We start from the raw sequence: 60,948 nt of genomic DNA, 5'->3' as shown, positions 1-60,948 counted from the left end.
CTGTTCCAAGTCAAATTTGAATCAATCAAAACACCTAAAAATTTGGTTTCTTGTGTTTCAGTGATGGGAATATCATCTATAAAAATGTTGTTAAGAAACTTGTGTTTACTTTGAATGTGTTGAAAATACATAAGATTTGTTTTGTTTAAATTTAAAGAGAGCTTATTAGCTCTAAACCATATTGATAATTTCTTACAATTCTAAATTAAGTGTTGGAACAAGTATATTTAAGTCTTTGTGTGAATAGAAAATAAAAAACGTTAATTTTCTTTGCATTCACAATGTCATTCATGAATAAAAAGGGACCTAAAATATATTCTTGTGGTACTCCACATTTCAACGTGCAAATTAAATGATTTAGATTTAAAACAAACATAATGGCGTCGATTGCTTAAGTAATCTTTAAACCAAGCGAGAACCACCCCCTAAATCCATATTTCATTAATTAACAAAGTAAAATGCGATGATCCATGGTATCGAATGCTTTCGATAAATCCATAAAAACCCAAACAGTGTGTTCATTTTTTAGATAAAGAATCAGAAATTTTGACACATAATTGCAAAATTGCAAGGTCCGTTGAATGATTAACTCTGAAACCATATTGATTCGGAATCAATAAATTATTGCTGTTCAAAAAATAATATAAACGCTTATAAACTATTCTCTCGAGTATTTTAGAGATAACCGTCATCATGCATGCGTACACGACAATCAATATAATGATAGTCTTGTACTCCCTCCTAATATCATGATCACAAGTGTCATAAATTATGATTCATCATAAATATAATGATGTTCGATCGAAAGATGGGAGGATAAGAGGGATGATAGCACAAGCCACCCCATCCCTCCTGGATCGACATTCATGACACTCACATCAGATAGTCATGAATAATTATAAACAATAAATATAATCTCATCTCGAATTTTTTTCTTTTGGAAGTATCGAAAGTGAGTCAAAATGATAGTGCATTTCAATTGTCAAATTGTAAGATATTTCACAGAGGCCTATTGAAAATGTTAATCATCATTATACAATTAATGTGAAGACACTGTAGGAAATGTCGCCCAGTCGCCTTATATTTTCTAGACAATGACGAAGATTCTGCTAGGATCGAATGCTTATAGGCCCCTTTTGACTTTCTAAGAAAATATGAAATAAGAAAATATTCCAAAAAATCCCTCACAGTTGCTGCGGAACAGTGGGGGAAGGTGGGGGGGGGGTTCATGGGCTGGACGTTGGCTTCAGCCCCCACTTTTTTCCCCCAAAACCGTGTATGCTGGGGGCCGGACAGCCCGACCCTCGCTGACATCCCGGGCTGTCCCTGATTCTTAATTATAAATTACCATCTGATTGTGATTTTTTGCATGGTCAGCACCTCTCCCACACTTTCAAAACCGTTTGGATTTGTTCTATTGGATTATAGGAATCTCCGAAACAGGGGAGGGATCACCTAAGAGAGAGGGGGTCCTTAATTGTTAAAATGGGAAACGGCATATGAATTCCCCCTGTGATTCTCGGGCGATGAATCAGCGAGGAATGGAATATTTTTTTGTTAACTTAGGTAGACCTATCCGTCCATACGTACGTCATGCATTTCCGGGTGCCAGTTTGTTGCCGAAAACTTCAGTTACCGGTGTTAAAGAATTTTGAGCGAAACCCACACGGCGCAGGTAAGATTCCTGTAGTTTTTTTTTGACGATTAATGGACCATAATTTATAGACTTTGAGATACTCTGTAGTTCAAGAAAATCTGAGTCGATAAATAACTTTGTGAAGTTCTTAAATAGGAACCAATGAAGACTAATTCATGTCGATTTCAAATGGTAGATCTCAATGAAAATTTACATGTGCCCCACATACTTAATTCGGTGTATGGTCAAATTTGGGTAATTCTGGGTTTTATTTGAATTTAGTCTTAGACACTTGTTCACTGGGAACCATCCTGTTGTGGTGAATCTATCCAGGAGGCTCCTAGAGAGTAAAAATCATTTACTAGGAATTCATTTCCATTAATTATTACCGCCAAAAAACCTGAAACTTTCGCCCCCGGGCCGAGCGAGATTTCTACTTTCCTTTTTTTATGGCTTTTAAAAGATCTAACCCTAAGGCCTAAATCATGTATATGGGGAAAAACTTCATTTCCGACTTTTCTACGTTAACGATAACATATTAAAATAAGAATTCATAAAAAAATTGATAAAAATATGAAAAGATGGAGGAGACTTGCCCGATGTTTACGTAGCCGTAATCTCCGTCTTTTCATAATATTTTTCTAAATTTTTTGATGAATTCTTGTTTAAATTAAAAATGAAATCGATACTAGGCTAGTGTAGAACTGATTATTCCCTTTTTTCTTGATTTCTCAATTTCAGTCACATTGGGTACATGTATCAAGACAAGAGAAGCTGTATTTCAACTTTAATTTCGACATCGTCGTAAAATAAAAGAGAGTCATGGTTTGCCTTTATTTTTGCTTTGTTTTTGTTATAGATTGAAATTAGCAATCAAAATTCATAATTGTACTCTTGTGATATTATTTATGCTGTTTGGTCTCAGTGTAGGGTTTGGAGCGTGCAGTTGATTTGTCAAAAGAATTCAAGATGGAACAGACCAGATATAACTTACGGAGGAAGTCCAGAGAAGGTCCAAAGACAGACCAAGGAATGGATGAAAGACAAGACCAGAGGCTACCATCTCAAGAACCAAATGGTAAATGTACATGTTTTTATTCAATGTTTTCTTACTAGCACTCTACTTATTTATTATTATTGTAGTTATTTTTTTGGGGGAGGGGGTAAGGGGGTTGGGACTTTTTTTAGGTGATTTCATACTCAAAATATGGTAATTATTTGAAAGAATCTCAGTGAAAAGTACTCTTCAGTCAGAAGATGAATGCAAATCATTGCCTAGACCAAAAGCTTCAGTCTCTGTATTTTGGTTGTTCCGCTGAACTACGTTGGCTCCACTCACCATACATAGACTGAAGGGGATGGGGCCCCGTACCTACAGCCAACGTATAGTGAACTAGCGTTTTATAGATCGCGATTTAAAACTGTTTTTTAAGCAAAATTGAAAGTTTCATGGTTTCCATTATCAGGGAAATATATATAACTTAAGTAATTGCATACCTTGGGCCGGAGTTATTGAAAAAAATCCTCTGGATGATTGAGAAATCTGTCATCTAAGACATTTTCACCTGACCTGACGGTTTTTCTTGCAAGTTGCCATCTTGAATGACGTCATTGTCGTTATTAACTTAATGTCTCGAATCGATATATCGCGATTATAACTAGTACTCGTACTAGTATAACTAGTATCGTTTATCTTCGGTTTCGTTCGCATATGGAGCAGATCGTATAATATCGAAAGCAATATCGATATCACATTCGTGATTGTTGACGTTCGTTTGTAAATATTTTATAGTTTGGCTGCCATTTTGACCATTTTTATCGTGTTCAACCCAATTAAACATCGGTAAAGTATATTTTTCATGCCTTTTTCATCTATATCGTTTAAAGTATTTAAATGTTGGAATATCATCAATTAAAAGTTTGTTGTTTATACATCCTTAGATTGTAAATTCGATGTGTAAAATTACATGAAACTTTGGACTGTGAATTGACAAAAGGGAGGGAATGAGAACACATGCGAGCCCACACGTACACCCTACCGTCGGTAAATGGGGATTACAGTAAAATGTCAGAAATTGTTGAATAAATCCCCAGAAACGACGGTTATTCCTGTCTAATCATTGCCATGCATACAAAAAGATTTTGAAAAGTTATATTGGCATGTAAAGGAGAAAGTATGGTACTCCCTTTAACAGGCTGATAACACCCTTGGTTTGCAGACACAAAATTCTTTATTGTAAAGGCAGGAGTCACATATAAAGCATTATGCGAATGCATGGGTTATTATAATTATTTTCAAAATTCTATTTATTGATATCAGGCAATAAATTATATTTTTTGAAAATTTTCGGGGGCTACTTTTCACTGCCTAATGCCAAAATATTTAACATTGGATAAGCATAAACAGTGCAGTAAAAGGGACTTTCCTGGGCTCTTTTGATCATTATTGGGGATAGAATGGCCCGAATTCACAAAGATGGTTTTTAAAACCATCAGTCGAACCCATGGTTTATACAGATTTCCTGTATGAATTACGCTTATTTACCGCGTCTATTAAAAAAACGTCCAATGTTGATTCACGCTTTTGTCACTGTGCACGAAATTGACGCCTGTTGCCGTGGTTAAGTACGCTATTTTATTCATGAGTCCACTGTTTGAAGAGTGGACTCATTAATTCAAAACAGTGGACTCATGAATAAAATAGCGTGGATAACCATGGCAACAGGCGTCAATTTCTAGCACAGTGACAAAAGCGCACATCAACATTGGACATTTTTTAATAGACGAGGTAAATAAGCGTAATTTATACAGGAAATCTGCATAAACCATGGGTTCAACCGATGGTTTTAAAAACCACCTTTGTGAATTCGGGCCACTCGCTCTAATCCCCTGTGTAACTGTTTCCCTTTGTTGATATGGTCCAGAAGTTTGATTACATGTAGTTATGTTTTTGTATTTCTTTTCAATATTCATACACATTTTACCCTCTTTAGATGTCCGAGTGATTGATGAGAGTGTGAACGAGCCGACCATGAAGACCACAGAATCAAGTGAAGTTCAGACATCTCGACCGGCTCTCATTGTTCTCCTCATATTCTTTTTATCGGTCTGCGTCATGGGCTTGGTCTACTGGAGCTTCCCAGAAATAGATGAGTGAGTACTTAACTATCTGTTTTCATCCTAGAGATATTGTGACTGAGTGGATTAGTCTCCAGACTATGAACCCCAAGGTCTGGGGTTCAAATCCCACTGCAGCACTTGCGTCCTTTGGCAAAGTGTTTATCTACACAGTTTGCCACTTTCCACCCAGGGGGCCGTTTCATAAGGCTGTTCGTAAGTTAAGAGGCGACTTTAAGAACGACTGGTGATCCTTTCTTGTGGTAAAAGGTATACATCAAAACGTTCATTGGCGAGCGTTTTGTGCGTAAGAAAGGATCACCAGTCGTTCTTAGTTTATGAACAGCTTTATGAAACACCCACCAGGTGTATTAAAAGGGTAGCCACTAGGAAGAAATTTCTGGAATGCTTGAAAGCCCATGCAGCCCAGCTAACATTATCGTGTTAGGCAGGGCCAATTGAGAGAACACTTTTACGAAACTGAAGTGGCTACCTTGGGTAAATATGATATTATCAATATCCTTAAAAATTGTCCCATTCTCCACTTCAGAAGTGATTTTGTGATTTTAATGCCCGCCAACAGAAAAAGCAGACTTTTGGGACCTGGATTGCTTACACCATTAGAACCTTTGATTGTAAAGTGTACTGGTATTTATCAGAAATGTAGGTGATCATAATTCATTTATTTTTTGGGGGAATAATTTTCCATTTTATCTAGCAATGATATTCAGGTTTAGAAAAGTGAATTATCAAGATCTACCTAACTTAATGCAAGCTTTATGTCTCAAAACAAACCATTTTTCATTACTTATTACCATACGTAAAAATATATCCCTTTCAAAGAACCATCATGTAAATAATTTTTTTTTAAGAAAAAAAAAAAAATCCTTTCTTTGTATTTCAGAGATGATATGGAACACATCAAACTGCCAAGGAATATGGATGACGCCAAAGATTTAGGAAAGGTCTTATCACGTTACAACGAGCAAAACTCCATCGCTGTTACGGCTGCCTTCTTCATTACATATATATTGTATCCTTTTCTCATTAAAATATTGCTTCAGCATTTTCTACTAGTAGTCTAATCTGTAACTAGGGACCTAACTCTGTATTATGATATTGCATTGTTGTGATATGATAATGTGTCATTTATTTAGGTATATCGGTGCTTGTTTGATCATTATCTTGAACATCATGATGGCAACATTTTCTTGTCTATTTCATCCATTTTAATTTTTACATACATTTTCTTTGGCAGAAGAAACCCAGGTGATCTGTTTATTATTTTTGCACCCTTATTTCTTAGCTTTTGATGAAAATTCTGATTATGTAACCTGTACTTACATGTACCCCCGTATTTACTTATTTTTTTAAAGGTATCAATTCAAACTCGTCTCAAGTCTGCAGAGCTATGCAATATTATCACCCGGACATCTGACATCTCATCAGACATCTGAGCTGGTCATTTACAAAAACTGTATTGCCCTAGATTTTTTGAATATTGGGAAGGGATATTGTTTGTAATTTGCTTGGTCCCTATGTGCGTATATTGACTTTGCATGCAAAGACGACACAAAATATACCTTTGTATTTTTCCTGGTCTCACATCCGGGCATTTGACGTTGTGTGTAAAGAGATGCGCTTCATAATCAGGGGCCGCGGAACGGTTTTCAAAGTGGGGGGGGGGGGTGACCATGCAAAAAAATCACAATCATATGGTCATTTTTACGTTTTTGTACATGGTTTTGGAAAAATGTGGGGGGGGGGGGGGCTGAAGCCCCCCCAGCCCCCCCCCCCCGCTTCCGTGGCCCCTGATAATGATCCGTTCACCAACAATATATGTCATAATAAAGACAACGCTGGATCCGGGCACTTACAAGTACGTCATAATGGTAAAGTGCTGAGCCTAGACCCTAATATAAACATGACTCAATAGAAATCTATTCTTAAAAGAAATATCTCAATTTTCATGATTTTTGCTCTACATACATGTATCTGATTTGGATGATAATAAAAATATTGACTGGCTCTTCTTTTGGGGAACATCAAATATATTGCCCTTAAGAGAATCATATTGCTCTCGTCTAAGGACTCGGGGCCAGTCAATATTATATAATAGCTGAACCATACAAAAATATATAAGTAATTTTGTGATGATTATTTCCTTAACTATTTTTCATCTTTGCAGTTTGCAAACTTTTGCTATTCCAGGTTCAATATTTCTGAGTATATTATCAGGATTTTTATTCCCGTTTTTCATCGCTCTCTTTTTAGTTTGTTTGGTAAGTAGTATCAGGTTGATTTCTACTCCAATGAATAAATATTTGAAATGGGAATGATGTGTATGTATAGGTAAGACTGAAAAGTTTTGAATCTAACATAGAAAGGATTAAGATATGAAGAGCAAATTTGGGCCATAAAATCTTTTACATTTCCTACCGTAATCTTACCCACCAAATCTCTTGGTCATAGCTACATTGAGACTGATATTACAGGCAGCACATTCAGACCCTGAATGTGCAGCTTCCAGTAAACAAGCGGTCAAGCCTAGTTTGCACCCTTCACTCAAGTTAAGGGTCTGAATGTGCAGCCTATTGTGCCTTGTGTACTGAAGGCCCTTTTGCTCTGGAATTGAAACAGCAAGTTTGATATGCACTAGTCTTTGCGTGGAGACCCACTTGATCAAAGTTTCAAGCAGGGTCTGTGCCTGCAGACTAGGCCCAACCTAGATGATGTATTGTACTTATTATATTAATAAATAATAATAGGCTTTTATAAATCACCATCTATCTAAAATAATATATTCTGTGGCGCATTGTTATTATGAATATTATCCGGGGTGTAGCTCGAGCTGCCTTCCAGTGTTCAAGTGTATTGAAGGAATTAATCCTGCCGGGTACCCATTCACCTCACCCGGGTTGAGAGCAGCACAATGTACATAATTTTTTTGCTGAAGGAAAACACACCATGGCTAGGATTCAAACCAACATCCCTCTGATTGAAAGACGAGAGTCTTTAAAATGTAATTTTGATAAATTTGATTGGACCATGAACTTCCACTTGTTGTACTGTACGTGAACAGGTATTGAATCTGAATTGAATGGTTTTGGAGAGCTGCCAGCCATGACCTTTTTCTCATATTTATTACCATTTTGAAAACAAATTATGGCACTACAGTTTTGTCTTCATGAAATAGGATTTCATTCAGAAAAGTTTTGAACATGCTCAAAACTTTGTGCGGGTGAGTTGCAGGCAATCACCCACACTCACCCGCAAGGCTTGCACCTTTGACACAGCCTTTACTTTCTAAAACAAGATAAAATATTACCACTTGTGTTCTATTTGCAGTGTTCTGCAATTGGAGCCAGTAACTGCTACATGATATCATATTTTGTTGGAGTTCAGTTAGTTCAGAAGTACATTCCTGAGAGAGTACAAAAGTGGTCAGCAACGGTAAGTTCTCTTCTTTGTCCCAGAGAGATTCACATCTTACATTGAGTGAAGATTAATCTTTTTTTGCTAACTGTTCTTCAAGTTGGCAATGATCATTAATTAACCTTTTTTTTCACACACCCTGAACAAAACTTGATATTGATTTAACATGAGTCAAAATTAGTGATAAAACAACAATTTACTAGAAACTTGTCATTATGCACAGTGATTTTATTGTTTTTATCATATTGTCAATTCCGAATGTGTAATGATTAGATATATTTATTTTTTACCAGGTTGCGAGACATCGTGAGCATCTTCTAAATTACATCATTTTTCTGAGAATAACGCCATTTTTACCAAACTGGTTCATCAACATCACCTCACCTATATTAGAAGTATCTATCTGGCCGTTCTTTGTCGGTACTTTCCTTGGTAAGTCATTATTTGGTTTATACCCATAGGCCCGTATTCTGAAGTTGGGTTTAACTTAGACCACAGTCTAACTCTGTGCCGAAATTATGGGAAGCCAAACGTTTCAAAATTCTGTTTACAGTGAATGCTTCTCATGTTTACTGTGCTCTTTACTAATTCTTTAAGTGGTGAAGACAAACTGTCATACTTATCCTTCCCAGACTGTTAATGTTTTGGGAGTCAAATGAGCTGAGACATTGAACCTCTTCTGTTATAGATTTATGTAACAACTGGCTGTCCATAGTCAAACCACAACTTAAAACTGGTTTAAATTAAACCCAACTTCAGAATACGGGCCATTTTTTCTATAGCTGAAGCAAGTGTTTTGTGAAAGCTGTGTGTAATTCATTTAGGATCTACTGAGTGAGTCAGAAAATACTTTAAACCTCACAAATTGCAAATTTAATGAGAAAAATATGCCATTAAAAATATGGTATGATAAGAAGACTATATTATATGGCCCAAATTCACAAAGATGGTTTTTAAAACCATCGGTCGAACCCGTGGTTTATCCAGATTTCCTGTATGAATTACGCTTATTTACCGCGTCTATTAAAAAAACGTCCAATGTTGATTCACGCTTTTGTCACTGCACGAAATTGACGCCTGTTGTCGTGGTTAAATACGCTATTTTATTCATGAGTCCACTGTTTGAAGAGTGGATTCATTAATTCAAAGCAGTGGACTCATGAATAAAATAGCATGGATAACCACGGCAACAGGCATCAATTTTGCGCACAGTGACAAAAGCGCACATCAATATTGGACACTTTTTGATAGACGAGGTAAATAAGCATAATTTATACAGGAAATGTGCATAAACCATGGGTTCAACCGATGGTTTTAAAAACCACCTTTGTGAATTCGTCACCTTTGTGACAAACTGTCATACTTATCCTTCCCAGACTGTTAATGTTTTGGGAGTCAAATGAGCTGAGACATTGAACCTCTTCTGTTATAGATTTATGTAACAACTGGCTGTCCATAGTCAAACCACAACTTAAAACTGGTTTAAATTAAACCCAACTTCAGAATACGGGCCATTTTTTCTATAGCTGAAGCAAGTGTTTTGTGAAAGCTGTGTGTAATTCATTTAGGATCTACTGAGTGAGTCAGAAAATACTTTAAACCTCACAAATTGCAAATTTAATGAGAAAAATATGCCATTAAAAATATGGTATGATAAGAAGACTATATTATATGGCCTGAAAGTGTCCTTTCAGGTAATTGGATACCATTTGATGCGATTGGACAATCAAGTGATATATTTTTTTGGGTGATGTATAGTTTGCTTGATTTGTGTCCTAGATAGCACACAATGTGAGTGATAATCGAAAAATTCAGGAAATATGTAAGTTTACAATGGATCCCACGCACAGGAAGAATAAGGATTAAATCAGTAGACTTACAACTGTTATACCAGTTTGTTTAAGTTGTAAAGTGCTTAGAAACTGTATTGTATTAAGTGCTAAATACAAGCTCCATATTATTATTATTAATGAATTTATTTTGTGATATAAGTTGTTGGTTTAATTCAACTGGACCCCTTGGCAGAACATTTGTGCTGTAATAGCTCAGCTGAGCAGGGCGATCCTTACAATATTATTTTAGCGTGTGTATTATGCTGTGTTGTAATGCTATATGCATTTGTTTTATATTGGCACATACAATTAAATCCCAAGAAAAAACGATCACTATTTCTACCAATTTTTCTTTTCAGGTGTAGCGCCCCCGTCGTTCGTTGCAATCCAGGCAGGTACCACTCTCTATCAGTTAACCCATGCGGGCGACGCCCTCTCATGGACCTCCGTCATCATCTTAGCCGTCTTAGCAGTCTTATCTATTCTACCGGCTGTCTTCAAACAAAGACTACAACAAAAATTTGAATGAATTCTGTTCTTTTATCTACAGCATCATGGAGACGTTTTAGTCCTCGCCGTTGTTTTGGATTGTGAAAGAAAGCGACAATGTGAGTTTCAAAAGTTGTTGACGATGGACCTAAAAGCTGGTGCTGTTTGGTTAAAGAAATCACCAAAATGATAATAACTCGACACAATGCTGTCATAGGAAACACAGACACAGGAGAAAAGTGGGATCTTGCAGCTCAGATTAAAAAAAATCTTATTTTTTTTCTTTGATTCTTCTTACTTTTCCATTCTCTATATTGAATTAATCATCATGAGCAACTCATTCCCGTATACATAAAATTATTTTGAATGCATTTCTTATTGACTCCTTGTTTACCCTTAATGCTTTTATTTAACCAGTTCATTTTGATTTGTTGAGTTTTATCTACCTGTTTTAGGCTATTGATAATATTTTGTTAAGTCCATCAACATTATTTTTTTGTAAGTTTGTTCTCAATCAATCATATTGGTTTCAAATAGAAGTCAATTGTATGATTGCTATGATGTCATCATGACTAGATTTGCTTTTATTCTAATAAGGATGGTATAATAGTCACCGATTGGAATATAGATATAAGTATAAGATGATAAAGAGCATAACACAGTACGATATTCCATGTCTCAATATTAACATTAAATTTTAATATGTTTTATTCCAAAATCGGGTCGACAAATTGTAAGGTGTGCGGTGGCCTTTTGACAGATATTGAATTGGTGAGGTGTTTGTTTCATTATAAATGACATTTGAATTCACAGATTCTGATTTAAAATGTTTGAAAGAGTTTAACATGAATGTGCAATAATTATCTGGGACCTGTTGCACAGAGCAACGATCAATCGCAAATTGATTTTCAACCAATCAACACCATGCATTTGGGACTTGCAATTGAATTATTTGGTTGCATTAAAACAACAAGAACTCATCTCTGTTGCAACGGGCCCCAGGGTCCTGTGACATAGATATTAGTGAATGATTATGGGGCTGATTTTCTACGATTGATTGCATTCATTATTGTATTTGATTAATCATAAAAATCAGTCTCATCGATCGCCAAACTTAGTGTGTTACAGTGCCCTGTTGCAGAAAGAGTTGCATTTAAACACAAATCAAAATATCAAGCGCAAGTCCCGAATACGGGTGCTTCATTGGCTGAAAATCAAGTTGCGCAAGATTTTTTGAGTTGCGTTTGATCGCAACTCTTTCTGCAACGGGCCCCAGGTCATACAGAAGCGAGGTAAGAACATTTATCTGCTTGCGACACAGGGCCCCGTAACATAAGTCTTAGCCATTGGGCGTTTGGCTGAGTTCTACAATAGATTGAATTATTGTGTGTGATAAGTTGTAAAAATTAGCCTCATGGTTACTATGATTGATAATTTATTATGTTGCAGGGCACAGTTCAGTTAATAGGCAAGGCATGAATTCCTAACGATTGCTGCCAGGAGCATTTTACTTTCATAATTTTTTCAATCTGATTAAATATGTCGAGATGCTAACTGAGAGGACATAAAGAGCTATATGTATGTATATATTGTCACTGTAATAAGTCCTTTTTGGTTCAACTTATGATGTAGAATTCAGAATAACCTCACAGACACACTTATTTTACACTTCTTTTGTACTAACCATCATTATGATGTTAATTGAAAATTATCTAATTATCTGTCCAATGAGGATTCTGGTCAGTTTTTCATTCATTTTGGGCACTTTTGAATGGAATTCTTGCATTTAAATTACACACAACTTTGGCTCATAACAGCAACAACATCCCATGTTACATGTTGTAAACTCAATTAACCCAAGAGGTGTTTTGGGGCCATTCTTGTATTCCTATTACTCAATTGAATTTATACAAGCTGAAGTTACATTAATTATTTGAAGTAAACTCTGAGATATTTCCCACAGGCAGTTAGGGACAAATTGAAGAACATTTAAAAAATGATCAAACAACTATGGAAAGCCAGCAATGGTATTATAAATTGTATGTTCAAATTGTTTTCTTGACAACATACATTCATACATTTATTGTTTAATCAACATTTCAATATGCCTCTCTTTGTTTACAAAGAACATTGAGCGAATTTCCTGTAGAATAAACTATGACAATGATGAATTTCCACACAGTTGAGGTTGATCAGATCAATCACGATTCTTTGTCAGATGGGACCCAGCTCACTTGGAATTTTCCTTGTTTTTCACTGTTTTTGCCATGTTCACAAAATGAAAACAATTTAAGGATTATAAAAAAAAAAAAAAAAAGATTGTCACAAGAAACAAACAAAAAACACACATCACTTTAATAGGAATACCACCACATCTGGTGGGTATTTCATAAAGCTGTTTGTAAGTTAAGAATGACTCTAAGAACGACTGGTGATCCTTTCTTATGCACAAAATAATCACCAATGAGCATTTAATGGTGAATATCATTTACCACAAGAAAGGATCACCAGTCGTTCTTACCTTACGAACAGCTTTATGAAAGGGCCCCCAGTTGTAATATGCTTATTATACTTGTACCATTATTTTGCATTTGAAATACACTTGTTGATATTCTGTTTTTATGATATTTTGTTTATATTTCCCAAGGTATGTTTCTGTATATTTATGAATCTATAATTGTAGCTATATGCTTCAATATGTATTGTTTGTAAATGATATATATACATTTGTATTGTTAGTAATGCTAATATATAATTTAATAATTCTAATGTACATGAGCAGGTGGATGTTTCATAAAGCTGTTAGGAGGGCAATTCCATAAAATGATCAACCTTTTTTGTACGTCCCACCCCCATTTTTCTCAAGTCTTACTTCACTTCATAAACTGACCAAGTCATGATCATTTGAGAGCATTACAGACTGTCAAAAGAACAAGAAATCAGAGACAGAAAAGTTCATGAAGGTCCCACACATGGGGGGGTCGCACTTACATATTTTATGGGATTGCCCAAGAGCGACTTTAAGAACGACTGACCAATGAATTTTTTTTTGTGGTAAATGGTATACATCAAAATGTTATTTGGCGATGGTTTAGCGCATAAGAAAAGGTCACCAGTCATTCTTAAAGTCGCTCTTAACTTAGGAACAGCTTTATGAAACACCCCTAGGTGTAGCAACTCAAACTATTTCATTAGATTTTACAATCAATTTTAATTTTTTGTCTACATTGTTTGCCATAGAGTTATAACTAAGATCAATTTTATAATTGATTGCATACACAATGTTAAAGGGTCATGATGGTGCAAGCCAAGTTTTTTTTCTCTGTCAATTCATCTTTTGTTTTCTGTGATGATAAGATATCTTTAACCACATTAATGTTAATGTATTGTGGAAGAGCCTTAAAATAACAAAAGCCTGGGTAAATTAAGTTATAATAAATACAAACAGTAAAACACTTGAAATTTTGATATATGAACCTTGGAGAAGTTGTTTGAACATTTTAAACAAGTGTATAAAATCTTAAAACAACAAAGTTTAAGTGTAAATACTTCATTCTCAATTAGGCATGGTTGTTTAAACTGTTAAACAACTATTTTAAGGTTCATGTTGTAAACAATGTATAAAAAGTTCAACGGCATTTTCATTGAGCAGGGGACAAAGATGGAATTTAACATGAATTCATCAGGACTGGTTAATCATAAAAGCCTGTATTCTCAAAGTGTTTCCAGCGTTTGTGAGCTTATTAAAGTTTAAAACACTTTGAGAATACCTGCCATGTTGTTGCTGTTTCATAAGCTATTTTGATGAAAGTTAAACGAACAAAAACATCTCTATGCTCTCTTTGTGTTCTCCAGGGGAGCATTTCATGATACAAAAAGTCAATAATTTTCACTGATTATTGTTTTAAGCTACTGAAATCCTTGCGTCTGATTGGCCGAGAGCAAAATAGTCAATGAAAACCAATGACTAACCATTTCATGCAACGCTCCCAGTATGTACTAGTAAGTAAAGGGTGTTCAGTTTCTAATTTATTGTGAATGTCACTAACTTCATCTGCACAAAATTATTTTTTATTTAGTATTTAAAGTTTAGAAGTAAATGATAAGTTGTACAATTTTGGTGCATATTTTTATCTGTCAAAGAAATAAAGACGGTAGATCCTATATACCTCTTAATGGCTATCACTTACAGAAGTATTATTTGGATTTTTTCTGTTTCTCTAGTTTAAAATGATTATGGATTTCTCATAGAATTGTTAGTGAGACGGATCCCTGGAATTACGTCCTGTTTCTTTCATTTCTTTTCCATTTCATTGTTTTTTATTGGTAGGGTGTTATTCAGTCCTTCCTTACCCTTACTGTATCAGGGTTTCCAGCCCATCCGGGAAAAATTATTTTACTTCTTTTCCAGTCAGGGAAAAAATCAGGGAATTTGATTAAAAAAAATCTTCAATCAGGGAAAAATGCCTCAAACGAGGGGAAAAAATCAAATTTTTATCGGCCCCAAAGTCGAAAGCACGGTAGTCTGACAGACTCTTGTTATATTTCGTTGCATATCAAAACAACATCCATTGAATGCCTGGATAAATGGTGTTTACTAATTAGTTTTGCATTAATGTTTTTATACTGAAAATACATGTAATTCACTGCAACAACTTAGAAAATATGCGAAACTGGGAATGGGTTTAAATAATTATCAGGGCAATTTTAAACTTCATCAGGGAAAAAATCAGGGAATTTTGTTTTCTTGAAAAGCTGGGAACCCTGTGTTTGTGTGACCTGCCATCCCCAAAACCAACAATAAGTCGCCAGAAATTGAGCTTAAAATAAGCAATCAAAAGCTCAAACAATTTGATCATCTCTATCATTTTTTTCTCTCCCCCTTCCCCTCTCTCTCATTTTATCTTATTGTCTCTCTCTCTTTCACTCTCATCTCTCTCTCACTTTTTTCTATCTCTCCTTACCCCCTCCTCCCTTTCATCTCTCTCATTTCTCGCTCATTTTTTTCTCTCTCGCTCCCTTCCCCTCTTCACTCTCTCATTTTCTCTCTCCATCTCCCCCTCCCACTCCAATTTTTCTCTCTCCCTTCACCCTTCTCTTCTTTTTCTCTCTCTCTTTCCCTCTGTCCCCTCTCTCATTTTTCGCTCATTTGTTTTTCTCTCTCGCTCCCTTCCCCCTTAACTCTCTTCTTCTCTCACCATCTTCCCCTCCCTCTCTCATTTTTTCTCTCTCCCTTTACCATCCTATTATTTCTTATTATCTCTCTCTCTCTTTCTGTCTCTCTTTCCCTCTGTCCTCTAATTTCTCGCTCATTTCTTTTTCTCTCTCCCTTACCCTCTTCACCCTCTTCCATTTTTTCATATTTTCTCTCCCTTTCTAATTTTATCTTTCTCTCTCACCCCCCCCCCTCTTCCCTGAAGCTCACTTCTCTCCTATTTCCCTTTCTCATTTCTTTTTACTTCTTTCTTTATCTCTTTCTTCCCATCTTCCTTCCAATTCTGTCTATCCCCCTCTCAGTCTCTCCCAAGTATTCCGATGTTAACCCATCCTTAAAAAAATCAAAGAATTTGATCATCCCATTTGTATTTCTCTCTCCCCTCCCCTCTTCTCTCTCTCTCTAATGCTTTCTTATTGTCTCTCTCTTTCTGTCTCCCTTTCACTCTCATCTCTCTCCTTCCCCCTCTCCTCCCTGAAGCTCACTTCTCTCCTATTTCCCTTTCTCATTTCTTTTTACTTCTTTCTTTATCTCTTTCTTCCCATCTTCCTTCCGATTCTGTCTATCCCCCTCTCAGTCTCTCCCAAGTATTCCGATGTTAACCCATCCTTAAAAAAATCTCCATCCTCTCTCATCTCCCTGTTTCCTATTTCTCTTTCCAACCTAGGTTACACGGGCCTAATTACAACTGGCAGGCAAAATATATTCATTCGAGTCAACCCATTCTCAATTTTTAAATTTGATATTGCTGATTGACAAATATGAATGAATATGACTGACAATCTAACACTGATTCTAGAGAGGGTACCTACTGAACTTTGTTTTCCAAAATTGAAAAGATATATCACCACTTTGGAACAATTTTTTTTCTGGCGGAAGAATTAGGGCCATTTTACTCTCTCAAGTGATGAATTTGATCCTGTCAGATGTAGTCTTCATAAATGCCGATTTATATTTAAAATGAACAGGTCGAGGTAACCTTTTCTGGTCAGACATGGAATGTCAGACATATTATATCCTGTCCACTGGTAGTAAACATTCAACCCTCGAATTTCCTCCTTATTTTTTATGATTTTTTTTAAAAGTGTCACTCTAACACAAGAGTCTATGGGAAATGAATTAGGCCTGTGATACCCCTACCGACATTTCCTTTTCCCTTACCCCCCTCCTTTCCTCCTTCCCCATTACCAATCCACTTTCTTTCACTATGTTAAAAATAAATCATTTTTTTACTATATTCACACAAATATGTTAGAGTCAGAAATAGGTGAAAATATCTACTGACAAATGCCACGAAATAAATGAATATATACACAAAAGACAAGTTTTTGAAAGTTTTTAAAGTTATATTTAGTCATCAGAAATTATATAGACAATACACAGTATAAGTCAACGATATGCCGGAATGCTAGTAACGATTTTTTGTAATCTCTTTTTTTTTCTTCTTGATTTTTTTCTTCTAACTCTATTACCTACCTAATATGAAAAAGGTGGGATTGATATAATACAAATGGAACAGTTCCAACAAGATTAATAGAAATTCCCCGAGTCCATTGAAATACCCCTATGTACAACAGTTAATCAATTAAAACATTCTTCATTCATCTATTTCAATGTATCTTTCTCGCACCATACAAGCCTACAAAACGTGTCGCCTATATATCCGCGCGAACAAACACTCCACACCAAATTTGCACCGACGTGTCGTGACGTCATAATATGGCACACGAAATTTGATGCAATATTTCCCGCGCCATAAAACCACTCGCACAGTTGCAGTTTTCCAGTATGTTGATGACGAATTGTATCTAACTCCGAGATTAGGACATGTACCCTTTTTACGCATTGGAAAATGACATAGCCTTAAATCATTACGAACTTTGAATAGGATTTATAGTTGTACGTGCGCCAATTGCATGTTGATCTCATGGTCTATAAAAAACCCCTAAATAAACACCATTAAAAAGTGTTTGACATCACCTCTACAATTAAGAATGCTGTTCTTTCTCACACACTTGTCATACTTGTACTGCAATTAATTTACTCTGATATGTAGAAATATTCGGATTATAATCTCTTCAAAAAGAAATAATAAACATTCCAGCAACTTGTTATAAAATTAATTTTGATCAAATGTGCAAACATTTCACTGGTGTTTTTCACGTGTATGACTTACATTTAATTGACTTATATTTTGTTGGAATAAAATAAATGAAATGAAATCAAAACGACGTGGCAATGTTTCAAAACATCGCATAGACTGATAGAGGTTTATAGGTTTGGACCGGGTTAGGATCATGTTCTATTAAACGTGTCATTTATCTACTTAACATTAAAATCCATAAAATGTGGAATTAAGGTGGTGAATTAAATTTAATTGATCTTCGACACAGGAAAAAATGTACATATTTCTTTTCTGTATAAACTAAGGACAACGCAATTTCCCTGTCCAAATTTACGCAGGGCTCACTGCGACGTAGGCCTACCAAGTATGAGCTCCGGATCACGAACAATCACGCACGCACAAAATGCACCCCACACGCGCGAACGCATTCGCATCGGGAACCCACACGCACACACACCCTCACACACACACACACACTCACAATGGAATTTTGGCGACACACACTGGCCCGCATTCTGAAATCCACTTTAATTCAGACCACAGTAGCTCCATGGTCTAATTACGGGAAGCCAAAAATGTCAAAATATTGTTACATTGTACATTTCTTGTGCTTTCTGTCCTCTCTCCTAATTCTTAAAAGGTGAAGACAACTACCTTATCCTTTCATTCCAAGACAATTAAGAATGATTCGGGAATCGGTCAAACGAGCAGATGAATAGAACTTCTACCATGAGCGATGTATGTCACAATTGGCTAACCATAGTTAAACCACAGCTTTAATCCCGAGTTTCAATTAAAACCAGAGTTCAGAATACGGGCCACTGAGCATATCGAGATACAAATGAACGAATGTATGAATATTAAATATCAGTATCTATGGTACATGGCTCACAACAACATGATTTAAGTCGTTTTTTTCCATTAAAAATCACAAATACTTTCGTTACACCTAACACGTAGACAACACGGGTACACTTATGCACAATTAGTACAATACTCAGTACAAAACATTGTCATATAAATCATCTTTCTGAAAAAAGTACAGATTAAGAAAAAAAAGTACCTTGTACGTCCGATACTAGTCTCCTTCACAAACCCTGTATCATATTTCTTTCTTTAAATATATAAACAGAAGCATAATAATTAAACTTTTCTCATCACAGGGTAAAACTTCCCTGATAATATAATAGATTGCAGCTCTAAACTTACTTTTCTTTGACTTTAGTAGTTATTTGTTCAAATAAGTAAAATCGTCCAGAAGATATAGCAATGTATTTGAAATTGACGAAGTGAATACAAGTGATCAACTATGAAACCGTATACAGTGTTGATTTGTGGAGGAACATCCGAGCTTTGCAACTTTAAAAAAAATATATATTAAAGGATGATTACAAATATTATCTCATTATGGCGATTGAAAAGGTTTTTTTGCGACAATAATTGAATGTCACATTGACTCGGACCGCAAAGTAATTAGGTAATGGAATAGTCTTGATGTTGATGAAAATACTTGTGACCTTTCTTTTAAAGAACTGTATAAGATCGTTTTATCGAATAAATTTAAATCAAACCGGCTCGAAAGAACGCACCGGACCTAAACAAACGGATTTATCCGAATTAGAGTGTATTAAAATATAGACATTCATTTCGTTGATTTCCAAAGCATATTTCCGTAATATTCCATGGTGCAAATTAGAAGAAAAGTTATGTGCCGAGCACTTCAATGAATATGTTTCATTGTCAGCGAAAAAAAAATTCAAGGACAATATTCCCTTTTAAATGGGACTTGTCATGAAAATGAAAAGAGAAAAATTGTTTCTAGTTCATAGATTAAAATCTTGTGTATTATCACAGAAAAAAAGTGGAACACATGACGTCATAAAAAGTGCACTGATGCATAAAATCAAATAGTTATTCACAGAGGTAGAAATAAAAATAATTTGTATAATCAAAGTCTAAAGTATTGCGTAGTTCACGTCTAAATCGAAGCATGTTCTGACTATAAGTTTTCAATACTGTGGAAAACTTCGAATTTCATATTAAAAAGCAAAATTAATTATAGAGTATAAAATCTATGCTCTCTTCTCCGGCTAACTGTCGGAAAATCTCCCGCAAGAAAAGATTCAAAGCAGATGATAAAAGCTACGCTTTAAATGTGATAAATAAATCGTGATTATATAAATATGCTAAATATTTATAATTTTTCATTAAGGTGAGTACTTTATCATGATTTAACATACCGGTCACAACATAGGGTATGTCATTCTTAAGGCTTACTTGATTCGTAATAGGTGCTTTGCTTAATATTTTAACTTAATAATCTCATTATTTAACCCTGGTTCAAGTCCAGACTTAATAGAAATATTTGTACACACTTCTATGAAATGCTAGGTTTTATAAATTCACTGCAATATTTTGACGGAATTTTCATTGAAATTCATTTCGTACTGGTATAACATTTCCCTTTTCATTTAAGTTTGGAGGAAATTGACGCCTTTTAACTATATGATTAAAATGATCAGGCGCCAATTGCAGAAAGCGTTGCAATCAAACGCAAGTTTGATTGATATCGAACGTAACCCCTTTTCAACCAATCAAAATGGGTCGAGACTTGCGCATGATTTTTTGAGTCTCATTTGAATACAACGCTTTCTGCGACGGTCCCAAACTGTGCGACTGACAACGAACGTAGAGGGCGTTCAAAACTTTGCAGTGTTGCTCTAGTTTGGTGACCGAGTTACAAACGGATACTAAATTAATGTGCGGTCTTATACCCCATCCACACCAACAAAACCAATTCCAAAACGTCCGATGGTTTGTCATTGGTAATAACGTAATATCTTTTGTCGACTGTACTAGGTTTTGCTGGTCTGACTGTAGCTCTTAGTGAGCGTGTCATAATCCTTATCGCTTAAATTTTTCTACATTTTTTTAGAAGCCATATTTCTCTCTCGAATGAGAGAAATAACGTGTTTAGTCATCCAGTTTTCTGATCTCTGTTTAATTATAATCCGTTTTTGTGGCGCTATCATATTCAACGTTGAAATGAAAGTATTTTGAAAAACTGACCAAGCCTTATGTACGTTAGTGCAATGGGTTAAATCTGACCAATCAAATGCAGACAGTTTAAGATTGAAAGAAAGCATATGGAAAGCTAAAGAGATATATATACGCTACTAATTACTTACAATGCATTATATCAAAGACGATACAGTGTAATCAAACACACAGTTTCTTATGTGAATGCAGTTGATGATTTAAGACTTAAATCGTGACAAAGTGGTTTTACTTGGCCAAGAAGTTGAGTTTCAAATATACTATAATACTATCGAAATATATTTTATTTTCTTCTCTGGGTGAATTTTCATTCTCAAATGCAATTCACTTTTTGAAGCAAATATATTATTTTCTGTGTGAAATTATTACAGCTGCTTGCCTAGTTCTTCTCATCAGCAATGTCCCATGACATCGCTGAAAGGTGAATAAGAAAAGTTATATACATATTTTTATCCCAAATCTTTTGAATCTTTTCATTATTTTTTTCAGATGTGACTTCTTTTCTGGCTAATCAATCATGATTAATAAGGTCATTGTTTAATATTTATGATCTTTTCATTTTGAAAGTTGAATGCAGGTACCATTTATTAAAAAAAATATATGTAGGGCAAGACTCATGCATTTCAGATCGTTGCCGATAACAACCATTACATAAGAGGTAGAGGGGCAGTGCAGAATCTGAAAAGTTAAATCAGAATCAGACTTAAACAGCCCGCTTCTGAAAAAGGACTAGTATATGTCTGTTTTAATAATTGTATACGATGAAAACCCATTGTAAAATACTGTTACAATATTTTGTGCTATACAAGTACCCTGCAAATCCGATTGTGCATCAGTATCATTTTGACCGACGATGGCGATATTTCCGAGAGTTTTTATTCCTCCCCCTATCTTGTGGTTCGGGAGAGTGGTACTAGTTTTTTCAGGACTACTGGATGCGTGGCCAGTACTGGTGAGACGGGTGGGTATCGGGAGAAGAGCCAGGCACCTGTACCGGTACGGACACGCCAGGTGAGATCAAACCTGTGAATTAAAAGAGGAGGAATAATAAGGATTATGATTATTACATTTTAAACAATAAAACGGTGACTTTATTTTGGTACTAATGGAAATTAAACCGCATATTTTCACCAGCAGTATACTAGGTTTGCAGACATTTTTCCTCGATTGTAATGCGCTTCTTGTACTTATTTTTTCTGAGCGCCTTAAAGGAGAATGAAACCATTGAAACCAGCTGAATCCATATCAAAGAGAAAATCAAAGAAACATATTGTTGAAAGTTTGAGGAAGATTGGATGAATAATAAGAAAGTTATGAGCATTTGAATATTGAGATCACTAATGCCATGTAGATCCTCCCATTGGCAATGCGACCAAGATCTGTGATGTCACACACGTACAACTTCCTCATTACTTTAGTACTTATTTCACTTATATTCTCACTTTTATAGAGTCTATCACAAGGTGAGGTGTTCTCTTTATGAGATGACAGGTACAGAGGTTTCACAACATTATATCATTGATGAATCGTTTGTCATATGATTAGAATGAGCAAAAGAGATGTTTTGGGGTATATTTTCAGTGTCCAAATGAGAGAGTTGTACGTGTGTGACATCACAGATCTTGGTCGCATTGCCAATGGGAGGATCTCCATAGCATTAGTGATCTCGACATTCAAATGCTCATAAATCTTTTATTGCTAGTCCTATTTTACTCAAAGTTTTGTTGATCTTATTCTTTGATTTTCTGCTTTCACAAAAGCTAACTTGCTCCAAGAGTTTCATTCTCCTTTAAGCATTTAATAAAAATGGAAAAGACACTATATATAAATCCTACGTATTAATATTGTTATCATTACTACGGTCATTGTTTAATGACGACAATAAACAGAGCAAGAATAGTAGGCCATAATTATATCAATCATTGTGAATTTAGTAATAGACAGATTATTATGATGAAGAAAAAATCAGATTCTTACGGAATGATGATAAAGACTACATCCATTAAAATAAATTATGAACAGGATTAGGATAGACATATTACCAAACATAATGAAGATAATGATAACATTTTGCTTGACTTGTCAGCTAGCATGGTTATATTGAATTTCATCAATCTATTATTACGTGAAATTATAATGATAAAAACATACTAGTAGTTTTACAGACATGAATCCGAAATGGAAGTTGATATATTAAAATCAACTCAAACTTGGAATGTAAATTTACCGTTATTGCAAGCGCTGTTCATATGAGGCTGGTGCATTGCATGATGGGTGGGGGCGTGGCCATGTGACGTCATAGTATGGTGGTTAGGTGGGGCCGAGTAGAGTGAGTCGTATCCATGGCTTGGTTGATGTAACATTCTCGTGTAAGAGCTGGTTTCTCGGGGCTGCATACCGATATTTGGACCCGAAGCCATCGAGAAACTGGGCATGGGAGGGATGGCACTGAAAAAAAATTGAAAAAAACAAATACAAATTGAAAACCAATGGAAATTGCCCCTCACTTGGTTAAAAAGTAGAAGAATACTTAAAAACATTAGAAATCCCCCTTACTTGGAGAGAAAAGGAGAAAAAATACAGATATCGAATACGTTAGAAATTTCCCTCACTCTCTTGAAAAGAGAGTATAGAAATCGAGAAACATCAGAACTCCTCCCTCACTTGAAAATAAATCTAGAACATTGAAACATTAGAAGTTGTACATTACTTGCTACATTAAAAACAAAATGTAAGTTTCTCTGGATTCAATCCTGAAAAGTACTCTGAAGAGATGGCACTTTACCAACTCCTTTTGTTCTAGTATGAGCAGGTTTCGGGCGTTTTGTTTATTTATGTGATTTTAATTCGATGATGAGTCCATGTCCAAAAGCTTTGACTATGTCCATGTTTAATGCTATTTTCCGGTTTTGCAATACCAAGCACTTAGTCAAGAACTAACAATAAAACTAAATTACTTAACTGAAATAATTGGAGGTGGTAAAAAGAACTGAGCTGAAGTAAATTAGAAAAAAAAACTATATTATATATGTACAGAGTGAGACAGAAAAAAATGTCCCATCCGCTTGAAGTAAGAAAATAAGAAAGTTCAATCATTGATTTATATTGATTGATATGTCATGATAGAGCTATTCTCCACGTATATTTTTGAATCATTTTCATATGACTAGCCACGAGACAATCTCCAGAAGGTCGCAAAATCTCAGTTGCGCCAAGGGATAATAATAATAACGTCATATTTTAACCGGGGTAGCCACTACAGTTCCAAAAAATGTTCTCCCAGCGGCCTTGCTTAGCACGATTATGTTATTACCCCGGCTTTAACGGGCGCTCGAGCATTCAAAAAATTGCTTTCGAGCATTCAAAAAATTGCTTCCTACCATTCACCTCCCTGGGACGAGTGCAGCACAATGTGGGTAAATTTCTTGCTGAAGGAAAACACGCCATGGGAATCGAACCCACGTTCTTCAGATTGAAAGACGAGAGTCGTAACCACTAGTTCACGACGCCCCCACAGGTTGCTTAGAAGCGCTTAGAAACTGTCTTGTATAAAGCGCTATATAAAAGCTCCATATTATTATTATTAGTATTTACAATTCTGTAATCTTATAGATTGGTAAAGGTTATGGTTTTTATCTTCTTAAGAAAATAAAAACAACAACATACCTGTATGTGTCTGGTGCGGTTCGTGGTACCATGGTAGCGGCGGAGGGTTGTGGGATTGGCTGATAAACACTGACATTGTTGCTACTATAACCACTACTTAACGGTAGATGACTGGAAGACTGTGTATGGACCCCACCCACCTCGGCCTGCTGTCTCCTCTGATTACGTAACTTCTCCTCTCGACGCCATTTTGCACGGCGGTTGGAGAACCACACCTAAGAATATGAGAATGAATATGATGGTTTAATCATCATGAAATCTCCCAAGTCTCTGAGATACGTATCATGAAGTTAGCAACGAATGGTTAAAACAAATCTCCACACAGCAAAAACTGTGGTGTTAACCGGTGTACATAGAGGACCACACCAGTTATTTTACACCTTATTGGTGGTGTTAGTTTTACACCTATAGGTGTTATTACAACACCTATGGTTGTTACATTTACACTCTTTGGTATTATGTTCAATCTCTAGGGTGTTATTTTAACACCTCAGGGTGTGGTCCTCTATTAACACCAATTGGTGTCAGTTTTAACACCACATTTTTTAATTGCACGTCAAACGTTTGGCACCCATTTAGATATAAACAAATATGTTGATAAAGCAATTTATCAATTTCCAAAGCAAAATTAGTAATATTGAAAATTGTAAAATATGTTAATTCAATTATCTTACGAAAAAATAATTGGAAACATCACTAAATGGTACATTCTGTAAATGCCAAGAGATTTACAACCGATTCATATCACAAGCCTCAACTGTTACGGTCGTTATAACAATTCAACGATTCCGTTACTGTCTATTTTTCAATCTTTAGACGAAAATATTTTTTTCAGGTTTTCTCACATAATACTTGACTTTAGATAACTAAATATAACGGATATACAATTTAGTTTCAAAATGATATACTTTAAAAGTTTACCCAATATTTAAAAAAGGAACATGCATGTACGTTGGTTAAAGGGGCTTTCACAATTGCTCGTGCGATCGTTTGCGATCACTTGGTCACATATGTTGCACATAATCGCAACGGTTGTAAGCAGTCGCACCACCAATTGTGAAAGGGGGTTAAAATGATAACATGTCACCTTTACCTGACGTTGCTATACCACTTAAACATGCTTATTGCCAAATGTGGGACAAAATCTTACCCAACAAGTAGGCATGTTTCCTTTTTTTAAAACCTAATATTGGGTGAATTAATACTCAAGAATATTTAGAGTGTGGTGTGAACATTATTACCTGTATTCTTGCTTCCGGTAGGTCAATCTTCTGTGCCAGTCTCTCTCGCGCAAAGACGTCTGGGTAATGTGTTCGTTCAAACTCTGTAGAAAGAATGAAAAAATAAAAAGAAACCGATGTTATTTGAGATGAGAGTCAAATGAAGGAACAATTCGGATCAGATAAAATGAAAACTAATAATTATGTAGCCATGACGAAGAGGATTATAATTATGGAACGGTGAACACAAAGGCAGCGTTGTTTTTTCTTGTTTGGGGGCATGGTGCATTGAATATTTAGTTACATTAAAAAAAGGAGAATGGGTAGGTCTACCGTACTGGAAAGAACACAGTGTGAAACACAATGAGAAATCACCTTATTTGAGCATTTCAAAAGTGCATGTGAATTACATATTCACATAGTCTTCTATGCCAACACACTGTGAATGTATACACCAAAGATATCTTTATCTTTTCACTCGTTTTTCGTCTGGAGGGGGTCACCCCTGTCCACTTTAGCAATGTCAAAGAAGAAAGTCCCGAAGAGCATATATAATTTGCACAGTTTCATAACAGAACTGTGACATTCACATTTCATCTGATTTAAAATGCTGAAAACAAGATGTTGGTTCATCATCTTCATGGTCAAGCTATGGTATATATAGTCACACCACCGAATAGGACTCCACACCGGCCGATGGTGTGTCTTTGAAAATAACGTAATATATTTGGTAGGTCTCGAGTCGAATTCGTGGGTGGGACTAGGGCATCAGGCAGTTTCTATTGATCATTTTCTTTTGAATTTAATTCTCACTCCCTGAGTCACCATTTCTTACTCTGTATCTTACTCTGTTTCTCTGTGTTTTCCTCCCTTTCTATTTCGATTTTTTATCACCTGTTCCCCAGTGTCCCGACTACTCCACTCTACAAATCAAACTCTAACATCCTTATTTCCCCCAAACCACTAACAATTTCTTAAAATGCTTTAATCGACCAACGTCTACCTCCTGTATTGTATAAGGATTCCAAATCTCTCTTTTCTTTTAAATATCTATTCCCACCCGGTCGATAATTATCTTCTTTCATTAATATCTCATTCCCCAGCTCTTTCCCCTTTCAATAAGTAAAAGAACAATCTTCGTGAGGATGGGAAGTATGAATATCGTTAAAACCTTCTCTTTCTCTGGTCATCTCTCCCCACTCTCTCTCCCTTTTTTTAAATTCATGTACGCCGGTGAAATATTCCCGCGCGTACGGGGCAATCACCCGCCAATATTTCACCGGTCTAGTCAGGCGTAAATATGTCGCGAACGTCTCGCTAAAAGGCCCGCTTCTGACAGCCTCCACGGCGGAGACCTTGGTCGTTAATTGGATGGTATTGGCGAAGGTGCAATACCAGTTTCATTACTGCTTCACTTCTGATTATTGCCCGGCATAGGTGGTCTACCAAAATGTGCACGGTGGATAAATCGTCATGATCAGTTCTTATTATTCTCCTTTTCATTTTTAAAAACAAAATCAAATCAAATATCTGAATTTTACAATATCAGGCGTTCCATTGATAGTCCAAAAAGATAATCATGATGATATTCTCAGTTAATCAGCGATTTTTATCATTGGTTTGAATTTTGATGAGGGTCTGTGCATATGCATGCCACTTCAGCGATTATTAATGTCATTATTAATCACTGAAGTGACATGCATATGCACAGTTCCTCGTTATCAAAATTCAAATCAACGATCAATACATATTTCTAGTACTACTACCATGCATACTGCTCTACTACTACTACTACAACAACTGCTACTACTACTACTACTACTATCACGACGACTACTACTACTACTGCTACTAATACTACAATAACGATACCCTAATACTCCTGCTGCTACCTTTACCACCACTACTTCTACTACTACTTCTACTACCATACTACTACTACTTCTACTACACCCGCTTCTACTTTCACTACTATTGCCACATTTCTATCTCTGCTACTACTTCTTCTTCAATGTTTACGACTACTACTTCTACTACTACCACTACTTCTTCTACTTCTACTACTTTTGCCACTAGGTCCTATTATCTCTACAACTACTTTTAATATGACTACTACTACTACTACTACCACTACTACTACTTCTATAATACTTCTTCTACTTCTACTATTTCTGCCACTAGCTCCTATTATCTCTACTACTACTTTTAATATGACTACTACTACTACTACTACTACTACTACTACTACTACTACTTCTAATATGAATACTACTTTTACTACTTCTACTTCTACTATTACTACAACTACAACTTCTACTATTACTAGGCCTACTACTTTGTTACTACTATTATCATGACTATTACTACTATTATTTTTACCTCTACTATTAGTCCTACTGCTATATCATTGCTGCTGCCAATACTACTATTGCTACTACTACTACTAGTACTATTATTACTACGATTACTACTATTACTAATACTACTATTACTACTATTACTACTACTACTACTACTACTACTACTTCTGCTACTACTAGCTCTAGTACTTCTATTAATACTAATACTGCTTCTACTACGACCACTACTTCTATTGCTAATACTACTGCTGCAACTACTACCACTGCTGCTCTACTGGAGCTGCTGCTGGAATGTACGTCTGTACACTACTGCTACTTCTGTTATTATTACTACTTCTATTGCTACTACTCCTGTTACTACATCCACTGTTGCTACTTCTTCTGCTCCTGCTACTACCACAGCTGCTACTTCTACTACTTCTACTACTATTACTTATACCACTACTTCACCGATATGGTAAAGCTCCTACTACTACTAATACTACTGCTACTACTACTACCACTGCTTCGTTCGCTGCTACTGCATCTTTCTTCAATGCTACTATCACATTCGAAGAAATTCATTCTAAAAATCTGTTTCATAGTATAGGGGGGGTATAAATTATGAAATAATGTTCAATATTATACAATCTTAAACATGTTGGGCAACATACTGTCCACACAACAATTGGTTAAATCTTTATCGAATTCTGGGTAGCTTTAAACCAATAACATGTGCTTTGGGTGTAAACTACCCAGAGTTGGATATTTGTTTAACCAATTGTTGTGTGGACAACATGTTGCCCAACATTTTTAAGACTGTAGAGTTAAATTCAAGGGGTTAACTTTCTTTCTCCCTCTCTCAAAATGTGCACTTAATTTACCTTTTCCAATCATCAGAATTATTGGAGTATAATCATCAATCAATATCAACAAAATTAAAAAATAATGTCATTTTAACCCTCATTTCCTAACCCTACATCATTTAATAATTGCATTGCTTTAGTCGACGATAAGCTTTATATTCTCTCTTCAATTTTTTTCATGCATTAGTATTTCCTTTACGGAATATTCGGAAGTTCTACGGTATTAAGAGAGTCACGGCCAAGTAAAAGCAATAAATGGAGGCAATGTCTTGAGAGGGCTATGACACGTATTAATGCCTGACCTTGGCGTGACCGTGCGTATTATCACGCGCGTACGTGTGCATATTAACGCGCGCTCGAATGCGTAGCGCTGTATGCGAATCTTAGCGCGGTGTCGTATCCCCCCTCGATGCTAGCTCTGTCATGTGAAAACATGTCCTAAGGAAATAATTGAACATCTTCAGAAAAAACTGAAATGACGACTATTCAGATGTAGGTCTATTTTGAAAATATATAAATCCCAATATACAATTTTTAAACAATTTTTCCTTTTCCTTTTCTTTTTAGATCAAAAACGTAAACTAGCCAAAATTGGTGCGGTAACTGGATTTGAATCTCATTCATATTTATGTAAAATAAGTCACTAATCATGATGATTTCAATTACAACGTTGACGAAAATGATGATGATGATAATATCAATGATGATGGCAATGATAATAATGATCAAATAAGATAATAATAGCAATAATTATGATGGCGATAATGCAAACAAAAGCGATAACTTTGGTGGAGATTAAAATAACATAAACAGTGATAATTTAAATGATAATACAAAAACATATTCAAAATCAATAGAGAACATTGCTATTAAAGATATTACTTATCATTTTATCATGAAAATAATCAAACTCATTTGATTTTTACAATATTTGAAATCCCATTTCAGAATCCTTTGCTGTTTATGAATCACCAACATACACTAACCTTGAAAGATTATCAAGAAAATATATATTAGGTAAAACCATGGGGGGGGGGGGGTGGTAAATAGTTATGTTACCGATTTTTATGCATGTTAGGAAGCTTAATCATGAGCCAATCATGCATATTTCAATAAAATCAATACAAACGTAGAATAAAAGATGTTTCGCTAGATTAAGAAAAATAGCTATATTAAAAGCCTATACAGATAAAGGCCTACTTAGGCTATATGAGTCGAAGTATAAACATAAGGAAAAGGGGAAGGGAAGAATAATATGGAAGCGAAGAAAGTAAAATGAAATGGAAAGGAATGGGCGAAATCGCTACCAAATAGTTTTATTGGGACAGTAATTTCCGTTAGAATTCGACTTGGGCGCCACCAAAAAGCTGTCGCCTTGCAAGCAACGGGCGTCTCCAGTCCTGGTCAGCCGGACCGTCGGCCTAGGTTTGGCGCTAATCGTGTTACGCGGCTAAGTGCACGGCTTTGCCACCTTTACACCACGGCGCGGGCTAACCGCATACGGAAAAAAGCATTTGATATTTTCCACGAAGAAGGGGATATTTTTTAACATGATTAAGAGTGAAGTGGAGTATCTCTTCAGGGTAACGCTTCATTTTTTTTTATTAAATCATATTTTATTTCTTCCTCATATCACATGTAAAAAATAAATATAAACATGACATCATTAACATAATTGTTTCAAGTTTACGCATGAACCTTTTAACATAGTGAGAAAAGGAATATATATGAATTTCAAATTTAAACTTATAATAACGAAAGGGATTAATACAGAACAGAATCCGGGTACAACATAGCTGAATTACGGAAATACACTTATAATCTGTATATAAAACTCAAGTTATGCAACATTCTTTTTTCTCCCTCGTTATACTCTTCAATCAAACTGATTAATGAGGAAGTTATATTAAAAAAAAAAGAACAAACAAACAAACAAACATACACACAACTTAAAAAAAAACACTTAGCTACGCTTAAAACCCCCGAACCCCCATAAACGACGAATAAAGAATAAGAAAAATAAAGGTAATACAAAAAAAAAAAAAAAAAATAAAAATGATTTCATCGATATCACCCGATAGAACCTTACAAAAAAGACAGAGGAATTAACCAGAGACTGCTGAAGACGAAGGAGGCATTTCCCCCTTTTTAAGTAGAAAAATATTTGCTTTCTCAAGCCAACTTGATCCTGAAAAAAGTCAAACCATCTTTTTATTGTATTATATATCCATTACTTTTATGGTTAAAATGAATTGATATTGAAATGTATGTATAAAGGGACTTAACATATACATGCACTGCTTTAGGCTTTAGTCCCTCATTTTCATGTCATAGTATAGTGCAGAAACAATTTAATCATGTACCGATCATTCCCCTACGATATTACTGATAATGGAAATATTTCTTTTGCTTTATATAGAGGTAAGTGTTAGTTGTTATATTGAATTATCTGAAAGTGGAAATGAATGAACTGAAACTGATTTTAAAGAAAAATCATCTTTAGTTGTAAACGTTCAAAGTTGATCTCTTTGTTTTCTTAATTTGTTTTTATCGCGTGTCGAATTATATATTTTAAGTAGAGGATAAATATAATGAATTTTGATTGCATAAATTAGCAAAAATAAAACAATTTGAATCAGGGAACCCACATGATTGTCATAAAAAAAAAGAAATTATAGTATATAGCCTATACTGTATACACTGTCAGAAAAAAAAAGTGAATTAGAAATCGTTAAATCTATTAATCAATTTCAGGTTTAGTGCTATGCCAGGTACTTTCAGTATAATTTACCCATTTACATTTCTTTGTCATCTGTTCAATATACTCATTTGAAAAATTATCTTCTCCTTTAAAGTCATGAAATACTATGCTCATAAATCGATAATGGAATATAATTATGTCTAAATGATAAAGGGTTTACTTTTGTCTATCGAAAGATGGTATTCAAAAATCACTGTTTGCATGGATTAATATTGAATAAATGAAGAAGTAGGCAGATATTGACACATCATACCAATGGTCTGTATAATTACGGAGGCCAATTTCTATTCCTACATAGGTGTATACGTTTCAAGCAGACCCACTTCGGCCTATCGTGTCCTTCAATTATTTAATGAAAACAAAATTACCTCTGCCATGGTCAAGAATAATTACCGCGTTCGATAATAATTCATTTCCACTATGCCAAAAACAAACAAATTCTGATGAAAAAATAGATAATGATGATGGATTTGTACGAATTTCCTTATACTTGGCAAAACAGTTTCAAACTGAGATTTTTGAAAATATGATAGGTTTCGATTCAATTGAATTGAAAAACATTTAATTTCTTCCATTTTCACAAAATATCATTTTCAATATAATCCATACAAAATCATTTATCATCCAAGAGTACAAATATATAAAAGACCACAGCATGACAGTGAAAATTCAATATACTTTAACTAAAAGAATTTAAGGAAAACAAAAGGCCTATGAATAAGGACATAGAATACTAAAAAGGATTTTTTTTTATCAAATGTACTTTTTACACGATGGATATTTTATTTTAGTAAAATATTAGACTTGTGAGCTAGGGTTATGAACCGATTACGAAAACCTCTTGAAAACGACTGAAATACTTTGATATGGAAAGATATGAAGGCGAGCCAATTTCCATTTTACAATTTTTGATTTACCTCACCTGATTTTGTCAGAAAATTTGTGTTCTATAATTTATATTCAATGCATAAAACATTACACTTGTTTTATTGTATGCATGTGTTAGTGAACCGCCTAGCTCTACTAGAAGGGCTGTTTACCCAAATGGCAGGGAAGTAAAAAAAATGAAAGATAGTTTTGCACTATTATGAACGATATTCAAAGATATATAGAAAAACAGAATTGACGACAGAGCTCGGTATATAGAAATGTGAGGGTTCATTTGGGACAATACACATACAGTTTTCCTCATATTTAGGAAGCAACCTAAAGAATCAAGCAATCAGCTCATAATATGAATGGACAAACAAAAAAGGAAATTATGTGACCACAGGCACCCTCCCACACCACATGCCCTCTGGGCTTTTCAACGAAACTCTTTTCAAGGTGTGTGTTTGCGCGCCCCTATTAAAATCATTTATTACTAAATCTAGTGTATAAAGGGCTTCATATTATGCGAAAAATATCGATTAAAAATCTCCCAGCTGCAACACTTCGAGATAAAATGGAAATAATATAATGTGAAGAATATTCATTGAAAAAAAAACCTCCAAGAACCTAAAAGTGCAAAAAACCTTTATATTTGTTATTTTAAACTTTTTTTTCTCATTTAATAATTATATTATATTTTCATTTTGCAAAGTAATTTATAGTTAACAGTACTGTTAGAAAACTAAGCGCTTAGAAACACCTATATTATAATACGTTGAAAAGTACTCGAATTTGATTAACAATCACCATCACTGGCTAGTTGTGGGGGTATTTCAGGACGACTGACCCAAAAGTATTGGCGAAGAGTATTTTTGTTAAATCAGTACATTATTTTTTTGTCAATTTACATCGAATTCTCCATAAAATGGGTGATATCAAAGTTGATATTCTGATTTTAGTATTTTTCTATTGGTTGACAATAAAGATCCAATAAGTTATCAAAATACATGAGACAGAATTTCTCCTCGCTTACTTTGCAGACTAGCATGATAAAAATCTGCGCCCAACCAATATCTGTCAGTAGTCAATGTTAGTCATAATGATTACGATTTCAAAAAAAAATTATGCACATTTGACCAGATAAGATTATTATAATTTTCCTAACAGTTAGACAATGGATGAATAAATTAACATGATTATGAACTCAATGGCGCGCGCTTTATTGTTTAAAGGCGGGAAAAAAGCTGTGGCCAATGATAACATGATACATGATAATTACAAATGTAATAACCCATGTACTATATGACATCCTATAGGGGTGGATCAACGATTCGTTCTAGTTCCCAAGTGTTAATCCACACGAACACATGCATATGGTGAAAGGTAACTGGTTTAAGGCATATACTCGATATGACAGACGGACGAAAAACGCTTGGTTGATAAAATTGACAAATTAGTTCTCCATGGTCCCCCTCGACGATGATGAATCAATTTACGAAGAATTAAACAAAAACATCCCCCAAGAATGGCGTCCAAAACGCGACGAAATACCCTCCGAACTTTTTTCTTTATCTTCACTCCCAATTCCCACTTCGGATCAAACACATCTCCCACTCCCAGGACGGACGTGGGTGATAGTTAATTATTTAGCGCTTTTCAAGACTGGGGATAAAGGCCACAACTTCCACAAGGCCCGTGCGCGTCGGCGAAATTTTGGGGCCAGCTATGTATTGAAACGCAGTGATGCCTCGCTGACGGAGAGCCATTCTTTCTCGATTAGACGTCTTCCCAGGTGTATGGTGATTAAATATTAACGCGGGCTTCCAAATAGCTGCGGGCCGTGAATCGGTACTATGTATGGGTTTAATGGGCTTATAATTACCACTTGTGCTGGGATCGTCGATTTGCGGTACCTCTTTCAGGCAAACCGTTCATGATATAAATTTTAAGAATCAACTTTGTAGTGTAATTGCATCAATTTGAAAAACCACATTGCATGAAAATACTCTGATATGAATTTTTATATGAAGAAAATATATTACTTCATTTTTTCTTCCAGAATTTAGGTCATTTTGTATGCTTAGGGGGAAATTATAACCCCCCCCAAAAAAAAAAACACAATAAAGTTGTAAAAAATATCTCCTTATATGAGAATTCGAACCATACAACAAATTATATACATGGGACGATACTCATTTTTAAATACGAATCTCAAATACATTATTTTGTATAAAAACTTGGGATAGAACGGTGTCAGAATTCAACCCATAACTGAATAGGCCTAACACTTTTACAAACATGACTTTTTTTGCATCGCCCGTCAATCTTAGGGAACGACTGTCATTTCTGGGGTAATTGGAATTAATACTTCAAAATGTCTATTGCTGCGATGCCCCGTTAACAAGTTGGATAAATGGCAGATGTTGAAACGTATTAATCCCCTCCTCAAGCATTTTGTTTATTACATAGAGTCCGAAATTTATTTGAGAGTTTTTTAAATCCATCATGTCTATAAGAGCTTCTCAGTGAAATCATCTGCAATCAATTATTCAAATCAATATTAATTAATAATAAACTTATGCCTAAACGTCTATATACATCATGCTGTTGATGTTCTTTTTTGCAGTTCGGATAATGACTGTGAGAGTTTTGCACACACACACATAAAAATAAATAAATATACATGTATATATATACATATATATATATATATATATATATATATATATATATACACACACAGGAAGTAGCTTAGATAGCCCAAAAGCATTTTCCTACCTACTCCTTTTCATCTTCACTTACGTGTTTTTGCTAATTTGTTTTTTATAATATATTTCTTGATTTTACTATGTTTGCTTTTTGGATTGTACTATTAAAGAGGTGTGGAATAATATTTGAATTTGAATACGAATTTGAGTTTGAATTATACAAGATTCATATAAAATTAATCGTACTGAATGTATCAGTGCTTCAAAGCGTTATTGATAGCTTGTATTAAATATAAATGATCGCAAGGGGATCGAGGCAGTAAAGTGGTAACCCAAATGTTTGACATTTTTAGACTCTCTCTTTCTTAAAGTCTGATTAAAAAAAATCAAGAAACCGCCGTCTTTTGTCAGGTGTTTCAAAGTCTAGTCACTCGAAAGAGTAAATGCTACAAAAAGGCTTCTCTTAATTTTTGGACGAACATATTTTAGTTAAAGGTCTAGATATACGCCAATGACGTCATCATGACAAGTGGGAAGCACTACTAATGCTCCTATAGTACAAGTGATTCAAAAGCAATAAATCTCTGATGATTAATGCTTTCAAGGTCGGGATAAACCGTAGAACATAAACTCTACTCAAAATCAAATTTAAAATGATCGGATTGTAATTAATTAATGCAGTAATAAAACAGCCAATCGCATCTTTAGAAAGGGGTGTGGCAAATGATATAGGGTGAAAGAGGAACATATAGATGGGGAGGGGATAGACAGAGCCAGAGAGATGGAGAGATAAAGGAAGCAAGAGAGAGAGAGAGAGAGAGAGAGAGGTGACAATGAAACAGATTGCCAGTCTTTTTTTTTTTCGAAGGTTCTAGTATAAAACCTATTACTTTGATAAAAGTGTTATTTAAATTACAATGAACTAGATAAAAGAAAGTTTGAATGACAGCTTTATCCCATGAGAAAATTCCCTTACAAGTGAAAGAAGATTTCGAAATTTATATTTACAAAGAAAAAAAGAAATATCCCTTTAATTTCCAGAAGCAGACACAATCGTCAATGCGGTTTTATAATGGGAGAATTTAGTTGTTATAAAGGCAGCGTATTTGGTTTTCGTTTCAATTATAGCGATCGTACATGAGAAAGCAAAGCGTGAAAATGCACCAACTTTAGCGAGGCCTAATCCGGATAAGACAAAAATCACGGCGCGTGAAATTGTTTAATTTCTGTAAGAAAACCAGTGATAAATCACCTATCATTCTATTTAAAGCATCCAATTTATCTCGTATTGCCTACAATCGTGTTGGTTTGTAAGTTTGAAAGGACGTGACAATGTTTGTGGTGGAAACTATTGTCATCTAAATAAACATCAATAGTTTGGTTGAATGCGATATGTGAGATGAGTAAAGTCAAGGTGCGGATTGCTTCTGCCGCGGTCCCTTTTAACTTTGTCTAGCGCGAGGAAATGAATTAACTCACTATTTGAAGCTGTGGAAAATAAATAAACTTCAATTTCATCTCTCTCATGGCTTTTAAGTTATCTATAATGGATACTACCACTACAACCCTTTGCAGATGTCCCTCAAATATATCTAAGCGCATAAAAATATTAATGGAATGCGCTAAATAAATGTAGCTATTATTTATTACCTTTGTCTAATTCTCCATCGGATATCATACCACAAAATCATTATTTTGCAAAAATTACTTTCACTCGTGTTTATCATATATGTGATTGAATGACATTACTAGGTATATTTTAAAACGGCCGTCCATTATCACTTTCATACAGCTTCTTTCACAAACTCAACACAAACTCACGAACAGGGATATGTTTATCATGTATGTGATTAAATTACATTACTAGGTATATTATAAAACGACCGTCCATTATCACTTTCAAGCAGCTTCTTTCACAGCACATACTCACGAGCAGGGATGTGGTTCATAACGATTTACGATTAATTTTTCATTATTAGGGTAGGTTGGTAAGTGGTTTTGAAACTGTCGATTCCAGAAGTGAACGGAGATGCTGAAAATGAAATTATGCTCTGATAAAAAAAATGGGAAAAATTGAGATATTTCACAAAGAGCATGTGTGACTTGAAGTCCATCTTCTGTGTCAATGCGCAAGATCATTGATTAATATAGCGCGCGTGCTCTTAGCATGAGCTGACCAATGCGGGGATGCGTCTTACACCACATGTTACTGTTTTAAGAGCGAATTTCGGTAAGACTCAAAACTTTATGATACATACGCCATAAATAATTATCTTCTTTAAAAAAATCTTCCATTTCTCACCTTTCTCGAGTTCTTCAATCTGTTGAGCAGTAAATGAAGTTCGGTTTCTTTGTAGTTTTCTTTTCAACCGTAATCTAGCTTGAGCATCTTCGTCATCTTCGGCTTTTGCTTCATGCTCACCTGAAAAAAAAACATGAAGACATTTTTACAAATAAATAATAAGTAAATAAATCAATAGATTGATTAAAGAAATAAGTATCAATATCTAGTGCGTGACATTAACTTTCTAAATTGCATATCGCTGTGTTAGATGAACCCTTACGAAATCATGATTTACCGATTGGGTGAACGACCCCACAATATATTAACGAATAAATGAATAAATACATAAACAAATAAATAAATAAATAAATATGAAAATTAAATAAATAAATGGTGTGCAGATAACTGAAACTATATTCATGGATGCTCCTGATAATACATTTAACAAGAAATCATTTCAAAAGAAATTGGTTATAGAGCCAAAAAAATATCAAGACATCAAGGTTAGCCAATGCATTTAATGAAATAGACACAAGAATTTCATGTCTTTTTCATGAAGATGGTTTTTCCCATTTGAGTAAAGCATGTTTCTTTGAAACACACAAGCGCCGTTAATTCCCACAATAATAAATAAATAACAAGAATCGAAAGAGAAAATATGTAACTGAAAAGCAAAGCCCAATGCCCCTCTTACAAGCAAGCGCAATCAGATCTATAACATAATGGAAATACAGATGTTTAAAGTGTATTCCTTAACACTGGTATCATAATGATACAGTGATTGTAATTTTCTCCCCTTACCTAATAATTTGAAATAAAAGCAAAAAATGACAAAATACTTTCAATATTAAGTATATCTTAAGAATGGCAATGATTACAAACATTAGTCTAGGGGCGTTTTATAAGTAGTTTTGTAAATGGAAAATAATGCAGACACGTACAAAAACTGTTGGCGCTCTCATACCACGGCATCCAGCTTGTCCCAGAATACTCGCCAAATTGCGGCATGGAAAAATCTCTGGAGCAGTACTCTACTCGTCAAAGAGGGGAAAAAGCAATCTTTACTACCCCTTCTAATCAAAGACTGAACCAGACTCAGAGGATGTACTTGCATCAACTTGTTGCTATTATAATTTACCCTAATTATTAAAAGCTTCTGTGCATGAAGTTTTGTTAAAGTGAGACAGGACACATGGAATCGCTAAAAAAGTCATACAACGTCCTAAGAATGATCAATTGTGGAGTTTATCTACAGGCGCGCATCATCGCTTTATCGGTATTCAGTCTTTTATTAATCCAAATTATAATAAACTGTCTTGAATTAAGATTCAACTTTTAATGCAGTGGAGAAAGGTAGACGCCTTTCCTCGGGTTATGTCATGCGTGGATGTAGTTTAATAAGTGGAACCTCCTCCGATGGTCAAATAGCAAGATCGATGAGTTCATCTGCACTTTCAAATCCACCTTGAAAACGTTTCGAAGGAAAGAGGTGTCGGAAAGTAGGTGATGTGCTAACACAAAGACCAAAGGTAACTCTTTAACAGTTTCAGAAGCTGGATGACATCATCAAGAAAAGTGGATATCGGTAGATGGGTGACGTCTGATCTGGATTTCCTCAGACTTTCTCGAAACAAAATATTCTCATCTCGCGTGAGACCAACTCTTGGGGTTTTTAAGGTTGATATAACTAACCAATCTACAAAACAGATCACTATTCGACGGGGTCGAAACAACTTGTGACTTGGTAGAAAACTTGTTTCCCAATAACCAGCTCTGTCATGCAACAAACTGTCAAACTTAGGCATGGTGAAAAATCACCCATCGCATGCTTCGAGTTTTTTAATCATAAAAGAAACACTTATTTCAAGTGCGTTCAATGACACTAGACTCTAAAGTGCAATTTTGCAATAAACAAGGAGAGAATAGTTGAGTTCTTTATTCCCTCAACAGTACATTCAATTGCAGCTCTTTATTTGTATGAAAAGACACAAAACACAGCTCCAACGAGAGTCTTTTTTACTCTACACGTGACAATAAATTCCGTAACAAAAGTGCACAATTACCTATCGGACCACTCGACTTGTAATTTGGCTTCCCTTCACATAGTAGTGATTAGTCACCCGATTGTAATTTACAGCTGAATGTTTGAATAATATAATAATTATAAAATGACATATTTACTTTATTTGATATAAAAATAAAAATTCAATACCATGATTTCATAAAAAGGTGTGGGGAGTGACGAAACTTTGAAATTAATTTATGAACAACCATTCCCCTTTCATCTTTCTAAATAAATTCGGTGATAAACTTATTCCCCTGCATACATTTCTGAAAAAAAAAATACAGAAACTCAATCGCAAATATTTATTAATATTTCGTCACCAATATATTTTCCTGGTGTATAAATTTGTACCTCACAAAACAGATAATTTCATTTTTGGTTGACATTATATGTCGCGGAAAACCTCAAAAGTAAGTTTATTTTTTTAAACGGGGACACTAATCAAGCATGAATGATGAAGCCGAAATGTTTATTAAAACAATATTAGATCAATAGCCTATTTATTATAAATAGGTATAAGATAAGGAAGAATAATGATATGGTGACGTCATCATCGCTTCTCTCATTTTCAGATTGTATTCGTTACGCATATCGCTGTTTTCTGATGTTGTCAAATTTACAACGCCATATATTTCTTATGTACAATTCAATTTTGACGAAATTTTCAGTTCTAAGTATGATTTTCTCCATTGGTATGATAAATCTAATACCGAGTCATAAGTGGAAAATAAGAATCATCCAGCTTTCCGCGGCGGTAAACACAATCTTGAAGTTGGAACTCCACTCCATACATATCTGCAGCATAGCGATACTATGCTGTTTTCTCTTGACAATTGTGAAAAATTGAAAGAAATCTATCGAACAAAAGTATTCTAATTTTCATATTTCTATACTCCCTATTATTTCCTTATTTTCGCTTCATCCAACTTTTCTTAAAGTACTTTTCATCCTTACTTTTTATTATTTTATATTCATAACACAAAGTTCTTTTTCTTATTTGACACCTTTTTAAAAATAAAATCATGCCAAATTGGGAATGAACTTCAGGCGATAGTTCCGAAGAAGCCTGTTAATTTGTTTTCCCCATTTTCAGGTTTTAGAAATTTTCACCATTCCATAATCAAATAAAGGTCATATGCGTGAAAAATACACTACATAGTCAAAGCAGGGGCGGATCCAGGATTTTCCAAAAATGGCGAAAAGAAAGGTTTTCAACCCAAAATTTGTTACATTTTGTCCACGAAAAAATTTGACAAGCAAAAAAAAAAAAAAAAAAAACGAACAAAAAAAAGAATGAAATGGTTTTCAACCCAAAATTTGTTACATTTTTTCCACGAAATAAATTTGACATGCAAAAAAAATCCTCACTTTCAAGGGGGCCACACTTGTGTTTTAACGGCATTTTTACATTACAAATTTTAATTGTGCCTCTCAAGGGGGGTGGGGGGGGGGGGGCACGAGCCGGCTGTGTCGCCCCGTGGATCCGCCAGTAGTCCTAAGGGAAAAATCTAAATTATAGGGGAAGTTCACCCTAACAATAAGCTGGTTTCAATAAACGCAGAAAAAACAACTATTGGTGAAGGGTTGATGAAAATGCGTCGAAGAATACCGGAGTTATGGCTGCTTCGGGTCAAGTCCACTTCAGAAAAATGTTGATTTGAATAAATAGAGAAAACTCAGACAAGCATAATGCTGAAAATTTCATCAAAATCGGATGTGAGATAAGAAATTTATGACATTTTACAGTTTCGCTTATTTTTCACAAAATAGTTATTTGCACAATTTAGTCACATGCAAATGAGAGGATCGATGATTTCCCTCACTCACTATTTTTTTTGGTTTTTTATCGTTTGAATTATAAAATATTTCAATTTTTACAGATTTGACAATAAGGACCAACTTGACTGAACCATAAAATGTTAAAACAATGGTAATTCCACATGTTCAGGGAGAAATAAAACTTTGTTTCACAGGACAAAGAGGAAAAAGTTAGAATAATCTATTTCATGTAATAAAAAACAAAAGAAAATTGAGTGATGTCATCGGTTCCCTCATATACAAACCAACCGGATGTGCATATAACTATTTTGTGAAATTAAGCAAAACTTTAAAATGTCATAATAATTTTATATCCGATTTTTTGATGAAATTTTCAGTGTTATGCTTGCTGGACTGTTCTTTTTATTCAAATATTTTTTTTGTTGGGGGTGGAATTGCCCTTTAAAGGGGAAAAGGTTTGAGGAAAATCCATTCAAGATTAAGAGAGTCATGACAATATCAAGTTTTTGATTTGTAACGTCATAAACGAGCAGTTGCCCCATATGTTATGTAATACAACATACATAAATTTTCATTTTTAATAGTTCGTGATGACTAAAAATCTTCTTCTTTTAGGTGCGGGTGTGAAATAATCTTTCTGTTGATAATGAAGGCACAATACAGAAAACTTTCATCAGTTGGGGATGATTAATTAAATAAAATTTAAGCTTCCACCAACCTTTAATTCGAGGAGTGGACGAAAGCTAAAAAATACTTTCAATTTCTGGAAAAAAATGATATTTTATTGATTTTTTTAAAAATTCATAATACATAGGAAGCTGATCGCAAACGACGTCACAAATCAAGAAATTAAAATTCTTATAATTTTATAAATCTTTAATGGACTTTCCTCATACTTTTACCTACATTTTCATTATTTTTTTCTGCTATTTGTACAATAAACGTATTGTCAGTATGAACTTCCCCTGATTTGACTTTGTTACGTCACATAACGTCTATAATAGGTGGTGTGATATAACCCCCCCCTCCAAATCATTTTGTGAAGAAAATGAAAGTTGCTTTATATGAAGAGTTTCTTTGCAAAAGGGGTTAGATCCATTTAGGACAATTCTGATATTTTTTATTCTCCACATTACAATATTCTTATGCAAAACTAAATTGTCATGATATACTACCCTACCATGTGAACATAAACTTGGGTATATAATGATCCAACCCTTTCTCAAGAAAGAAAAAAAAAATTACGCCTTTTCCCATTTTTTCATGGGAATTCAACTTTTCTTTGGTATCATCAGAGCGACTGAAATCTATATACTGAGACAAAATAAAATTATGAAAACTTGATCTAACCCCTTTTGGGATCCACACTTTACAAGCTTTGCTTTTTAGTGGATCCCCCTCATTTCCATTTATGCTCTATATTATACTGTTTTTTCTGGGTTTTTTTACGAAGTAAGAATGCCCTTCTGTAAAATTGTACTTGATTTGTATTACTTTATATTACTTTGTATTATGTTTTGAATGGAAATGAAATAAAAGAATTTAATTGAAAAATTGAATTGCAAATGTGCTCTTCGGAAGAGTTTGTTAGACCATTCTTAATTTTTTTTTTCTCCCATTTTGCAATATTCTTATGCAAAACTAAATTGTCATGATATACTACCCTACCATGTGAACATAAAATTGGGTATAAAAGAAATCTATCTGTCTTCATTTCCTTTTAGTTATTAAAAAAAAAATACAATTGAGGATCTAGCCCCTTTTGCAAACAAACTGAAGTGGATCTAACCCTTTTGAAAAAAAAAAGGAATTTTCTATGCCCTTTTTGTTCACTTTTTAATGGGAATTTCAACTTTTCTTTGATATCGTCCTATAGAGCGATTAAGAATCTATACGTTGGAACAACAAAATCAAATTTGATGAAAAATTGATCTAACCTCTTTTGTAAATGAGCTCTTCCTAATGTGGGTGTGTATAACATCAAACACATCATTTCACACCCCTGAAAATTAAATAATAATTCGTCATGTTCCATTCAAAAAGGAATTTATCAAATTTATTTCACATGAGATGTGGGGGAGCTGCTCGCATATGACGTCACAAATCAAAAGATTAAAAAGTCCATAACTCTTTGATGTATTTGATCAAACTTTCACAATTTTTTTTTATAAAACCAACTAATCGAGAGGGTAAACTTCCTCTGATTTATGGAAACGAGTTAGGGATGTTAGGGTCGTAGCATCTGAATTCTTTCAAAATAGAACGGTGAAAAACAAAATTGAGTATGATGTGAAAGAAATCAGCTCCTTAATTTCCCGACGAGGCAACGCAATATCACGTATGCCGCAATTTTTATCCATTTAGCCATTATTCTTCAATCAGTTTATGATAAGTGATAAATATATGTATATATTTTCATTTTTTACTAAAACAATAAATAATGAATCCCAATAGCATTCATGAATTCAGAACAGATTACATAATAAACTTAAAAAACCCCACCAGTATTGGAGTACTCTCTAGCCTTAAAAGTGGGAGTGAACTGTGTGTGATCTCTCATTGACTGTGTGTTACAAATACATAGTCTTAAAATATACGTAACTTTCAGATATCTACTAATATTACAGATAATAACTTGACCTATAATTGTATAGAGAAACGAAAATATTTTGAGAGGAAGAGTAATTGTTTTGTTACTTGGTAACATAATCATTGCGGTATAAATGTAATGAGTAGGTAATTAGCATGTAATCATTCAAGTGGGTCTATATTACTAGACTACACTCACATTATGGGTCAGGAAACTATCCAGGTATGAGTAGTTGAGGACTCGAGATGGCGCTATTGGTTCGTATCTGCTTTAAGATACTTTATAAATATTTGAATCTCTTAAAGGGGAATCCAGCCCTGGCCATACAATGTTGTGTTGGGAAGGAGAAAAATAAATTAAAGAGAATGGTGAAAGTTTGAAAGAAATCGGACAAGCAATAAGAAAATTATAGCTGTTTTTAAATCGAGATCACTAATACTATGTAGATTTCAAATTGGCAATTGGGTAAGTAAATTATGACAAGGGGCAAGGACAACTTTCCCATAGGCCATGTACTTTATTATCAGGGATTTGTGGTTTTCTCCCAAGTACCCATTCCCCTGGGGCAGTAATCTAAATATAACCCAGTTAGTATATTGTTTTATGTCCTCATGAAAGAAAAATGTAATTCAAAATAAAACTTTTGGGTAAAATGACATTTTAGCCATAATATGCATTGGAGTACATGGAAGAGTAGTCCTTGCCTTACATCACTATGACATCCCATATGCAGCCAATTTGAAGTCTCCATGGGTATAGTGATTACCAATATTTACAACTTTAAAAAATTCATAACTTTCTTGTTGTTTGTCCAATATTGTTCAAACTTTCACCTATCAACTTGTCTGATTTTTCTTTTCCTTATAAAAACAAGTTTTTATTTGGGTTGGATTCCCCTTTAAGTAAGAAGGTTTAATTTTTTGGCCTCGTGGGAGTATCCTTGTTGCATGACATAAATTTTCGTGTTTTTTCGTGCCATTTTTAATAAATCATTCCATCAGGAAGGATGTAAAGCATAGCCATGGCCAAATGTCTTCCTTTGATGTTTCTCTATAAGAATGATTATAACTTGATCAAATAAGTCTAGAAATCTACACAAGTCTGCCAAATTCCAAATAAGAATTATCATTTCATATTTGTCAAATAGCGCCAGCTATGTCAATGCTCAATTATTTTCCGCAGGTCTGATTAACTGCAGTCCGCGCTAATCGGTAATGACATGATGGTCGGTCACAGCCATGATGATCAAACCCATCATCAATATAAGATAATATGATAGCTTTGATCGGCGTAGCAAGGTTTGTGTTGGTGTGATTGTCACGTTTAGGTTATTGCGAGGGTAGATTTAGAGGATTGGTTAATTTCACTTATTGCTTCAATCATTAAAAAACCCTTAAAAAAAAGATCAATCGCCAAACGGAAATGACCAATCATGATCACCGTTGCACGCGCCTTTTGTAAAAAAAAAAAAACACTACTTACAACCAATCAGGAGTGTTCTTCCATATTTCCAAACCCATATCAAACTTCTGTGTGACAAAGCACTTACACAAAAAGGAAATATGGATTTCAGGAAAATTCATCCCCCAAATCTTAGTAATATACGGCAAGGTATCGGGTTAAAATATTTCACTAACAATCATCCTAGTTTGTTCAAATTTCATCCCCAAATCACCATTCGATTACAAACTTGTAGGCATATGCTTGTGTGTATGTATGTGTGTGTGGGTGAGGGTGAGTGTGTGAGTGTGTGTGTGTATGGGGGGGGGGGTTACAAACTCCCATTATGATTTATACCCTACGTCAATGTGGGTCAAAGTTACTGGGACCTTGGATCGGTTTTGAAAGTTTATGAGTGTGTGTGTGGGAGGGGGGGGGGGCTAACCACGCAAGAAATCACAATCAGATGGTCATTTTCATGCTTTTGTGCACGATTTTCGGAAAAAATAGGGGCCCCAGCCTATGGAATAAACTCTCAGATTTGCAACACCCCACTAAATGAAATCCTCGTCATATCTTCTCGTCCTGCCACTTCAAGGGAGGGGAGAAGAAGATAAGCAGAAAAGGGCGGGGATGTGTATGTGCCGGGGTTGTATGTGCATGTGAGAGAGAAAGAGGTAGAGAGAGCTAGAAGATGGATAGAAAGAGAGAAAAGGGCAGAGAGAAAGAGAGCAAGAGAGAGCAGCCGTGATGTTGTTGAGAATTATACAATGATTGCTGACTTGCTACGGGCAATTTTCGCCGAGAGAAAAGACGGCGGTGCGGGGCGATGCAGGAAAAAAAAGAACGTTTAAATTCATCGGCTAGCTTGAACATCAAAACAATATTAAAAGGAAACGAAAAAGTACAACAACCCTTCCGAAAGAATATACATCGACGTGGACTGACACGCGAACTCGGGAAAGAAAAGAGAACGAACAGAAGCGTCGGAAATTATGGGATTTTTTTCTTTTAGATAACAATACCTAATAAAAAATACCCATGTTTGAAGCTGGGACAATGTGAAGATCTATAGAAAAAAAATAAGAAGATTAGGAAGTGCTAATGTGGCCTCCACATTATTATAGTCATGGACTTCAACGAAAATAGAAGTTGTAGATAACGGTTGCGAGAACTATCTTAACAACTTTCATGACTTTCCAATATATTAGTATGTTAGTGTTTCATTCCATTTTTGCGATTTGGCGGTTTCCCGCTACGGAGTAGTAATCATTGTATGACGTCATCAAATGAAGAATACATTTCATTATAACATAATTATTGCCAGCATATACCATGGTAAATTATTTATCATCATAGTTATCGCCAAAGATTATGTAATTATAATTTTTTTCGAATGATGACTAAAAATGTTTAAATACAATTAAATTCGAATAATGGAGTTGTAAATCATGAAAGAAAACTCTATGAATATTAGTTTCAGCACTTTGACCGAATACCCATACAAGTACGCCTGTTCGGAAACTATGAAATTCAGATATACATTAGGTTACTCTTGCTATATATTCAAGGTAAGTCTATGGAATCATTTTATGAACAAAACAGAAAATAAACAAAATTGAATTTTTGTGACAATTATCATGCCTATATCAGATTTCGCTAAACTAACGAAAAAAAAAAATGTAACAAAAGGAGAGATGTCGCATTTCATTTTATCGAAGATACCCTCCTGGAATCTGGTTTTCACATCTAAAGTGTATCGTGAAAGGATGGGAATTATCAGTTTATCACACATAACGACAAATAGAAGATAATCCTAGAAAATACAAATTATGTATACGATAATGTCAACATACACGTTCCCTTAGAAGCTTAGACGTGAATGAATTCTTGCGAGATTTCCAGAGTTGTTAATCTCCCATTCCAAGGGATTCCAGCTTGTCAGATTATGAAATCAAATTTCCAATCAGAACCTTTACCACCGTTATTCTAATCTTCCAAAGAACTGTGATAATAAGCCCATGTAAATTTATTCGATAGATGCTATCTAAAAGTAACATTACCATTCATATCCTCGCAGAAAAAAAGAAACCAGAGGTGAAATGCAAATCTTCGATCGGCCTATCTATGGGAAGACAGATCATGTGACGAGCCGGTGGGTAGCTAAACCACGTGATCAGTCACGTGGGGAATATAAACTTTAGATCACAAGATAAGGACTTTTTTTTCGAAGCGAATATCATATGAACTCTTGCTCAACTTTAAATTATTTATTTTAACAGCTATAAGAAGAAATAAAATGCAGGAACAATTGCGAATCGATTCCAATCGAACATTTAAAGTAATACGTATACTTTGGTGTAGTTTTGTCTACAATGTTGTGAAAATAGGGACGTTACAAAATATTATACATCCTGTTCCTGCTCTATGACAATTGAGCACTTTATTCACGTTATTGTGGTTCATAATCAGTAAAAATCTACCTTCCCGCATTCAGACGAAAACACATTTGCACTTTTCTTATCAGTCAAAACTCCCTTGTTAATAAAGTTTTAATCCATTTGCAATAGGAAATATTAATCGTCTCTTAAACATAAATTTCATTTACATTAAACTATATTGTGGCTGTGCGGTAAATAAGCGATGCACAGTATATCGTTTCTTTTGGAAACAAGCTGAAAAAGCATTAAATCTAAGTGTGATAATTTGAAAAACAAAAGCAGAGACCAAATCCTGTTAGATATAACATGTCTGAGACAAAAATTGTAGCAATTTGGTTGTCGCAAATTTTCTGTTTTTATGCTTTTAAAATGTTTATTTATTATTTTCTTTTACTCTTAACATTTTAGTAATGTCGGTCGCGTCAATCTTGCGGTGATAAAAACTTCCACCAACCACTGATATTCTAAAAAAAAAATTGCATTCCATCTAAATAATGCATGGGCAGTAAAAAACAAGAGAAAAATATATTTTCATTAGACATTGCGATACTGGTCATGCTGGTTTCAATCACATCCTTTCACATTTCAAGATACAAATCAGAAATACGAATTCAACGAGCAATAAAACTGAACTTACATATGTAAATGGATTATATTGGTACAAACAAACACATGAATTATTATCATTACTCCAATGAACACTGAAGGAGGAAAAACGCTCTTACTTAGGATTGCCAATATACAAAATGGGAAGAAATAACACAACATTTCTTGTACCATTTCATATATCATTACGATAGGCAAACATAATGATTATGTTAACTGTTCTTCACGTTATTTATGTACCCTTATAGGGGATTGTTAGTCTTAAATGACATGAAACTAGAAAGTAAGATACCCTTTTTCCAGGATCTATGACATTTTGCATCCCATCCGCTTTCTCACCATCATACCTTTTCTTAAAAAATAAGGAGCTCAAAAGCCTCAAATAACTACCATTTCCACTCAAATTTCAAAGGCTCTTTTAAAGAATATTTGATAGGAAGAACTCAAATGAAAAGTGATAATGCACTACATAAACCTCAATGTTTAACATGCATGTAAAATAAATTTCCCCCATTTCGAACCACGAAGATGATAAGATCGAATTCTACGCAATAAAAGACAGAGAAACCCCACAAAATACATGCTTGTCCAAAAGTATATTTCATAAAATATTACATTGCGCGCGATTTCTGACAAAGTCGATATTTTCTGCGGAGACAAACTTTGTATGGTATTTCTCAAAGAATAAAGTGGAAGGAAAATTTGCTGACACATGGTGCAATAATTGGCTGATAAAAACACATTACTTCTACACCACCGGACGCAAAAATTTCCTCTGCTCGTTTTCCCTTTTATTTTCCTTTCCTGATAGCTCTTACCTCCCCTTACCGCTCCCGTTCGAGCTCGATCGCTGTCTCCTTATATTGCCACCTATCTTTTATTTTTTTTGCACGGTAGGGCCACCTTACTTGATGCCCCATCATTATGACCAGCACTACGCAATTTCGTGCAATTAGTCAACGGCTGATCGCCACCTCTTTCTTGGGTATCCGTCCCATTGCGACGGGGGAATATATGGATTAGACGCGCACTTTTTAAAACTCCATAATTATATGTTTTCTCTAATTTTTGACTACCCCGGGGGTCACAATTTCGGTTTATGACATAAGGAAATACGTATGAGAGAGTTATAAACATATCCATTTCTACCGCAGCATCCTCGAGCCACAGCATATGATTTAAAGGGGTTTTCGACTCACTCCTGTGAAATTCCTAGAACATGGCAACTCAATTTAATTCTCAAAATCGCTGTTGCCACATCCTAATTTGAATTTTGTTTTAAAAACCTGTATTGACTAATTGACATACTATTAATCTTTTTCATTCATAATACAGTCAAATGAAGACGTTATATTCAGCAATGTAAACCGATGACGGGAAATGTGAATGTTGCCAATATGAACATTAATAACTTATCAAAAAATGATATTATAATTCCTAATTCTACCCCACCCATCGTTCACTCATCCTTCTGCCCTTCTTTCCTCCCTCCTTTTTCTTTCTTTCTTTCTTTCTTTCTTTCTTTCTTTCTTTCTTTCTTTCTTTCTTTCTTTCTTTCTTTCTTTCTTTCTTTCTTTCTTTCTTTCTTTCTTTCTTTCTTTCTTTCTTTCTTTTTTCCTTCATTTTTCATTTATTTATTTCAGTCCTTCGTTCCTTCCCCTCCGCTACCTTCAACACCGAACACCTCCTATCACCTATACTCAAACTCCTCCACCCCCTTTCCCCTCCCCTCTTTACGCCCTCCAAGTAAATTCATTCTTCCACATGAGCGGTGTATTCACATGGACGTGCCCTAAGGGTGATATAGGCGAAACGGCGTGTATGTCAACATTCAAGAAAGATTTTTCTTCAGCTCTAGCCCTAGCGCTTGTTGTATGGGTGTGCTCATTGCAGCTCTCGCTTGTGCTACACATGCATCACAAGTTGATCAGATGCGCTGATGCTGGCTGCCGGCGGGAGCAAAATTTCTAAGTTAAGAACTGTTTTCCACGAAATAAGGATCACTAAAGAAACCGAGTTTATCATGAGAAACACCTTTTCGTCATCAGGAATATTTATTTTAATCGTTATGCAAAGATATCCTATATTAATAAGGAATATGAATGCGTCATCAGGAATCACTGTACAACGTATCATCATGGGTACTTAATTAGAATATGCCAAGTAGCAAGTAGATCAATAAGAATATAATCTGATTTTCGTAATAGGAACTGTTACATAATGAAACAATTTTTTGTCGCAGGAACAACCTCCTCCGTTTGAAGGCGTGTGCAGATACTAAATGATAATACTTTTTCATGTAACGAATAATTAATTAAACACACATAAAAATGATAAAATTATATCATCGTGGTCTTACTTCACCCTCTTTATTAACCATGTCAAAATTATATGATGTCATGACATTTCACAAAACTCCCCCTAATACGGTTTTGGATAAATCACTTTCGAAAAAACATGATCTTGGCCTACAAGCGGTATGATGCAACGATAATGCGCAGTAATGCGCGGCGCCTCTTTCAGGGCGCCACGAAGGCCAACGCTCAGTGCAGTAAAACCATGTACACTGTTAGAAAATTTATCCTTAAAATAAAAGAAGTTCCAGCAGCAGAGTCTCGAGAACACCTGTAATCTTATACATTATATCATGTAAAATTACAGGAAATTGGTATTTAGTGTGTGGAACCTTTACAAATTTCCTTAAATAAAACACAATTTTCCCCTTTTTAAACAGACCTGTTCTGGTAAATTGTAGAAAAATTCCGTTTTATGAATTTACAGAATGATTTTTTTATTGCTTTCTGCAAAATCTTGGGATTTTTTCTGTAAAATCAGTTTTTTTTTAAATAGTGTATGGTGGCATTCCATTTTTTAACATACCACTCCTATGTTGTCTTAAAAGTTCCATCGTAAGTTTTTTTCTTTAAATGGAAATCTCCAGCGCTAACAGACCAGGTTCTTGATTTTTGTCAATTGATAAGGATAGATCATGCGGTCACGCGGTCTGCTCTCCTATATTCATATCTTTCTTAGATCCGTATTAGACTTTTGAAATTGACTAAAATTGACTAAAGATGTCTACCAAACTTTAAATGTCAAAAGCCAAGTAAACAATGAAGCACACAGTTAGGAACACTGGTATACAGATGGGATGCATGGACACCCCAAAAAAAAATCACACCGAAGAAGTAAAGGAAAATTTGAAAGATCATCATGTCTATCACCAAATTATTATTTTTTTAATCAATAATGTATTTTTTTGGCTCGCTTGCTTTGCTCTCTCGCAGCATTTTAGTTATTGATTCGTTACGCAATTTGCTCGGAATTATATCAATAACGATACTAGTCAATGAGTATTTTTCAATCTTTGAATTTACAAAAAAGGTGCTTCGCGCGTGAAGAGGTGGTTTTGGGCGAGTTATAACAAATGCCCTTTAAAAACATTATTCTTTAAAACGATTTTGGTGCAAGGTTTATATATAGAATCGGTCCATTATTGCATTTCTATGATCTTGTTGATAAGATTAATGTTGTCAGTTGTCATACAACATCGATTACCCCCATACAGAGAAGAAGTGTAATACAGAATCAGAATATTTCTGATTCAAACCACTCCTCGCATTATGCGATGCCTATTTTTACAACATACTAATCTGGATTATGACGATAGATAGTTATTTTCTATTGTTGAAGCAGAGGATTATATGTTACGTGATAGCACAAACTAAATAAGAGAAATAAACTTCGAGGCGATTGAAATAGTCACGCAGAGTCGAGATCCGGAGATACAGAGCTTGAAGTTAGAGGAAAAAAAGCATTAAAACAAAATAAAGTAAAGTAAAGTGTGCTCGCACGCATGCGCGTGTTTGTTTGTAAAAGTGGGAGTGGTTGTTTAAGTACATAACGTGTGTGTGTGTGAGGGTGTGCACGCGTAAGACATTCTATAATAAAACTAGTAGGCAGGATGGGAAAATACGTACTACTTACACGATCGAAGACATTGGCAAATGATACTGAATATAAAGAAACGCACACAGGCAGCAGACAAAAAGACACATTACGTCATTTAGGTGCGTGTAAGACATTAAGAGAACTAGGAATTAAATGAGAATAAAGCAAATACAGTGTGAGGGAGAGACAGAAAGTGTTTTTTTAATCTCTTTAAAATACTAATTTTGTTGAATAGCAAAGCTAGAATAGTTCCCAAGAGTTGCTTTTCATACAGTATCCGATATTTGCCTTTGGTAACCAGGGACCCAAGTTAGTACAACCCCAGGCAATCACTGTAATACACTTAGACAATTTTTACCGACCGTGACCCCAACATGAACTTTTTTCTTCCTCTTTCCTGACAGACTGACTGTAATAAAAGGATTAAGTCAGGCAGAAGATTCTGCGCATGCGTACATTGTATGCTTTGTTGCTCCATCCTGTTCTATTCGTGCATTTGTTTAACTGAAGGAGAGAAAAATGCGTGGGCCCCTTCACCCACCGCGTAAATAAAACGCGGTGTTAAGAATGGTATAGAGATTCCATGATTATAACAATACAAGAGGGTGAGATATAAATGATATGGGTGTTTTGACCTGGACTATATTTCCGTGTGAGGAAATGAAATTAAAGAAACCATTATTGACCGCAAGGAAGGATGAAAAGGCTGGTAATGGTATTGAAACGACAAGAGAATTCGCCAAACCTCAAACCGGAGAGGCTAGCGGGCATTATAAGGAATTATAACACGCCCTTGTAAAGTGTGACATTACACATTCGAGACTACCTTGTACTTTACAAAACTGAAAATAATTTTGATGTGTTCAGGATTCGGGCTAGAATTACGACAAAGATAGTTAAATTTCCACTTGGTCCACAGCCGGTTTGGTCTCATCCCATGGTCTAATTCCGTTTGTAGCCAATTCATCTACTTAAAGGTCAAGTCTACCTCAGAAAAGTGTTGATTTGAATCAATAGAGAAAAATCAGACGAGCGTAACGCAAAAAATTTCATAAAAATAGGATGTAAAATAAGAAAGTTATGACATTTAAAGTTTCGCTAATTTTAACAAAACAGTGATATGCACAACTAATTGGCATGCAAATGAGACATTCGATGATGTGCCTCACTCATTATTTTTTTTTAAATTGTTTTAATTATACAATATTTCATTTTTTACAGATTTTTTACAATAAGGACCAACTTGACTGAACCGTACATGGTATTTAACAATGCTAATTCCACATGTTCAGGAGGAATTAATCGTTGTTTCACTTTACAATGAGGAGAAAATTAGAATATTTCACATTTCATATGATAATAGTGAATGGATGATGTCATCAGTCTCCTCATTTGCATACAGACCAAGATGTACATATAATTGTTTTGTGAAAAAAAATGAAACTTTAAAATGTCATAACCTTCTTATTTTACATCCGATTGTGATGAAATTTTCAGTGTTGTGCTTGTTTAATTTTTATCTTTTTATTCAAATCAACTTTTTGTTGCGATGGACTTGTCCTTTAAAGAGGACACGGCCTGGCCAACAATGTTTTTTGACATATACTGGGTTTTGAAAATGGCTGGTCATAAAATACACATTTTAAGATAAGCATTAGCAATTAAACAGAGGATGAGTTAGCATATATTTATATTTTCGAAGAGAAACTGAAATGATTTTGAGAGGAAAAGTACATGTTTGGTTACTCGATATCGTAATTATTGCGTTATGAATGCATTGAGTAGTGATTTGGTGTGTTATCATTCAAATGGGTTTTTATAATCTATATTTCAAGACTGCAATGCGCAGAATGTTGCATTATTGGTAATACACCTGGTCACAAATGAGTACTTCAGAACATGAGGTGGGAGTATTAAAGTTGCTAGTTAGTTCGTTTGCCCTTTAAGCAATGTATAATTTCGTCAAATTCTAAATTTGAAAATAAATCTTTAGGATTTAAATCTGAATACAGAGATCAACTGGTCACTAATCACAGCGTGTAATTTACTTAATCCATGAAAATAAGAGGGTACTTTTGGTATGTTTAAGTATTTCTAATCATATTAAATTCAACGCTATATGAATAATGCATATTATTATCATTATTACTATTGGCAAATTCCACTTAGCATTTTTAATGTATAAGTTGGAAATATCAATTCTATTTCAAATAAAGAATATAAATAAATAAACAAACAATAAACAACAATAAAGGAAGAAAAAAGTTACTTTTACATATATATCTGTCACGGTAGTACAGAAATCATGTGCATAAAAATACACAATTAAGAATACAAGGTGTAACAGAAGAGCAAATGCAAAATTCCTTTTACATCTACATCTTCTTTCACGGTGATTTGAAATCATTTGTATGATAGGTGTCAGTATTGATGTCGAAGGGGGGAACCTTAGCATAATACAATGTAATTTCACAGGAGAGAATAATAATTATGCCGAGCTAAAAATAACCCATAAATGTAGTCAGCCGTGATTTAATAAATCCAATGTCGTCTCACATTCAAAATGGCAAAATGGAAAGCAGAAAAAGGGTAAGCAACGTCTCTGCTTTTTAAACGCTCAAGGCTAATGTTTCTAACTGAATACACCTCATTTCACCTTCGTCAGCTTTCAAGCAACTCACAATTGTATGACAACGAGCAGGGGGAAACGAATAATGCTAATATTTGATCTTCTTAAAGGTAAAAGCAAGTATAGTTGCAGCAAACAATTATTTCACAAGAAAGTCTTAAAAATCAAGGTTAATTTTCACCATATTTTTTTTATATATAGATCTTGTACATGAATGTAAACTTATATCTGTGAAATCATGAAATCTTAGCGCAAAACTGATAATTTTGATGGTCATTAACACGGAAAAGCATATATGGGACAGTGTATTAATATTTGCTTCGAAAACATACCCGATATTTGATGAAATTCTGTGTTTATTTTGCTAATTTCTCAGCAACTACGCATTTTCTTCCAGAGCCATTGGGCACATTCTTTTATTTATAAAAACACTTGGATTGTAATTTTATTGGATTTTGTTCGATCTCATTTGAAGATCGTTACCACAACTGGTATTTATCTTTAAGTTCGCGCACTATTTATATCATGTATGTACATGATGTATAGCAAGAAGGAAGCGGTGTCACGTGATATACAAAATTACTTTTACATGCATATATAAAGTACATTGAAATCTTTACACGACTTGTAGGGGGTAAACCTTAATGCACATATTATAATATTGTTTCTACCCTATGAAATAATTTCAACGAAAGCAGGCTAAAATTGTCACTTAAAAATCAATCATACATAGTTCCAGAAGCATCGTGAAAGTGGGGGGGGGGGGGGGGGCTACTAACTGCAATCATAATATCAGGACAAAATATTTTTAACTTGTGTCTGTTATGTCGTTCTCGGTTGAAACTGGCAGCATTATCATTTTTGTTTATTCTAGACTAAAAGATGATTATTTGAGTTGCAGGATAAAAATCCCAACAACATTGTTTTTAAGTGAAAACACCCAATCAAGCTTTGCACATTATCTCATGAATACTGTAGTTTTATTCTACAATTACTTACGATATATATCCCAAATACTAACACAGACATCGTAGAGGGTTTAAGATCAATATTCCGAAGCTCTCTTTTGGATTATGGGCTATTTCCCATATACTGTCCTTGGTAGATGGACAGGTGCCCTGCGAAATTACCCTCGAATCCACCTCAGGCTAACTTCCACAAAATACCTTTAACGTCATCATATCCCGTCATACCCTGACCCTATATACCGACCATAAACACTCATTCTTTTACTCCCATTTTATCTTATTTTCTTCCTTTCTTAAATCATCGATGGCAAAAAGAGAAGAGAGAAGGCCTGCGAATAGAGAGGGAGAGAGAGTCTCCGTTCCTACACGCAATCACAAGAAAAGAGTAATTTCCGGGATTTTGCGGAGCACCCTCAACTACTTTCTTCTCTTATTCCTTCTTCTGCATGGACGCACTTAAAAGTACGCTTAACCGTAGACTCGGCAACCCCAGTGCCTCGCCAATTGCGAGTCCCAACTCTACTACACATACACGAACTAAAGATGCATCCTCAGCCCGACCACTCCCCGACGCCGCGCTATGGGAAAACTCTGGCGACATTGACTGTGGAGCGGTTTGGCGCAGACTGCGTCGGTCGATTCCTCTCCTTAATTCTCGCCGGGATTGGCCGTGCAGGGGGATGTCAGCTGCGGTGAGGCGGCTCGATCCAGGCGGAAGAAAGAGGCATTACATAAAACTCAACTTGAAATTGCCAAAGCGCCTTGCTTTAAAAAAATAGACTTGATATGGAATACAGCAAATCTATAGAAATTTATAGTCCAAATATCATACACATTATTATTTTTTTAGTTTGCTTTATGATATGAATTCGGGTGAGAGAAAACGTGAGACACACATTAATTATAATGCACATTAAGATATGTCGGCTAGATACATGGAGGTATTTTAATGTGCACAAAACAATAGATTGCAACTGACAAACCTAATGAACACATACTAACTAGACAAGCGTAACTAGTATTTTAGAATGTATATTTAAAATCTTGTAAAACTAGAAGTAGGTATCAAAAAGTAAGAGACAGAGAATCAGAGTAGAGTTAGAGAGATAGGGAGAGAGAGAGGGAGAGAGGAAATAAGAGAGGGGAGGGAAGAGAGATGAAGAGAACGAACATTAGAGCGTTGGGGATTTGCCTATTGAGGTGAATTCATTACATAAGATGATATAAAATAAATTATGAAACGGATAACGAGAGAGAAAGAAAATAAGGGGTTGGAGGAGAGAATGAGAAAGTCAGGGGTAGGGATACGAAAAGTAGAGCGCGGCATCGTTTGAGCAAAGTAAAATGGCACTTAATTAGATAATCAAATTTGGGTCTTTTTGTGGAATTTCCGTGTCAAGGAGTTACAAGAAATATTTCAAATATTGAAACTCCCGAGTGATCACAACATAAGAAACAGTCTCAATAATGTTACATACATTGAATACTTATGATGATGAGGTATATGTGTGTCCGTGTGTGGGCGCGCAATTTTTATATACACATTTATTTTGATGTGCATATAAATACATCATGAGCAAATGCATTATACATAAATGTGTGTGTGCTGGTGTGGGAGTGTATATTATACTAGTATATACATATATATATATATATATATATATATATATATATATATACATATATATATACATATATATATACATATATATATATACATATATATATACATATATATATATATACATATATATATATATATATATATATATATATATATATATATATATATGTATATATATGTATATATATATATATATATATACATATATATATACATATATATATACATATATATATATATATATATATACTCTTTGATTTATATATATATATATATATATATATATATATGTACAGGTATAGGTGTGTGTGTATTATTTGTGTGGGAGTGGGTGTACGTGTATGTAAAGAGAGAGTCACAGAGAGAGAGAGAGAGAGAGAGGGCCAGAAGGGGGTGGGGCTCAAGTAATGCAATGAACATTACCGTTATCGCAGCCAACAAAAAAAAACCGAACTGAATCATCAGGATTCTGGTGGGGAAATTCAGGGACCTCCTGCTGAGAGACTAATAACATGTTCTTCGCTTTCCACATCCCACTCTTCACGTTCAAACACCATCCTTAATAACCACATCCACGCCAGCTTTCCTTCCTCATATATTTTCCTCCTGTTTACTTTTTAAAGTGCCGACGAGTGGGGGAATGAAAGAATATGAACTACTAATAAAAAACCCCTCTTTAGTCTAGCATTCTGATGACGATGATAATTATATGGGGTGTTTGACTTTGTAATTTCAACGAGGTACCGGAAAAGGCAGATACCTTTTTAGAAAGTGGCGATGTAAACAATAGACAATAGATCCATCCTGGCTTGACGATGATCATCACCCGAGTGGTGCTATTATTGGGGAAAGTCGACAGCGATGCAGAAATCGTTCACATTAAACGGTTTATTACTGTGTATGTTTTTAGGATAATGGGTTTGTTGGATAGCATTTATATTTCATACTACTGCGTGAATAGAATAGACGGGGGAATACGTTGGAGAGGGCGCGATCTAGGGAGAAAAGAAATCGACATCTGGTTTGCGAGGGATTTTCTTGCCTGCTGATTCATAAGAAATGTGTTTTTTCAGGTCAAAATGATATCATTTTTTGTTGACAAAACCCTAAGTGCTTGTGATATTCACGTATAGATCTCTACTATGCCTTACAAGATATACATTAGAGAGGATCCCGAATGAAGCATGTGTCAAAGTTTAATTGAATCAGAAAAAAATCTTCCTTTGAACGAATTTAAGGATTTGGTATTCATTATTGAGACTTTATTCAGTCCTTCGACTCTGTAAAGTGAGGTCTATATACACTATCATAAATAAATGCACACATATAAAAAAAAAATGGGCAGGAGCCCATGGAAATTATTGGGACTTTTTACTTTCCGATGAAAAAGAAAAGTCTGCAATATTCTTTATCAGCTACTTGAGGAAACAAAACTCAAAGAAAAGCAAACAATGAAGACATCAAATAACACAAACCCGTCAGACATTGACAAGTATATTAAGAAATGAACCGAAATCCTCTGCCATCTTTAATTTAGCGTTTACTTTTCTATGTAATCCATGGAATAAACAAAGCATACACACTGATGTTTGACTGCATAGCCTCAGAAACGAGAAGAAAACACGCAAGCGCGCGCGCGTAGAGCGACGGATCAAATTGCATATCGGGTGTCTATGCAAAGATAACGTGTCGACGCCACGAAATCCGATATCGTCAAAATTATCCTAACGATAGAACGGGATCTTTGGGCACTTGGGCGGGAATTAGACGACAGTTTCCGAGTCGCAATTGACACCTTTACGGTGCTTCGGGGGATAGCGTACACCGCAGCCCCAGCCCGGTGTAAGTACGCCACCGCTGTCAAGCTAGCTCCCGCTGCCCGTGCCCTCGCTTCGGAGACAATTATCAACTTTACTACCGTACACGTAAGGAGAAACTCCCGAATATACACGTGGGGGTTTATTTTAGCTTTTATGCACTTTTTTTAAGCGTTTCAATACTTAAATATTAAACTCCCATGGTGGCGATACAATGTCGCGTCTTAGAGGCCCAAATTAGGGTATCTCTGAAGAAATTTATCCATTAAAAACAAACAAGAAGCAAAGCATTGTGAATGAAATTCCGCCCTCTGGTACCGATTAACAGACAGGCGTTACTAATTGTAGTTGGCAGAGTTGATTAGCGACACTTGGGCATGGCACATATACACACCAGATTTTGGATTTATTTCGACTCAAGATGTGTGAAATGTGTATTTATGCTTGCAGACATGTCGAGGGACGTTTCTAGGCACCTCCTCCCTCATCAAACGAACCATTTTGATCACTCATCCAAAAAGATTTTCATTATTTCGTCTACTAGTAGGTGTTGCAGATATAGTATGGAGGGTGTGAATGGCAAAACAAATATGGAAATATGCTAAAGAAACATACAAGGGAATTTCCCTCTTCATGTGCAAGAAATAAATCATCAATAGGTAAAATAAAATAAAAAGTTTCCAATCATGAATTATTTTTTACTAAATCTAATGTCTATACTAAGGAGGGTAGTAGTAACTGTGATAAAAAAAGAACTTCGGAGAACCATTTCAACCCGACTTAATGTCAGTCTGTAAAATTCGAACCTCTAAAATGGTTGAGTGAAATTAGCAATTACTTGCATGTTCGTTGTTTACGGTTTTATTCTTTATTGGATAAAAAATTTCTATGTGCACATTTTTAAGCAACGTTGCATTGCTCTGCACAATATTAAGACATTGACTAGCCAACAAACTAGTTTAATAAATACTATTAATACGCATATCTTTAAGAACTTAATGAGAATATTGGACACCTTGACAATGATGAAGATGTAATAATCACTAAACTGACTATCTGGAGAAGACGTATTGTTTTTCACCCCTTCCGTCCATCCCCGAAGCCCGCCGGGATCCAACCAACGCTCAAAATTCGCTGACATTAAAATCACTCACAACGCAACCTACCTCCCAGACCGACACTGAAATGTTCACATCATATCAATAATTATGTGTAGGTCATAGACAAATAATGAAGTTCTGAGTGTGCACTTATGGCGCTTTGGAAAGGTAGTGTGTGAGTGTATTCCTAATGTGTCAGGCCTGATGTCATCAGGGGCCATGGTGGTGCTGGGCTGGATCGAGGTTCACACGTATTACGAGCTACCATACTAATTTGCGGTTATGGTATCGCTAAGGTGACCAAGCCCCCATAATATT

General features: G+C 35.0%; 2 protein-coding genes across 3 annotated transcripts; one reads left to right on the top strand and one right to left on the bottom strand.

Moving 5' to 3' along the window:
• Positions 1-1,564: 1,564 nt before the first annotated feature.
• Positions 1,565-14,685, top strand: LOC129268426 (transmembrane protein 41B-like). Of its 2 annotated transcripts, none has more exons than XM_064104492.1 (10): positions 1,565-1,675; positions 2,567-2,714; positions 4,630-4,789; positions 5,658-5,786; positions 6,942-7,035; positions 8,102-8,206; positions 8,482-8,620; positions 10,380-12,887; positions 13,062-13,319; positions 13,523-14,685. In XM_064104492.1, the coding sequence occupies exons 2-8, from the start codon at positions 2,606-2,608 to the stop codon at positions 10,547-10,549; spliced, it is 906 nt and encodes a 301-aa protein (XP_063960562.1). In that variant the 5' UTR covers positions 1,565-1,675; positions 2,567-2,605; the 3' UTR covers positions 10,550-12,887; positions 13,062-13,319; positions 13,523-14,685. The 2 variants fall into 2 exon arrangements, with proteins under 2 accessions (XP_063960562.1, XP_063960561.1); XM_064104491.1 differs by having other exon boundaries at positions 1,585-1,675; positions 2,562-2,714.
• A 4,532-nt stretch (positions 14,686-19,217) lies between these two features.
• On the bottom strand, positions 19,218-28,716 carry LOC129267984 (paired box protein Pax-6-like). Its single transcript, XM_054905583.2, has 5 exons — positions 28,653-28,716; positions 25,814-25,896; positions 24,573-24,787; positions 23,134-23,354; positions 19,218-21,929 (listed from the first exon to the last, which is right to left on the bottom strand). Exons 1-5 carry the CDS (start codon positions 28,714-28,716, stop codon positions 21,835-21,837), a joined length of 678 nt encoding a protein of 225 aa, XP_054761558.2. The 3' UTR covers positions 19,218-21,834.
• Between the last annotated feature and the right edge of the window lie 32,232 nt (positions 28,717-60,948).

Source organism: Lytechinus pictus, chromosome 9 (assembly GCF_037042905.1).
Source record: "Lytechinus pictus isolate F3 Inbred chromosome 9, Lp3.0, whole genome shotgun sequence".
NCBI lineage: Eukaryota > Metazoa > Echinodermata > Echinoidea > Temnopleuroida > Toxopneustidae > Lytechinus > Lytechinus pictus.
This window is presented reverse-complemented; position numbering and strand designations above follow the sequence as displayed.

Excerpts from the sequence above, each read along its gene's own strand:
- LOC129267984 (XM_054905583.2), bottom strand. The coding sequence starts at position 28,716 with ATGAATTTCTTCGAATGTGATAGTAGCATTGAAGAAAGATGCAGTAGC. Across the intron at positions 25,897-28,652 it reads TAGCAGCGAACGAAGCAGTG|AGTTTGAACGAACACATTAC; the intron begins GTAGTAGTAGTA and ends TTCTTTCTACAG. Across the intron at positions 23,355-24,572 it reads ACCGCACCAGACACATACAG|TGCCATCCCTCCCATGCCCA; the intron begins GTATGTTGTTGT and ends ATTTTTTTTCAG.
- LOC129268426 (XM_064104492.1), top strand. The coding sequence starts at position 2,606 with ATGGAACAGACCAGATATAACTTACGGAGGAAGTCCAGAGAAGGTCCA. Across the intron at positions 2,715-4,629 it reads ACCATCTCAAGAACCAAATG|ATGTCCGAGTGATTGATGAG; the intron begins GTAAATGTACAT and ends TACCCTCTTTAG. Across the intron at positions 5,787-6,941 it reads TTCTTCATTACATATATATT|TTTGCAAACTTTTGCTATTC; the intron begins GTATCCTTTTCT and ends TCATCTTTGCAG.